Genomic DNA, 72,089 nt, shown 5'->3' with positions numbered 1-72,089 from the left:
TTACAGGAAATTAATCCAAACGCTGCGCTGTCAATGTTTTGCTGGCAAATTGGGGGCAATTTCCAAAAGGCTAGGCCCTATAGGCTCTGCCTGCATACAGTATTTGGGTATGGATGTTGGTACACAGACCCGCTAGTCACTGCAGCTCCTCATGATGAGTCCAGATTTTTTGTGGCCCTCACCCCATCAAAGTTGCCCATCCCTGCTCTATATAGACATAAGAATGGATGTTCCCTCAAACATATGCAAATCAAATCAGGTTTATAAATATAGTCTAAACATTGTAATATTTTGTTTTCCTGTTTTTCAATTATTTGTTAGTTTTTGGTCATAATGGAGTAGAATCAATATAATACACAATTCCAGCCACCTGTCAATAAAGTAACACATCAATAACCCAATTTGTTTTCTTTGCATTTATCCAATGACAAAACAAACAAAAAGTAAGCCAGAGTCTACACAGTCGGGTCGGGGAGCATGTGACCACATACTACAAGATATGAAACATGATCTAAGTTATGCACAGGACACAAACCAGCTCATTCTCATTCTAGTCCAGTAAGTTCAGGTGGTTCCTGTATCCAAACCAGTCAGTGTGTATTTTTTCTATTCTCAGGGATACTGCTTTACAGTAAATTGACTTGTGGTGACTGATGAATATTCTACTGTAGGTTTGTGTGCTGCAAGCTCTGCTACCTAAAGTGTCAACTAATCAAAAAAGTTGTTAATGCATGAATGATCGATTGATTATTTCTAACATCGGAGAGCAGCTTACCAATATACATGACATCCACCTCCAGTGGGTCAGAGACAGTGATGCCCAGAGAGTTGATGGCCACCACCGTGATGTTGTAGTTGACCCATATAGAGGTGTGGCTCTTGTTGAAGAAGCACGAAGTTGCTCCCCTGCAGTTTGGTAATCTGGACACTCGTACATTCCATCGGAGCTGCACAAAGACAAACAATACCTTTTCTGACATTCATAGGGGTGAATGCTGGTGATGTGTGCTGGTGCGGGCCTCATAATAAAGCTCGACATTACATCAATGTAGATAACTACAACACGTGAACACTCAAGGCTGTTTTGCAATGAGGGCTGGTTGACTGCTCTGGTGAAATTGATAAGTCAGAGGTAGGTAACTCAGAAACAAAGTTGTGTACTCAGTTGACTGATCTTGCACGTGTTAAGTATGGAGACTGTATGGAGACTAGTACTTTTCTACAGTCAGTGGATTTCAATGGTGTTCAGTGCTGACACAGGACAGCTTCAATACACATATCAATAGTTGAAGCTGGGTAACTAGAACTAGCACCATATAATCATAATAAGAGTGGTCTTGACTCTAGACCTACAAATCAACAGTGAACACAACCAAAATATAAATGATTAAAATGGGTGCTACGAACTCTTCTTTCTGGTAGTAGAGGTGCTGGGTTGTGGGTAGTCCTCCATCAAAACCAGGCTCCCACCGGCATGTAAAGGTCTCCTTCTCAGGGGATCGACAGTTGATGAGCACAGGTTTCCCTGGGGGAGAGATACCTGGGTGCACACACAGACCACAGCTGGACATTAGCTCATGACAATCTACCTGTAACTGCACATAACATGTTGTGGAACATCTATATTTATATGCCAGGAAAATTGCCAAAGACTCCCGAGACATGGACTGTTCGGCATGCGGTACCAGTGCATCAAGGCTCAGACCAACAGACTCCTTAACAGCTTCTATCCCCTGGCCATAAGACTGTTAAATGGCTAACAACTACTGCTAAAATGATTATTGATTAGATGTATTACTACCACTACAATGCTGTTAATTGATTATTGATTGCCATTACCATTAGTATACATCTATTTATCCTGCTAGTGGTGACTATTACTCCTGTTTACATGTAATATTGCCATTAGTATATTACCATAAGTATGTATATATTCCTGCTACCACTCACTTTTTAGCCCTGTTTACATGTACACTGAGTTTACAAAACATTAAGAACACCTGCTCTTTCCATGACATAGACTGACCAGTTGAATCCAGGTGAAAGCTATGATCTCTTATTGATGTCACTGGTTAAATCTACGTAAATCAGAGGAGGAGACAGGTTAAATAATGGTTTTTAAGCCTTGAGACAATTGAGACATGGATTGTGTATGTGTACCATTCAGAGGGTGAATGGGCAAGACAAAAGATTGAAGTGCCTTTGAACGGGATATGGTAGTAGATGCCAGGTGCACCGGTTTGTGTCAAGAACTGCAACGCTGCTGGGTTTTTTCACGCTCAACTGTTTCCCCGTGTGTATCAAGAATGGTCCACCACCCAAAGGACATCCAGACAACTTGACAATTCTGTGGGAAGCATTGAGTAAACATGGACAAGCATCCCTGTGGAATGCTTTCGACACCTTGTAGAGTCCATGCCCCGACAAATTGAGGCTGTTCTGAGGGCAAAAGGGGTGAAACTCCAAAATGGCTATTGCTGATATTCGACAGTAGCTTACTTAGATGAGGAACATGCATGGAGCCACAGTTATTCTAGGAAAAAGTAATATTTTGAAGCAGAGACCAAAAATAGGTTAATTAGAAACCTTGGAATCTGCTTTTTCTGATAGGGTATAGCAATCAAAACATCTGGCCTGCAGGGACCTCTAGGATGATATAGAAAAAGTGCTATTTGGTAAGCTCCATTCCCTTCTTTTCAATGCACGCTGCGCTGGTCATCAGTCTCTTCATTCTCTATTTGACAATTAATAATATTGTCACCCATCAGACTATTGTCAATTTAATCTTGTCTTTAGGCCACATCTATTATTATTATTATTATTATAATTATATGTGTGAAATTAGTTTCAATATAGTTTAGGTGTATATTGACGGGCTAGCTGGGCAGGCAACTGTTGTCTTACAGTCAGAAAATACTTTAGTATTTACAGTCTATGCGCTTCTGGATAAATTAATCAATTTTCTGACTGATTCCAATTTACATTTGGTGTCCTGAGGTTTCCTATGACCCATGTTAACATAATAAATGCACGATTTATTCTGGAATATTTACACAATTGAAATATCAACATCAGAATGACTGTCATGGCCATTCTAGTAGTTATGGAATTCCAGCGCTCTGAGTTCTAGTTAGCTAGCTGGCTAATTGGTTTTGTTCGAATGATACAGCGGGAAACTAAAAAAATACAGTAAATTGAAGAGTCGCCTGAAGCTTGAGAGGAATGGGAGATGCATTAGAGCAAGGAAGGGCAACTTTGATGGGGATAGGAGCCACCTGACCACATTCCTCTGATCAAGCCATGAACTGTCCCTCTCCATCTTTGTAGGATGCATGCACTCAATGTTAGGCCTACTGCTGATAGGTAGCTCTCTCTGCTCTCTCCCTCCCCCTCTGTCTGTTGATTGCAGGAGTGAAGTCTGGTGTGCGGAGTCAGGGTTCCAGCTGCAGCTCATTCACCATATCACCTCAGCCTTTAAGACCCGGTCAAACTTACCACTCATCGTCAGATCATAGTCAAGACGACCATATATTTGGAACCTGACTCCTGCCTCCGCTTCCTCCTGCCACCACCATCCTGCTCTCCATTACCGGACCTCTCTTTGGACTCACCACGGACACTAGGACATTACGGTACCACACCTGCCCTGATCTGGATCTGTTACCCTCCCTGTACCTGGACTTGCTCTTCCCATATATTTGGAAACCTGGACTTTGAACATTGTAAATAAACCTGTTAAAACTTCTCTGGCTTGGTGTACTTGTCTGCATTTGGGTTCTTATCCAGTTAAATCATAACAGTATGATCTGACCAACATGAACCCAGCAGACAGTAGCTCGGATACCACCCCAGAGTGCACTCAAATTTGGACTGCCATAGCCAATCAGGGCATTTTACTTGGCCAACATGATACCCTGTTTAAAAACGATTGCTGAGGACAGTCAGGTGCTGCTTAATCAGGTTCAATTACTCTCCAATCAAGTATCTGCCCTTACCACCCCTTCAGCCCAGATCAGAGAGCCTTTGTTCCTGCTCCAGAGCGCTATGACGGGAACATGGGAACCTGTGGCGATTTTTTTGACTCAATGCTCGTAGTGTTTGAACAACAGCCCTCACCTACGCCCAGAAAGAGCCCGTATTGCCTACCTTATCAACTCTACTAGCGGTTCCGGCCGTGCCTGGGGGATCCGCGGTCTGGGAGAGTCAGTCGGACATTTGCAACGCTTTACGTTGCCTTCACCACGGAGATGAGGAAGGTTTTTGACCACCCCGTACGAGGCAAGGAGGCTGCGAAACGGCTGTTTTCTTCGGCAGGGGCCTCGTAGTGTGGCGGAGATGGCAGTGGAGTTTCGGACTTTAGCAGCAGTGAGTGGTTGGAATGACGAGGCATTACAAGGAGTGTTCATCAATGCTTTGTCTGAGACCTTAAAAGATGAATTGGTGTCATATGATGAATCGCCTACGCTGGATAATCTTCTTTCACTCACTATCAGGTTGGATAATCGGATTCGGGAGCGCCGCCGGGAGAGGAGTGTTAGTTCCAAGCAACCTGTCTGTCATCAACAAACTCCTCCCTGCATCGTCCCCTCACGGAGAGAGCCGTGGTCTTCCCGAGTCGATACGAGGAGCACTGAACCCGAGCCATGGAGTGGGTCGTGCACGGTTGTCCTCAGAGGAGCGTGCACGTCGTATTCAGGCTCCGGGTCTGCCTGTATTGTGGAGAAGCTGGTCATTTCGTTCCTTCCTGCCCAGTTCGTCCGGGAAAAGGGCCGGCTCATCATTAATGGGAGAAGTTTTGGTGAGCCGAGCAGCGGATTCTTCCTCTTCTCCCCGCATTCTGCTCCAGGCATCCCTCCAGTGGCAGTCCCAGAATTTCTCTGTTAGTGCGCTGATGGACTCTGGTGCCGACGAAAGCTTTTTGGATAGAGAGTGGGCTCAACAAATGGATTTGGAGACTGTTCCTATGGACTGTCCGCTGCAGGCTAAGGGTCTAAATGGACAATTGTTGACCCGCATTACCCATCAGACTGTTCCTGTTTGTCTTAGAGTGTCGGGAATGTAACGATCCCGGCTGTCTGAGTCGGGTCCTGGCTGGTGACTAGTGTTCCTGTTCGTAATCTCCAGTTTCCCGAGGGTTCGGGAACGCTCCGGGGAGCGCTCTTGTTTTCCGCACCTGCATCCCATCAGCAATCTGCACACCTGGTCCTGATCATCACCCTTCTTAGGCTCTGGCCTAACATCCAGTTCCTGCCGGATCGTTAGCTATGAACAGTATGTTTGTCAGCGTATCAGCCTCTGAGCCATTAGTGTTAGTTTTGTTGTTTTGCACCTTGTGACTTGCTGTGTACTGACCTCCGTTTTTGTTCTGTCTGCAGTCTCTCACCCGAACCTTCACCCAACCTCTGCCTGATGGTCGGCTGCCGAGCCAGTACCGACCAACCACTGCACCCTCAACAACCCATCCACGCCACCCGCTCTGTTCCCTGGATTATTCAGCCTCACTCGGAATCGATTAAATAAACACTCACCTTTCTCTCAACGTACCTTGTCCTGGTCTGCTTCTGGGTTCGGGCTTAGTAAACCGTGACAGAACGATCCGCCAGTAATGAACCCAGCGGACCTGGACTCTGTTCGCCATGCCATTACCCAGCAGGAGAAGATGTTGGGCCATCATAGCACGGTACTACAGGAGATCGCGTTGTCAGTTCGAACCTTTCTACCGGTCTGACGGAGGTCCAGAACCAACGCAAGTGTCCGGTGGAGGATCCACTACCGGTTTCACCCATCTCGCCTGCCGCTTCTGAAGCTGTGTCCATCCGTGAGCCCAAGGTTCCGACGCCGGATAAATATGAGGGGGAGCTGGGAAGATGCCGTTCCTTCCTTATGCAGTGTGGATTAGTGTTCGATCTACAGCCCTACTCTTATGCCACAGACAAGGCTAGGATAGCCTTTGTGATTGAGTTGCTGCGTGGTCGAGCGCTGAGTGGGCTTCAGCCGTTTGGGAACGACAGGATCCCTGCATGGCTTCATACCAGGGGTTCACGGCCGAGATGAGGAAGCTCTTCGACCATTCCGTCCGAGGGGAGGGACGCAGCTAGGCGCCTGTTTTCGCTTCGCCAAGGAACTCGCAGCGTGGCCGACTTCGTGATCGAGTTCAAGACGTTGGCTGTGGAGAGTGGGTGGAACGAGGAGTCTCTGCAAGCGGCCTTTACCAGGGTCTGTCGGAGCAGCTCAAGGATGAGTTGATCTCCTATCCGGAGCCTAGTGACCTGGACAGCTTGGTAGCCTTGTCTATTCGGGTGGATAATCGAGTCCGAGAGCGAAGGAGGGAGAAGCAATGGGGTCCGTCCAATCGATCAGCTTCTCAGTTCCCAGTCGGGTCGGGTGGTGGACCAGAACACGCCGATCATTCTCCACCACAATGGATTAGTGGAGAGGTCCTCTCTCCCGATTCTGAACCCATGCAAGTGGGGCGGCACGGGTTAACCAAGGAGGAGCGTCAACATAGACGTAAGACCAACTGCTGCCTCTACTGTGGTAGCTCGGGACATTACATCTCCACTTGTTCCCGGCGGTCGGCAACTGCCCGGCTCAGCTAAAGTTGGGAGGACTTTTAGCGAGCCAGTTTCAACCCTCTCAGTACCTCTGTCAGACCCCCGTTTCCCGGCTACCCTTGTGAACAGGAATCAGAGCTTAGCGCTTAACGCCTTTATCGATTCAGGTGCCGATGGAAGCTTTCTTGATGCCGAGTTGGTGGAACAGCTGGGGCTTTCCAAGGAGCAATTGCCGGAAGCCATTGAAGCGACCACTCTGAACGGCAGTAGTCTGGCACGTATCACGATGAGGACGGAACCGGTTAAGATGCGGTTGTCGGGGAATCATTCTGAGATGATTTCATTCTTCATTCTGCCGTCTTCCCATGTTCCTCTGGTCCTTGGATACCCCTGGCTGAAGGAACACAATCCCACGTTCGATTGGGTGACGGGCAAGGTAACGAGTTGGAGCCTTGATTGTCATGCTAACTGTCTCAAGACTGCCTGCCCCCATTCGGTTCCCAGTCAGGTGATTGAGGCTAAACCCCCCAGATTTGTCCCTGGTTCCCGAGACATATCACGATTTGGGGAAGTTTTCAGTAAGCAGAAGGCTCTGTCACTCCCTCCCCACCGACCATATGATTGTGCCATCAACCTGGTCCCTGGAGCTGTCTACCCCAAGGGAAGGTTATACAGTATCTCCCGACCTGAACGTGAGGCGTTGGAGACCTACATCAAGGAGTCCCTAGCTGCTGGTCTCGTTCGTCCCTCGTCATCACCCCTGGGGGCAGGATTCTTCTTTGTGGGTAAGAAGGATGGCTCTCTTCGACCGTATTGATTATCGGGGGTTGAATGACATCACGGTCAAGAACAAGTATCCCCTGCCCTTGATGAGTTCTGCCTTCGACTCCTTACAGGGTGCTACGGTGTTCACCAAGCTAGACCTACGCAATGCGTATCACCTGGTCCGGATCAGAGAGGGGGACGAGTGGTTGACGGGTTTCAACACACCGATGGGTCACCGAGTATCAGGTGATGCCGTTTTGACTGACCAATGCTCCAGCGGTATTCCAGAGTATGGTGAACGACGTCCTGAGAGATATGATCGGTCTCTTTGTGTTTGTTTACCTGGATGACATTCTGATCTTCTCGAAGGAACCTTCCGACCACGTCCAGCATGTCCGGCAGGTTCTGCAGCGATTGTTGGAGAATCGCCTGTTCGTGAAGGCCGAGAAGTGCGAGTTTCACGCCCACACGACATCCTTTCTCGGGTACATCATCTCCAGGGGAGAGATTAGGATGGACCAGGAGAAGGTTAGAGCGGTTCTGGAATGGGCCCAGCCCGGTACGAGATTGCAGCTCCAGAGATTTTTGGGGTTTGCGAATTTCTACCGCAGATTCATCCGGGGATTACAGCCGTGTGGCCGCTCCGTTAACTGCCTTGACTTCCAGTATCAGGACCTTCAAGTGGAATCCGAGGCGGATCGAGCGTTTCTGGATTTGAAGAGGCGATTCACCAACGCACCGATTCTCTCTCAACCGACACGGGCGTCAGTTCGTCGTTGAAGTGGACGCGTCTGATGTGGGAGTTGGCGCCATCCTGTCGCAGCGATGCTCCACGGACAGTAAACTCCATCCCTGCGCCTACTACTCTCGTCGCCTTCGCCTGCGGAGAGGAATTACGATGTGGGTAACCGGGAGCTTCTCGCGGTGAAACTTGCCTTGGAGGAGTGGCGCCACTGGTTGGAGGGGGGCGGAGCAAACCGTTTATTGTCTGGACTGACCACAAGAATCTTGCTTACGTGCAATCGGCTAAACGCCTCAACTCCCCGTCAGGCCAGGTGGGCGTTGTTTTTCGGACGATTCAAGTTTGCCCTGACGTTCCGACCTGGATCTAAGAACGGCAAGGCGGACGCCTTGTCCCGGATGTTCTCCAAGACGGAGGAGAGTGGGTCCAAGACCGAGACAATCCTCCCCCGAACTGCGTCGTGGGAGCAGTTATGTGGAAGATTGAGGAGGAGGTGCTGGCGGCCCTTCGGACTCAGCCCGGTCCCGGTAATGGTCCACCCGGTCGGTTGTTTGTGCCTGAGTCGGTTCGGTCCTGCTGTCCTCAAATGGTCCCACGCCAGCAAGATGGCTTGTCACCCTGGCGTGGCTCGGACAATGGCGTTTCTTCGCAGACGTTTTTGGTGGCCTGCCATGGCCGAGGATACTCGGGGTTTTGTTGCTGCCTGTCCAGTGTGTGCGCAGAATAAGAGTACCAATCGGTCCAGCTCTGGACTACTTCACCCCCTTCCTATTCCCCCGCGACCATGGTCGCATCTGGCCCTGGACTTCGTCACTGGGTTGCCCGCTTCTGAGGGGAACACGGTCGTTCTGACTATCGTGGGACAGATTCAGCAAGTTCGCCCACTTTGTGCCTATTGCCAAGCTTCCCTCTGCCTCGGAGACGTCCGAGATCCTGGTTAGGGAGGTTTTCAGGGTCCACGGTTTGCCCAGTGATATCGTTTCCGACCGTGGCCCTCAGTTTACCTCTGCTGTCTGGAAGTCCTTCTGTTTGGCCATTGGAGCTACAGTCAGTCTCACATCTGGTTTTCACCCCCAATCCAATGGTCAGGCGGAGAGAGCCAACCAGAAGATGGAATCCACGCTACGCTGTCTGGTCTCTTCCAACCCCACCTCCTGGGTCTCTCAGTTGCCTTGGGTTGAGTATGCCCACAATACTCTTCCTACATCTGCCACTGGGATGTCTCCCTTCCAGTGCCTGTATGGCTACCAACCTCCCCTGTTTCCTTCTCAGGAGAAGGAGCTCTCAGTGCCTTCTGTTCAGGCCCATATTCGCGTGCCACCGGACCTGGCATCGGGCCAGAAAGGCACTCCCTTAGAGTTTCGACCGGTATCAGTTCCAGGCGAATCGTCGCCGGATCCCCGCTCCCACCTATACCATCGGAGATAGGGTTTGGTTGGCCACACGGGATCTTCCGTTACGGACTGAGTCTAGGAAGTTGTTACCGAAGTTCATTGGTCCGTTTGTGGTGGAGAAGGTGATCAATCCAGTGGCAGTTCGACTCCAAACTACCGAGGACGCTCAGAGTCCATCCCACCTTTCATGTCTCCTGCCTCAAGCCTGTCTTCCTCAGTCCTCTGTTGCCTCCTCCGCCTCCTCCTCCTCCTCCTCGGATGATCGGAGGTGGTCCTGCCTACACGGTGCGTCGCATCATGGATTCCAGACGGCGGGGCCGGGGTTTCCAGTATCTCGTGGACTGGGAGGGGTATGGCCCTGAAGAGAGGAGTTGGATTCCGCGGCGACAGGTCCTAGATGCGGACCTCATCAGTGACTTCTACCGCCTCCATCCTGGCGCTCCGGGAGTCCGCCCGGTGGCGTCTCGCCGGAGGGGGGGGTACTGTAACGATCCCGGCTGTCTGAGTCGGGTCCTGGCTGGTGACTAGTGTTCCTGTTCGTAATCTCCAGTTTCCCGAGGGTTCGGGAACGCTCCGGGAGCGCTCTTGTTTTCCGCACCTGCATCCCATCAGCAATCTGCACACCTGGTCCTGATCATCACCCTTCTTAGGCTCTGGCCTAACATCCAGTTCCTGCCGGATCGCTAGCTATGAACAGTATGTTTGTCAGCGTATCAGCCTCTGAGCCATTAGTGTTAGTTTTGTTGTTTTGCACCTTGTGACTTGCTGTGTACTGACCTCCGTTTTTGTTCTGTCTGCAGTCTCTCACCCGGAACCTTCACCCAACCTCTGCCTGATGGTCGGCGGCTGCCGAGCCAGTACCGGACCAACCACTGCACCCTCAACAACCCATCCACGCCACCCGCTCTGTTCCCTGGATTATTCAGCCTCACTCGGAATCGATTAAATAAACACTCACCTTTCTCTCAACGTACCTTGTCCTGGTCTGCTTCTGGGTTCGGGCTTAGTAAACCGTGACAGGGAAATCATCAGGAGAACATTCAATTCCATATTATCGACTGCCCACAGACTCCCCTGGTCCTTGGTATCCCCTGGCTCATAAAACACAATCCACACATTGATTGGGTGACAGGTAGCATTGTTTCATGGAGCACATTTTGTCATGTGAATTGTTTGTGTTCTGCTCAGACTCCTGCCAGTACTGTGCCTCAACCTCCACTGGAGTCCTTGGATCTTTCTGCTGTTCCTGACGTGTATCATGACCTGGCATCCGTTTTCTGCAAACACAGAGCTACTTCTCTTCCTCCTCACCGGCCCTTACGACTGCGCCATTGACCTCCAGCCAGGAGCCCCGCTCCCCAGCAGTCGCCTGTACAATCTCTCCCGGCCGGAGACGGAGGCTATGGAGAACTACATTCGGGACTCCTTGGCGGCAGGTATTATGCGTCCTTCCTCGTCACCTGTAGGAGCGGGATTCTTTTTGTTGCTAAGAAGGATAAGACCCTCAGACCCTGTATTGATTACCGTGGACTTAACAACATCACCATTAAGAACAAGTATTCTCTGCCTTTGATTAATTCTGCTTTTCCCCTCCTTCATGGTGCTACCATCTTTACGAAACTGGATCTACGAAATGCGTATCACCTGGTGCGCATTCGTAAGGGTGATGAATGGAAGACTGCCTTCAACACACCCTTGGGACATTTTGAGTATCGGGTTATGCCTTTTGGGTTGTCTAATGCCCCTGCTGTTTTTCAGGCACTAGTCAATGATGTCCTTCGGGACATGTTGAATCGGTTTGTTTTTGTCTATCTGGATGATATCTTGATTTTCTCAGAGTCCTCCCAGGAACATGAACTGCATGTGCGCCAGGTGTTGCAAAGGTTGTTGGAGAACAAACTGTTTGTGAAGATGGAGAAATGTGAATTTCATGTGTCTGAGACCTCTTTTTTGGGTTACATCATAGCTCAGGGGGAGCTGCGGATGGACCCAGCTAAGATCTCTGCTGTCACGGACTGGCCAGCTCCCTCTACCCGCAAAACAACTTCAACGATTCCTGGGGTTTGCGAACTTCTATAGGAGGTTCATCAAGGACTACAGCCGCATTGCGGCGCCACTCACCGCTCTCACCTCCATCTCACGACCGTTCGCTTGGAATGAAGGGGGCCGAATCAGCGTTCGAAGAACTGAAACATCGCTTCGCCTCGGCTCCCATTCTGATGCAGCCGACCCCGACCGCCAGTTTGTCGTGGAGGTGGATGCATCCGACACTGGGGTAGGTGCAGTGTTGTCACAACGTTCTCCTGAAGATAACAAACTGCATCCCTGTGCTTTTCTCTCAAGGAAACTTTCTCAGGCAGAGAGGAATTATGATGTTGGAAATCGTGAACTGCTCGCCGTTAAGCTGGCTCTCGAGGAGTGGCGACATTGGTTGAGGGGGCGGAACAACCCTTCATCGTTTGAACGGATCATAAGAATCTGGCTTACCTCCAGTCAGCGAAGCAGCTCAACCCCCGTCAAGCCAGGTGGGCACTATTTTTGGGAGATTCAATTTTTCTCTGTCTTACCGTCCTGGGTCACGCAACGTCAAGCCTGACGCCCTGTCTCGTGTTCATTCGGCTGTTGATACTGGTAGTAACCCTGAACCCATTTTGCCTCCTACCTGCAGTATTGCAGTCATCACATGTGACATCGAGGGGATTGTTAGACAGGCTCAACATCATCAAGCTGACCCTGGGAGGGGTCCTCCTAACCGGATGTTTGTCCCTGAGTCTGCTCGCTCCCAGGTACTTCAGTGGGCTCACTCGTCTCCCCTTATCTGTCACCCTGGAGTTTCGCGGACCCTTGACTTTGTGCGACGGAAGTTCTGGTGGGCCACGATGGAGGCGGACACTCGAGCCTTCATTGCTGCTTGTACGGTATGTGCACGAAGTAAAAACTCCACCCAGGCCAGCGCTGGTCATCTACGACCTCTACCTATACCCAGCCGGCCCTGGTCGCATATCGCTATGGATTTTGTCACTGGACTTCCCCCCTCATCTGGTAAGACTGTCATTCTTACGGTGATTGATCGTTTTTCTAAGTTCGCTCATTTTTTGGCCCTACCTAAACTGCCCACTGCCAGAGAGACGGCTGATATTTTGCGTTGAACATGTGTTCCGCTCTCATGGTCTACCCACGGATATTGTCTCTGACAGGGGTCCCCAGTTTGTCTCCCCAGGTGTGGAAAGCTTTCTGTAAAGCTTTGGGCATTACATCCAGCCTGTCCTCTGGATATCACCCCCCAGACCAACGGGCAAGCCGAGAGAGCGAACCAGGAGATGGAGACCGCACTTCGCTGTGTCACTGGGTCTAACCCTGGGTCATGGAGCTCCATGCTCCCCTGGGTGGAATATGCTCATAACACCTTGACTAACGCTTCCTCTGGTTTGTCTCCTTTTCTGTGTGCTCTGGGTTATCAACCTCCCTGTTCCCTTCCCAAGAGAGGGAACTTGCGGTACCCTCGGTGCAGTCCCACATGCGCCGCTGCTTCAAGGTCTGGAGGAAGGCCAGGGTAGCTCTGTCCCGAGCTTCGGCGTACATGCAGAGGCAAGCCAACCGTCACCGGTCCCAGGCTCCCGGTTACTCTCCTGGTCAAGAGGTATGGCTGAAGTCACGGGACCTTCCATTGAAGGTGGAGTCTAAGAAGATGGCGCCTCGTTTTATAGGACCGTTCAAGATACTGTCTATTGTTAACCCCTGCGCGGTTAAGCTACAGCTTCCTGCCTCCCTACGGGTTCATTCCACCTTTCATGTTTCCCAGATTAAGCCTGTGTCGGTTAGCCCTTTGTGCCCGCCCTCTCGTCCCCCTCCTCCGCCCAAGATCGTGGGTGGGGGTCCGGTCTACACTGTCCGGCGACTTCTGGATGTTCGCCGCCGAGGTCGTGGTTTCCAGTACCTGGTGGATTGGGAGGGTTATGGTCCCGAGGAACGTTCCCTGGGTGCCCAGGAGCTTCATTGTGGATCCTGATCTGGTCCGAGAGTTTCATAGGTTACATCCCGATAAACCCCGTCGGCCGCCAGGTGGCGTCCGTAGAGAGGGGGTACTGTTAGGCCTACTGCTGATAGGTAGCTCTCTCTGCTCTCTCCCTCCCCTCTGTCTGTCCTTGATTGCAGGAGTGAAGTCTGGTGTGCGGGAGTCAGGGTTCCAGCTGCAGCTCATTCACCATATCACCTCAGCCTTTAAGACCCGGTCAAACTTACCACTCATCGTCAGATCATAGTCAAGACGACCATATATTTGGAACCTGACTCCTGCCTCCGCTTCACTCCTGCCACCACCATCCTGCTCTCCATTACCGGACCTCTCTTTTGGACTCACCACGGACACTAGGACATTACGGTACCACACCTGCCCTGATCTGGATCTGTTACCCTCCCTGTACCTGGACTTGCTCTTCCCATATATTTGGAAACCTGGACTTTGAACATTGTAAATAAACCTGTTAAAACTTCTCTGGCTTGGTGTACTTGTCTGCATTTGGGTTCTTATCCAGTTAAATCATAACACTCAAAGACTTGGCCTCTATTGGTTGACCTAGCTAACTATAGCTAGGCTACTCATGAGGATGTATTGCTTGTTTGTTTTTTGCTTTTGAAGCGCATTGAAATGGTTATGAAAAGCTCTATAGAAATTCAATACAATTGTATTATTATATTACGAATATATGAAAACATGACGGGTTTCATCTTAATGAAAAAGGATCCAGACTGCTATCAACCAACATTAGCTCTGTGCTAAGAGTCATTCAGTGATGTGATGCTGTTAGGTCTACTGGAGCAAGCACATGTAAGGTAACCCTCATTGACTCTTATTTTATTCCACGTTCTCGCCGAGGCATAGGCCCAATGGTGCAGTTCTATGCAATCTTATATCTGTACAAATTTGGGCCAGCCCTATAGTATTTTCAAATGTGGGACTGCCCACTGAACATAGTATGCTTGTGTTGGAGACTCCGTCTGATTTGAGGTCTCGCAGCCCTGGACTGATTCATGTTAATGCCATAAGTTTGATCTTGAAAATTGATGTGGACATAATGTTTATAGATCTGATAGAGTTGGCAGAGGTTGGGGTGTCGCCATATTTACAAAGGACAATTTAAATGTTTCTGGACCTCTCACTACCTCAGTCGCTAAGCAATTTGAATGTCTAGTCCTAAATGAGGGCCTTGGTAATAATGCCCTGCCTCAACATGTGCTCTTAGCCGATTGTCTGACTTGCTATCTAACTATACTAAATCTGAAGTATTAATTTTGGGTGATCTTAATCTGGATTAGTTGATGCCAGCTTCTGATAGGCTGAAAGATATCGGCATTGAGCTAAATCTAACTTAACTGATAAGTGAACCAACCCGCCCTAACTTTAAACACCATGAAAAATCTACTCTTTTTAGATATTGTTTTGACAAAAGCCCCTCATAAGCAGTTTTTGCTAATGAGTTCAGTGGCTCTTATCCCGTTGCCTGCATAAGAGATGCAAAGCTACAGTTGAAGTCGGAAGTTTACATACACCTTAGCCAAATACATTTAAGCTCAGTTTTTCACAATTCCTGACATTTAATCCTAGTAAAAATTCCCTGTCTTTGGTCAGTTAGGATCACCACTTTTTTTAAGAATGTGAAATGTCAGAATAATAGTAGAGAGAATTATTTATTTCAGCTTTTATTTCTTTCATCACATTCCCAGTGGGTCAGAAGTTTACATACACTCAATTAGTATTTGGTAGCATTGCTTTTAAATTGTTTAACTTGGGTCAAATGTTTTGGGTAACCTTCCACAAGCTTCCCACAATAAGTTGGGTGAATTTTGGCCCATTCCTCCTGACAGAGCTGGTGTAACTGAGTCAGGTTTGTAGGCCTCCTTGCTCGCATACGCTTTTTCAGTTCTGCCCACACATTGTCTATAGGATTGTGGTCAGGGCTTTGTGATGGCCACTCCAATACCTTGACTTTGTTGTCCTTAAGCCATTTTGCCACAACTTTGGAAGTATGCTTGGGTTCATTGTCCATTTGGAAGACCGTTTGCGACCAAGCTTTAACTTCCTGACTGATGTCTTGAGATGTTGCTTCAATATATCCACATAATTTTCCTTCCTCATGATGCCATCTATTTTGTGAAGTGAAGTCCCTCCTGCAGCAAAGCACCCCCACAGCATGATGCTGCCACCCCCGTGCTTCACGGTTGGGATGGTGTTCTTCGGCTTGCAAGCCCCCCCATTTTCCTCCAAACATAACGATGGTCATTATGGGCAAACAGTTCTATTTTTGTTTCATCAGACCAGCGGACATTTCTCCAAAAAGTACGATCTTTGTCCCCATGTGCAGTTGCAAACCATAGTCTGGCTTTTTTATGGCGGTTTTGGAGCCGTGGCTTCTTCCTTGCTGAGCGCACTTTCAGATTATGTTGATATAGGACTCATTTTACTGCGGATATAGATACTTTTGTACCTGTTTCCTCCAGCATCTTCACAAGGTCCTTTGCTGTTGTTCTGGGATTGATTTGCACTTTTCGCACCAAAGTACATTCATCAGTAGGAGACAGAACGAGTCTCCTTCCTGAGCGGTATGACGGCTGCGTGGTCCCATGGTGTTTATACTTGCATACTATTGTTTGTACAGTGAACGTGGTACCTTCAGGCATTTGGAAATTGCTCCCAAGGATGAACAAGACTTGTGGAGGTCTACATTTTTTTTTCTGAGGTCTTGGTTGATTTCTTTTGATTTTCCCATGATGTCAAGCAAAGAGGCACTGAGTTTGAAGGTAGGCCTTGAAATACATCCACAGGTACACCTCCAATTGACTCAAATGATGTCAATTAGCCTATCAAAAGCTTCTAAAGCCATGACATCATTTACTGGAATTTTCCAAGCTGTTTAAAGGCACAGTCAACTTAGTGTATGTAAACATCTGACCCACTGGAATTGTGATACAGTGAATTATAAGTGAAATAATCTGTCTGTAAGCAATTGTTGGAAAAATTACTTGTGTCATGCACAAAGTAGATGTCATAACCAACTTTCCAAAACTATAGTTTGTTAAAAAGAAATTTGTGGAGTGGTTGAAAACGAGTTTTAATGACTCCAACCTAAGTGTATGTAAACTTCCGACTTCAACTGTACCTAAATCTCGTCTGACCAGTTTTACAAAGAGCCATTTTAGGAATTTTTATAAGCAACAATACTTGTCTGAACTGGGATTGTGTGAATGGAGGGTTGTGTCAGCTATCTCTGACTCCGATCAGGCCCTAAATGATTACAGATAAGCATGCACTGTTCAAGAAATGAAGGGTAAAGGATAGAGCTAAGTTCACGAAGTAACTATCAGATAAACGTCAGGGAGAGAAATTTAGCTCAGGCTAAGGTTAGGATGACTGATTCTACGTTTGACTGGCAGTCCTTCAGACTCTTGAGAAATTGATGTCTATCACTGGTTAGAAAAGCAAAATCGACATACTTCTTGAACTGTGTATGTGAGAATGGTGGGAATCCAGCTGCCTTCTGGAAGGTAGTTAAATCTCTGAAACAAAACTTCACCCCCTCAATACCCCAGCAGGTTATGACAGCCTCTGGTCCCATAACAGATAAGATGGACATTTGTGGTGCTTTTAATAACCACTTTGCCTCAGCGGGCTACCTACATGATAGAATAGCTTCTGAAAACTCTGATTCCAGTACTGGGAGTCCTTTACTCATCGCGAGACAGGGTGCAGAGAACGATACATTCCCAGATACACTTTCCTCATTTTCATTTCAACCATTTGATGTCTATGATGTACTAAGTGTCTTATTGAAGATCGATGTAAAACAATCCACTGGGGCTGACTCACTTGATCCCTTTCTGCTGCAGCGGTCTGCCCCACTTATTTAACTTGACAATTGTTACTGGGGTTATCCCTAAGATCTGGAAAACGGCACAAGTCCTCCCTCTACACAAAGGCGGAGATCCTTCTGACTTGGATAACTACTGTCCAATTTACAAGCTATCTTGCCTTGCCAAAGTCCCTAGGCAACTCTCAGCTTAGAACTGTTTTAACTTCTTATTCTATTCTTAAGGAGCACCAATCTGGTTTTAGACCTGGACATATCACAGTTTCAGCGGCTACACTTGTCTTAGATGCTGTGCTATATTGTTTAGACCATAAACATATTTTTTGACCTGTCAAAGGCGTTCGATATGGTTGACCATTTATTACTTATTCAAAGTTTGTCTGAAATAGGCCTAGATCAGGCATCTTGCAATTGATTCAAGAACTATATAATGGACAGGACACAATGTTTGCTTACTGACGGTATCAAATCTAGTTTCCTCAATATTATGAAAGGTGTGCCGCAGGGGTCGATTTTAGGCCCTGTTCTCTTCACTATTTATATAAATAATATTGGTCTATCTGTTAAAACCTGTAACATTCATCTTTACGCGGATTATACAGTTATTTACTCCTATGACCCCTCAGTACAGCAGGCCATTCATGACGGCATGGTTTTGACTCAATTCAAAAATCACTTACTGATCTTAAACTAGTGCTAAATGCTAATAAAACAAAGTTTATGTTGTTCTTTAAGTCTCGTAATATTGACCCTGAGGACCTGCGTATTTGCACATTGAAGGGAGCCCAAATCTAGCAAGTTCCCCATTATAAGTACTTGGGTATTTGAATTGAAGATAAGCTGTCTTTAAAAACACACATTGAAAAACGGACAAAAAAGCTGAGAATTAAGATTGGTTTCTTTTATAAGAAATAAATCCTGCCTCACTTTTGAAAGTAGGAGGAAGATTGTTCAAGCAACTCTTCTTGCAGTACTTCATTACGGTGATATTGTCTACAGTACATGCGCACGGCAGCCTCTGTTTAAAAACCTTTAGATTCAGTCTATCACTCAGCACTGATTTTTATCACTGCGGACAATTTTCGTACACATCACTGCATTTTGTATAGTTCTGTTGGCTGGGAGTCTCTGACTACCAGAAGGGCCCAGCATGGGCTACTTTTTGTACTTAACGCTGTTCTTCATTGACTCCCCCACTACCTCAGAGATCCAGCAATTTTCAGACCCGCTCTCTGGACTGGCTGGTTCTGGAGTTCTCGCAGGTCTCCACTGAGCTGGGGGAAAATGCTTTTAGTTTTAATGCCCCCAGCTCATGGAATAGCCTTCAGGCCACCTTGAAGTTAGACTCACTGGTCTCCATTGGATAGTTTAAGGGAGGTGATACAGTGGGGGAAAAAAGTATTTAGTCAGCCACCAATTGTGCAAGTTCTCCCACTTAAAAAGATGAGAGAGGACTGTAATTTTTCATCATAGGTACACGTCAACTATGACAGACAAATTGAGGGAAAAAAATCCAGAAAATCACATTGTAGGATTTTTTAATGAATTTATTTGCAAATTATGGTGGAAAATAAGTATTTGGTCACCTACAAACAAGCAAGATTTCTGGCTCTCACAGACCTGTAACTTCTTCTTTAAGAGGCTCCTCTGTCCTCCACTCGTTACCTGTATTAATGGCACCTGTTTGAACTTGTTATCAGTATAAAAGACATCTGTCCACTACCTCAAACAGTCACACTCTAAACTCCACTATGGCCAAGACCAAAGAGCTGTCAAAGGACACCAGAAACAAAATTGTAGACCTGCACCAGGCTGGGAAGACTGAATCGACAATAGGTAAGCAGCTTGGTTTGAAGAAATCAACTGTGGGAGCAATTATTAGGAAATGGAAGACATACAAGACCACTGATAATCTCCCTCGATCTGGGGCTCCACGCAAGATCTCACCCCGTGGGGTCAAAATGATCACAAGAACGGTGAGCAAAAATCCCAGAACCACACGGGGGGACCTAGTGAATGATCTGCAGAGAGCTGGGACCAAAGTAACAAAGCCTACCATCAGTAACACACTACGCCGCCAGGGACTCAAATCCCGCAGTGCCAGACGTGTCCCCCCTGCTTAAGCTAGTACATGTCCAGGCCCATCTGAAGTTTGCTAGAGTGCATTTGGATGATCCAGAAGAGGATTGGGAGAATGTCATATGGTCAGATGAAACCAAAATATAACTTTTTGGTAAAAACTCAACTCGTCGTGTTTGGAGGACAAAGAATGCTGAGTTGCATCCAAAGAACACCATACCTACTGTGAAGCATGGGGGTGGGAACATCATGCTTTGGGGCTGTTTTTCTGCAAAGGGACCAGGACGACTGATCCGTGTAAAGGAAAGAATGAATGGGGCCATGTATCGTGAGATTTTGAGTGAAAACCTCCTTCCATCAGCAAGGGCATTAAAGATGAAACGTGGCTGGGTCTTTCAGCATGACAATGATCCCAAACACACCGCCCGGGCAATGAAGGAGTGGCTTCGTAAGAAGCATTTCAAGGTCCTGGAGTGGCCTAGCCAGTCTCCAGATCTCAACCCCATAGAAAATCTTTGGAGGGAGTTGAAAGTCTGTGTTGCCCAGCGACAGCCCCAAAACATCACTGCTCTAGAGGAGATCTGCATGGAGGAATGGGCCAAAATACCAGCAACAGTGTGTGAAAACCTTGTGAAGACTTACAGAAAACGTTTGACCTGTGTCATTGCCAACAAAGGGTATATAACAAAGTATTGAGAAACTTTTGTTATTGACCAAATACTTATTTTCCACCATAATTTGCAAATAAATTCATTAAAAATCCTACAATGTGATTTTCTGGATTTATTTTCTCATTTGTCTGTCATAGTTGACGTGTACCTATGATGAAAATTACAGGCCTCTCTCATCTTTTTAAGTGGGAGAACTTGCACAATTGGTGGCTGACTAAATACTTTTTTCCCCCACTGTATGTGAGAGTTGTGTTTGTTTTGATTAATCTTGTTGTATTTTATTGTATTGTATTGATATTGTTATTTTACATTATGTTGTATTACATTTTATTGTATATCTTCATGTTCACAGGGCTCCCTTGTAAATGAGACCCTGGTTTCAATGGTGACCAACCCTTTATAAAAAAATATGAAAACATATAAACACCATATACACTGAGTGTATAAAACATTAGGAACAGCTGCTCTTTCCATGACATAGACTGACATTTACATTTACATTTTAGTCATTTAGCAGACGCTCTTATCCAGAGCGACTTACAGTTAGTGAGTGCATACATTGTTTTTATTTTATTTTATTTTTAACCAGGTGAATCCAGGTGAAAGCTATGATCCCTTATTGATGTCAAAAATCCACTTCAATCAGTGTTGATGAAGGGGAGGAGACAGGTTAAAGAATGGTTTTTAAGAAGAAAAAAATGGACAATTGAGACATGGACACTGGAGAATTGGAAAAACATTGCCTGGTCTGATGAATCCCGGTTTCTGCTGTTTCACTCTGATGGGAGGACTAGGGTATGGAGAAAAACACATGAGTACATGCATCCTCATGGTAGCAGTGTATCCATCTGCAATTAATCTTTGCCCCATACCACAAGGCTAGGATTGTCCAGTAATGGTTCCACAAACATGACAGTGAATTCAGTTTACTGCAGTGGCCTGCCCAGTCACCAGATCTCAATCCAATTGAGCATCTGTGGGATGAGATTAAACAAGCTATTCGGAGTAGAGATCCACTACCAGCCAACTTGACACAACTGTGGGGAAGCATTGAGTCAACATGGGCCAGCATCCCTGTGAAATGCTTTTGACACTTTGTAGAGTCCATGTCCCAACTAATTGAGGTTGGTCTGAGTTCAAAAGGGGGTGCAACTCAATAGTAGGAAGGTGTTTCTAATGTTTTGTAAACTCAGTGTACAATGCCAATTTCAATTAATACAATGTAATTTCAATTAATACAATGTAATCCCAATAAAAATTGGAATTCCCAAGACTTAAATGTTGTATGTTTGCGATACAGCAACAGTTACATCTATGCCTTTATTATAACTTACCAATGCAGTCCAAGACTTCAGAAAGCAGCAGCAACAACACCAGTGCCCCTCCAACTTCTCCCCACATCTTGCCCCTAACCTCACAGACAGTGGTGATGGGCCCTGGAAAGGGATGTGACATCCCATGGCTTAATTAAGTTAATGAAGTGCTACAAAAGTATTGTTTTTACTTGACAAAAAACATATAAAGGGTAAACAATGGCAAATGTGCATAAAGATCGCTGAATTCAGATATGGCGTCATTGTTTTAGCACTATCCACTGAGATATTAAACTACGCCGCGCGATATGGTTCAATAAATCAGCACAATCTACAATCTACTCTACTTCATATTGCTGGCATCTTGAAGCTAAAATTGGGATCATGTTTACTCTGCTAATGACCATACAAAAAACAGAGTAACGGAGAGCAATGTACAATACGGCGAACTTATCAAAACCATAAATATAAATAAATCATAAATATCTCCTTTTAAAGACGGTTGGCAGTTTAAAGCACTGTGAGAGGTAGGATCCTGTCACTAGGGCCCTTGACTAAGTGATTGTTTTCGGAAGGAAGGTAAAGGGTACTGTCGGACGCACTGCACTGACCCAGAAAGGGGTGTTGAAAATAGTATAGCTAGTATAGCTTTTTAAATCCTACACATTTATTCAGTAAACCCTCTCACGATGCATACACACATACTATGTTTCTCTGCATGAAATATTAGCAATGTACGTGAGTACAATTTGTGGTAGTATGTGAAATGATAAGTTGGAAACAAACTTTGCAACCATATTCTTCAGGGCTATATTTCCCCTTTATGTGATCTAAGGGAATGTCACTACTAGTGCAAGAGAGTGCAAAGTCAAATGAAAGTGGAGTTTAAAGGGACCACTGAGGACAATCAAGGAGGGCTAAAATGAGCATTTGTAATGAGGAGGGAGGCTATTCTTGTACAATTTGGGATCATTTGGCCTAATTTCTGAACACATTTATGACAGTTATGATTAATAACAGCTTAATTAACTTACTGAAACATATTTAGTGTTTAGTACTTGTACCCTGTGTTACCCTGTTGGTAAGTCCATCTTTCTGAGTCTCTGCCCTGATATAAACAACTGAAAGACCAAAGACTAACGACCCAAAACAGTTGATAGAAAAGAGATGTGCCTAAGAATGTTATTGCTGCACTCATGACCCGTCACCACAAACAGTGGCTATGACTCTGTGGGTCATTCAAAATACAAATAAATACAGGTAATACAGGTCAATACAGGTATGACTAACCCAGATAATTTACAAGGTTATGTGATGGTAGTTGCTCAGGGCAATGCTTAGGTGGGTTGGGGAGAGCTGGGGCGTCAGGTAGCTTAGTGGTTAAGAGCGTTGTGCCAGTAACCGAAAGGTCGCTGGTTCTAATCCCCGAGCCAACTAGGTGAAAAATCTGTCTGTGCCCTTAAGCAAGGCACTTAACCCTAATTGCTCCTGTAAGTCGCTCTGGATAAGAGCGTCTGCTAAATAACTTAAATGTAAATGTAAAAATGTAAGCTGGGGTATGGCCTCATAGAAAGTTACTGAATTTGCTTTTGGTGTTCAATAGAAAATATGGTTGTGAGAAAACATTTGATATTAATAATAACATTTACATTTAGATATTGTTTTTATTTATTTATGTAATCATAACATAAATAAAACGACAATATCCAAGTGTACATTTTTATTATTAACACCATGAATTTGGCATACTAGTTATTTATAGGGCTATTTCAGGCCAAGTTCACATTGCTATTGTTTACGAGGCCAAAGACTGTTCCTGACTATCTACTGTAGCCAACATAACCCAAATCGTCATGTCACATTACTTCCTGACTATCTACTGTAGCCAACATAACCCAAATCGTCATGTCACATTACTTTAGTCTATAAAGGTAAGTCAATAAAAATTGAATTTACATGAAGTATGTAATACACGCAATATGTTTTAACTTACATAATATTGTATTTGAGAAAAAAGGTAAAATGAGTTACAATGTAAAATGTATAGTACTCACCTAGATAAAGCACGAATCCACTGGACTCGTGGTTAAAGTGCTGACATAAGAGGTGTGTTCTTGAATTGCATGACTATTTCTTATCTCAACGAATATCACATCTTATTTTGTAGTCTACAGTTGTCGAAGCCTCTGCTGCATTGGTACAATTCACATCGCTACCTGTATAGTACGGCAGTCAGTCTAGTCAGAGAGGAAGAGGCGAAGTGAGAGGATTTGCTCCACCCAAAATCTGTCCACGAAAAAAGCCCACGAAATAAATAATTGTTGTATGGAGGTCAATTAGAGAGTGTCGAATTTGGTAAGCAATATTTTTTATTGCAAATTTGCTATATGGGGCTTATTTGATCGAATAGAAGTTTCGTAATGGTGAGATTATTATGATTGTTATGAATGCACTAATATAAGTGGAAGCACATGGCATTTCGCCAACTTTGAAAAAAGACTTTATCTAGATATCCACTTATATATTTTAGCATGGACATTGCCATTGAGGGCTTCCACCATTTTAAAGTTGTCAACTAGTTGGGGATTCCTATTAGTTGGAGCAATCAGCCAATGAAGAAGAAAAAATAAACTACTTTAAAATGGAGATAGCCTCAATGGCGCTACCCATGCTGTCACAGACGCTATAATGGCACAGATACAAAGATGAATCCTCTATCTATCTCTATGGCCCGTTGTTCACATGTGTATCTGCCCTCATTGGCTAGAATGGTCCCACCTGATCTCGCCTCCCCTCCCGCTTGCCTTCCATCTTTGAGGACATGTATTTCTGTTGTTAGAGCGGTCACTCTAATATCTTGTTAATATAATAGAGAATCTTTAATGGAGGTCAAATCAAATCACATTTTATTTGTCACATGCACTGAATAAAACAGGTGTAGACCTTACCGTGAAAATATTTAATAAATAAACTAAAGTAAAACATCATTAAAAGTATCACAATAAAAAAACAATAACAAGGCTATATACAGATGTACAGGTTAGTCGAGGTAATTTGTACATGTAAGTAGGGGTTAAAATGACTATTCATAGATAATAAACAGCGAGTAGCAGCAGTGTAAAAACAAAGGGGGGTCAATGTAAATAGTCTGGGTGGCCATTTGATTAATTGTTCAGCAGTCTTATGGCTTGGGGGTAGAAGTGTTAAGGAGTCTTTTGGACCTAGACATGGTGCTCCGGTACTGCTTGCCGTGCGGTAGCGGAGAGAACAGTCTATGACTTGGGTGAATGGAGTCTTTGACAATTTTGAGGGCCTTCCTCTGACACCGCCTGGTATAGAGGTCCTGGATGGCAGGAAGCTTGGCCCCAGTGATGTACTGGGCCATCGCACTACCCTATGTAGCGCCTTATGGTCGGATGTCGAGCAGTTGCCATACCAGGCGGTGATGCAACCAGTCAGGATGCTCTCGATGGTGCAGGTGTAGAACTTTGAGGATCTGGGGACCCATGCCAAATCTTTTCAGTCTCCTGAGGGGGAAAAAGGTGTTGTCGTGCCCTCTTTACGACTGTCTTGGTGTGTTTGGACCATGATAGTTTGTTGGTGATGTGGACACCAAGGAACTTGAAACTCTCGACCCGCCTCCACTACAGCCCTTGCCGATGTTATTCGACAATGAGCATGTCGAATTTGGTCAACAAATAATGTAATTGCTAATTTGCTACGTGAGTCTTATTTGATGGAATAGAAATGTCCTAATGGTTAGGTTTTTATGAATGCACTGATATAAGTGGACGCACGTGGCATTTCGGCAGCTTTGAAAAATATGACTATATATCAGAGTAGAGCCTGTGTGTCTGCCCTCTCATTGGCTACAATGGTCCAACCTGACCGCGCCCCCACCCTCCTGCTTTCCATCTTTGAGGACATGTATTTTCATTGTTAGAGCAGTCACTCGACTATCTTGTCAATATAATAGAACATCTTTGGTATTACTAAACATTGAAAAAAGTGAGATGATCTATGACTAGAAATAATGAAAGTTGAACCAAACAGATTAATACAAATAATGTATTTAAGATGTGGGAACTGTTTAAGCATTTTTATAAGTAATACTAATAAAATTTAAATTCGGAATTATTCAACCCAATTTGGGTTAATAATGCACCCTTCCTCTATCACTCGTCCTTTCCCTCAGCTTCCTTCTTTCCTTAAGAGAAGTTCGTGATCAAGTTCGTGATCAAGGAGGTAAGGAAGGATGCAAGTGTAGAGTATTGGGGCAAAAACGGAAGACCCATGCCTAAACCGAAAGTCCCACCCAGTGGTAGGAGTGTCTATCACTATTTGTAAACTGTTTCAGGAAGTAACATCAACTCGTCTGAAGATTTGTGTCTTTTTGGCATCTCTAGAATGATCTTCGGAAATCCCCCAAACTTCTGCCGTGACCATGCCCATGTATCTACTTCTTCTGTTTAGAAAACTGCGACATAGTTTTCATTTCACAAATGTTCCGATTTTTTGAAAGAAACTTTTTCAAATTGGCTGAATTGAACTGCAGTTATTCGTTGAGATGTCGGATTCATCTGACCGGTCTTTAAACTTACATTTTCTGAAAGAACCTGTCTTGAGGAAACTGTGTGAGGTTCTGGATAAAACCAACAGTAAAGGATGGCGTAAACTCGGGGAGATGGTCGGCAATGACCGGCGTTTTAGAGTGAGGTAAGCCTAATTAAGCAGTCGGACAGCCAGTCTGACGGTCACGCCGAGACCCCTAGAGGGCGTAGTTCTTCCTGATGCCGTATTACCTAACGACCTAAAATGAATAATAGCGCCATTTTGCAGCCGGTTGGGCTAGTCTGAATGGTTACTCTTTAAACATGTTAGTTTACTTGTTTGATTTTACAGTAGAAATATTATCCCAATCCTCAACATACTGTAGTACACCTCCCACTTTTATATTTTACAACACAATAATACATGTTATCAGTATTCCTGTGCATTTTTCATTTCCTAAGTGTGAACTAACTTGTGAGCTATGTGCCTCCTCTGCTGTTCATATTATTTTCTTATTAAATAGTCTCTTAGACAGTATGTGTATGCATTACTGTGTGGATAAATGATGCCTTTCCCTCCACTGTGCAGTCCAGATGAGATGGAGATGTGCTCTCTGAAAGTGTTGGAGTTGGAGGGCAGCCCCAGCCACATGCTGCTCAGGCTCATGGGAGACAGAGGGTGCACCCTGGGCCATCTGGTAGACTTACTACAAACCATGGGCCAGACAGAGGCCCTACAGTGTGTCAAACCACCAGGTATACAGAGCATCTTTAGAAGATGTGTTCTCTGACTATTATCTGGTTGTTACCTGAGGGGAAGGCTCATGATTATAAATGGTTTTGGTGACAGGTTAATCTCGACTCTTGATTTTCGTGCCTGTATGTAAATGTATTGATTATTTATTGTACATATATTTTAATAATTATTGAGAATGTATTGATTTATAGAGATTCTAATATTTCTTATGCAGATTGTACAGACCTAACAGTGCTGAGCTCCCTTCTTCTCATAATGGTTGTGTTTAGGTATCCAGATCCTCATTCAGCCCCAGTCTGTGGCTATAATAGTGGGACACAACCTGCGACTCAGCTGTTATGCTGTGGGAAAGGCTGGTGTTAAGTACCAGTGGTTCAAAACCAAGGAGGAGGTGGGTAGCCGACTAGGGTATGTTTTGAAGGTAGACCGTACTGTTTATGCATTGGTTATAAACATGTTATTAAACATGTTTTCAGATAATCATATTGCTGATATCTTGACCAGATGACATTGTGACAGCTGTGGCTTCATAATGATTTTTCATGTATTATGAATTGATTTGACACATCTTCTTTGTGATTTCTCTAGGTACCCAACAGTTCTTCTCCAGACCTGGTGATTAGCCCAGTGCAACTGACAGACACAGGCTTCTACATCTGCAGGGTTAATTGTGGAGACTCCTTTGAGTTCAGCCAGTGGGTTCAGGTGGATGTCCTGAATGTTGCCACATCTTATGGTGAGCCACTATCTTGTACCTCCCAATCAGTTCATGGACAACATTGTTATTGTATCTTTCTTCTGCCTGGGATATAATTTATGTAAAAAATAATATCGGTTTCCATTTTAATAAGGCTAACATTGTCGGTTCCTCCTTTCTGTGAAAGACAGACAAAACAGGGGTGAATTTGCTGAATGCTTTGTAGCAATTACATCGTCTTTTATCCCTCCAAAGCTTTTGCTAAACTCGCCCCCAGAGCAACTGCACATTGAAAATACTTGTATGTTTTGCATGCAGGGTTGGGGTCCCACTCGTTGGAGGGCAGGCTGAAGGTGGTGATCCAGCCCCAGGGCCAGAGACTGCTGGTGGGGGATGCTCTGCAGCTGGAGTGTGGGACGGTAGGGAGGCCAATCCCCCGCTACCAGTGGCACAGGAACGGGTGCCCCTTCCCTTTCCAGAGGCCTCCAAGAGGAGACTCACGGTAAGGAGGACAGAGGAGGATGCTAACATCCTTGAGCGCTTATATAGAAAGTTACACTTTTATACTGTTATAGGTACACTGTTACAGTATCTTTTGTAGCTACAGTACAGTAACTATACAATACTGTCAGATGTTGTACAAATCGGATGAAAACAGTTACAGTTAGTATAGTTTTTTTCAAATAGCTTGAGATTGTTCGTTAATTCAAACAGATTCCGTATCTGCTGCTGGAACATCAGGGAAAGTATCGCTGTGAGATTTGCATTAACAATCGAGAGGCGTGGACAAATGAAGTAGACGTTCTAGTGGGTATGTCACTGTCCTTTATTTTACAGCACTATAATGATGATATTGATCCTAAACAAAAGATCTGTTTATCAGTATACAATATGAGCAAAAACTACTCGCATTGAATTTGGTGACAGTTCTTGATGATTACTTACTCTTGTTCTTGAATGAAAGGACCAAGGATATCTGTCCCGTTTTCAGGGGCAATGGAGTGTTCTGAAGGTATAGTTAAAATGCCTGGTTTCTCTTAGTTTGGCCATCTGGGATGTACAGTATGTGCATGAATAGAACAGGGCCATGTTGCAAACAATGGGATGGCAAAATGAATCTGTTTTTATAGGAACTCGTTTTCAGAGAATGAGGGTTTGGTTCCAGGTGTTGCATGCATTTTTTTTCATCCTTTGGATTTTTGCCTGTTCTTACTATTATATTTTTGAGAGCACAACATAATCATAACAATCCCACAGAAAATATGTTATCCTCTGAAATTTGAAAAATTGTCTTTACTGATGCTCAAAATCTCTACATTTTAAATTATATAATCATTCGCATCTTTCAGTGATTCAGCTTAGATGTCCCTTATTCATTTCCAATTAATATTTATAAATGTTCAAGACAGGACATATTTTCAGTGGGTACTCATTTACTAATTGCTAACATTAGGCATGTTGATCCTTTTGGCCTCTGACTGACCCCCACCTAATCAGTGACACTTTTACTTTAATTCAGTTTAAATAAAAGCACAGGAAATATAAATTCCAGTAATTGTTCTGAAATTGTTTTCCCACAGATGATGTTTTTGCCTTTGGAGCAGGCAAGTGACACGCATTGAAAGTATATTTGAGCTGATCTATCACTGTTTATTGGACATTGTTTCCAGCAATTATAAATGTCTCTGCAAAGTACATAGAGCAGTTTATCACCTGAGAATTTGTATCAATGTGCAATATCTGTATTATATAATGATAGTATTGTGATTGTAGGTATCAGTGAACTAATCCTGAACAGCGATCAAGAACCACCTTATGGTAAGCAGAACAAAAAATGTATCCACCCAGTACCCGGTTATCTTTATTACTGCTAGAATATCAAATGCCTCTTAACATTTCTTCTGTACAATTTTCTCTCCATGTTGGTCAATGTTGATATGTTTAATTATTCCACAATTGATTTGAACTCATAGTCATTGATGGTATTTGTCTCCCATCACAGCGACAGATAAAGTGGCCCTGCTGATCGGGAACCTCTCGTACCAGAACCACCCCCAGCTCAAGGCGCCAATGGTGGATGTGTATGATCTCACCAACCTCCTGCGCCAGCTCAACTTCAAGGTAGTATCGCTGCTGGACCTCACCGAGTCAGAGATGCGCAACGCCGTGGACGAGTTTCTGCTCTTACTTCACAAGGGTGTCTATGGTACACCATTCATTATTATGGCCTATTAGAGTATGAGAGACCGACCTAGAATAATTTGATCCGTTCTTGTCAAGTTTCAGTCAAATATTAGTTTATTTGATCTGGTTTTCCAAAAATATAGTGAATCATATAATTTACACAAAAAAATAAAAAATAATAATACTAGTTTTAAAAAGTGAAGTCTATTTTCAGTCTTATTTCATTCACTGCTCTATTTACTCTCTCATTCAATTCACTACCATAACCTTCTCCTAGGTTTGCTGTACTATGCTGGACATGGTTATGAGAACTATGGCAACAGCTTCATGGTACGGTGGATGCTCCAAACCCCGATTCAGCTCAGCCAACTGCCTGTGTGTGCAGAGCATCCTCAAACTGATGCAGGAGAAGGAGACAGGCCTCAATGTGTTCCTGCTGGATATGTGCAGGAAGAGGTGGGTAAAGACTAGTATACTATGATAACCATGATGTTTGTTTTATATTAATTTGTTTTTCACTACTATTCAATGTCCCTTCCCTGTTAGTAACATGGGATATAAACCACTCACCATTTCTTGTTTGTTGTATTATTCTTTAATACTGTGACTATTAAATTGATATTTTTAGAAATATTCATGATGATACCACCCCAAACATACTATTGAGGGTCACAGCTAACATTGTCTTTGGATATGCAACGTAAGTAATCTGATGGTTACTCAAAAATGTCTAAACTTCTATTTGTAACTTTGTATGAACAAATTAAATGATATATTCCCCAATGCTGTTCCATTTTTCTCTTGTGCAGCTGCCAAGATGCAGAAGCGTTGAGCTGAGCTCTAGTGGATTCACTAACGGTGTCTTTGTCAAGTTTCTAAAGAAACGTCTTCTGGAGGATGAGAAGATCACTGTGTTGCTGGACAGAGTGGCTGAGGGTAAGGAGCAATGGACCAATTATGTATTGGTGAAATAAGAATTTTGTAAATGTCACCCCATCTACAGTATTTGTGGTCATGGAGTATAAGTCAATGTAGCATGAAATATACAGTATTGATCTAATGCAGTACCATGCAACGTAAGTAACAGGAGTACAGAAACAAATCTATCCTATCCTATCTTGTATACCTCCATGCATCGATTATCATGGCAATAATACTTTGTCTAACAAATGTATTCTACGAGAGCCTGAGGTAATGTTATTGTGGTTGTCAAAAGGCGTCAGTGTAATGCGGTAGGCGAAGTCAGGCGCAGGACACAGAGCTAATCAAAAGGCGTACTTTACTTGTAGGTAAAATAATGAACAACAACCTCCACGCAGGAGGGAACAAACCCGCACACTAACGACAACCAAAACATGAACAAACACGCATAACACACAGTGTGAGACAGAGGGTTAAATAGGGAAGACATAACTACATGATGGGAAACAGGTGTGACCAATTAAGACAAAACAAGTCGAACATAAATACATGGATTGGTAGCAGCTAGTTCTCCGGTGGCAGCGAACGCCGAAGCCTGCCCGAGCAAGGAGGAGGGGCAGCCTCGGCTGAATCCGTGACAGTGGTGTTTGTGTTATCCAGACATGGGCCAGTTCGATGCCACTAAGGGGAAGCAGGCTCTGGAGATCCGCAGCAGCCTATCAGAGAGGAGGGCTCTGACTGACCCTATTCTGCCTGGTGACAGCTCTGACATGGCCCTGGATCACAACCGTCAGTGGGCCAAGGCTCATGGTAAGGACACACCTCAGACACAATCAAACAATGAAAGTAAATACAGTACATTTAAATTTGAATTGTTTAGCTGAAGCTATCAACGTACTTAGTGTGGACGTAACGTTGTGTTTTCACTCTAGAACTGCCTGAGAGTATGTCTCTGGACTTTGACTGTGGGGCTCAGATCAAGCTGGGCTTCGCTGCAGAGTTCTCCAATGTGCTGGTCATCTACACCCACATCGTGAAGAAACCAGAGGACATGTTCTTCTGCCAGGCTCACGTCACCAACTTCTCCCCGGTGAGACGCTACAGTCTTTCGCCCTGTTCAATTATGCAAACTTGTTCCTTCCTCAAGCTCCTGTCACCAATTTCTTCCCTATCCCCTACACCTTGTGTCCACAGATCTGAAAAGACTGACAAGGTGTAACTAATCCATCCAAGTTTTTCAGATCAGTGAACACCAAAGGGATAGGAGGATAGGGAAAGGAATTTAAGCTCAATATGCCACTGATGTCATTATGGTTTTTCTCAGCTCTGTTCAATATCAATGACAGCAATAATATTGTCTTTTTGGGGTTTACTAGAGCTCCAATGGAGATGAAAGGCTCTGTCGTAGCCGGCCGCGACCTGGAGACCCATGGGGCGGCGCACAATTGGCCCAGCGTCGTCCAGGGTAGGGGAGGGAATGGCCGGCAGGAATGTAGCTCAGTTGGTAGAGCATGGCGTTTGCAACGGCAGGATTGCGGGTTAGATTCCCACGGGGGCCAGTATGAAAAATAAAAAGAATGCATGCACTCACTAACTGTAAGTCGCTCTGGATAAGAGCATCTGCTAAATGACTAAAATGTAAAATGTAAATGTAAATGTTTACTGAAACAACATTAGGAGCATAGTAAAGAGTCTGTCTTTATGCTGAAGATGCTGAAGATACACTACCTGCCTGAAAACTATGCATTTGCATGTCATCTTGTCCTATAACATTTCCTTTGTTCTGTCCAGGACCTTGACATTGACCCCAAAGAGATGAACAGGGAGACACCAGAGGAGACTGGCATCTACCTGCTCTCCAGCAGTCTTCCCCAGCACTGCCTGTACACACGCCTCAGCTCTCTACAGAAGCTCAGGGTAGGTGTACAAAAGATAATCACCACTTTCTACATTCTCACATTACTATGACTTTATTCCTGTTCATTGTGCTCTGTGTCCCCTCTGTAGGAGCAGCTGGTGTCATGTTAGGGCAGTGCTCACCTTGGACAAGACAGTTTTGATCTCCATTGGAGCTCTAGTATAAACATATTAGGTCAATAAAATGTTATTCTACTCCTTGTCTCCTCTGTAGGATCAGCTGGGGTTCACAGTTTGTCTACAGGGCTCTTTCAAGGCCGTGGATGAGCTGGTGGACTGGACCACTGACGTCAACATCGGCAAGCCCCTGATCGCCAGACTAGACCTCCACCGCACCATGAGGGAGGAACAGCTGCCTGCAGACCTGCCCAATGCCCCACAGCCCCTCACACAGCCCTTGCCATGCCCCGAGCCGAGCACCTCCACCCACACATCCACCACCCTCACCCCCAAGACCATGGCCTTCTCTCCCCACACTGCTCCAGCCCTTACCTGGATGTGTACGAGCCTCTACAGGGAGCTGTGGGAGGCTCAGGTTGTGTGAGCTCCACGCTGTATGACAACTGTAGCTTCTCTCACTATGGCTGTACTAGTAGTGACTCAGTGTTACTGAACTCCCCTGGCAGAGCCAGCATTCCCATAGAGACCACGGATGACATAAACGAGCTGCAGACAGTCTTCATTAATAGCCTGCAGTTTCACCACTAGTGATAAGGCCCTCTCTAGGGCATTGGTAGCCTGGTTCCAGATCTGTTTGTGCTGTTTTGCCTTCTCCTATTGCCATCAGATCTGGAATCAGGCTATGGTGGATTTTGGGCTATGGTGGATTTTTGTACGTCTACTCTATAAATCCTAGTGTATTCCATGGCAAACTCTTTGATACAGTTGCCTGGCTTGAGTGGAGATTACATGTATTTAGTACTTTGGACTAGATTTTTAAATTGAAATAACCGTCAGAGTTTTATAGCTGTACTTAAAAGGTTACATATCCAGCCTGCTGTGAAAAGGTAGTTTTTTGCGATTATCTTTCCGTTTGTTAGATAATGATGATATAATGTGTAATATTAAGCTTTGCTAAAACGATCTTAACCAGCCTCTTTCATATTCTATAGATGATCTATATCCGGGATCTTTAAGAGCAGTTACTAAATGTAATAAAATGTAATGACTTTATCCACAGGGAGGCATTGTCTCACTATATAAACCAGAGTTCTGGAACTTGATTGTTTTTCAAGGAGTTCTTATGAAACGTCTCTGTATTTATTACAAACAAAAATACCAAATCCAGTTGTATACACTGTTTTACAAAGGCCGAAAATTCAGAGGGAAATCTTTTTAACATGAAGCAATTCAGAGCATTTATAACCAAGATACCATTGTTTTTTCTCTTCTAAATTGTACCTTCTTGCAAAGAAGACATGAGGTTTACTGTATATAAAAAGAACAGAAAACCTTTTTAACCACAATAACGAAAATAGTCTTACTCCCTCCCATCCCTGTGATGTTTTTCCTGACCTCCTCCCCACAGCTTTCTGAGAAAGACAGATTAAGAGTAATCTCTACAACCCTCTATTGGCAGAATTAGCCAACCTAAGACTGGTTACATTTAGACTTTGTGTAGAAGGCCTACTATACGTGTGTCGGATCAGTCCAAGTCCACAGTCTAGATTAGAATACTTGAATGCTGGTATATTTCAACCTTGGAAGTCATATCCTTGGTCAAACTTGGTGCTTAGGAACTAATCTCAAATCAACTGAACCAATGTTTTCTCTCATCACATGACACAGCACTTCTCCTCTGCTTTAGATTTCATCTCAAACCATGGTTGCTGAGGCTTTCTCCTTGATCTGGTCCATGTCCATGTTCTGTAGGTTCTGTATCTGGCCCAGGATAGAGTCCTTCTCCTCCTCCTCTGTGGCATCCTCGTCCACCATCTTGAGTAGTTCTTCAGGCACGCCGATGTCATCTCCCTGCCAACTCCAACAGGTTTGCATCCTGTTCACTCTAAGCACATCAAGAAAGGCACAGGTCAGACTGATTGAGGAGGAATGTATTATGCCAATGTGCTGTATCCATATCATCATGTTTAAATTCTATTGTTTTCATCTTTAGCATACAGTAGGTACCGTTTTTACTGAGGGAATTTAGGTCCAACAGCTAACACTTCAAACAACAACTTAGTTTAGCATCACATGTGACCCTCTATGACCCTGCAAGAGAGGGACACTCCCTGCATAGCCTGTGAGACAGAGGGCATACAGACGCCGCACACACACACAAAAACACAGGGCATGTTTGGTCTGGGGCTCAAACGCAGGATATCTGTGACCAGCCACACGGACAGCTGATGAAACTGGGTTTGCACAATCAAAGAAATTCAGCACAAACTGTCAGAAACCGTCTCTAGGAAGCTCATCTGCATGCTCGGCGTCCTCACCAGGGTCTTGACCTGACTGCAGTTCCGGCGTGCGGTAACTGACTTCAGTGGGCAAATGCTTACCTTCGATGGCCATGGGCACGCTGGAGAAGTGTGCTCTTCACAGATGAATCCCGGTTTCAACTGTGCCGGGCAGATGGCAGACAGCGTGTATGGCATTGTGTGGCGAGCGGTTTGCCGATGTCAACGTTGTGAACAGAGTGCCCCATGGTGGTAGTGGGGTTATGGTATGGGTAGGCATAAACTACAGAAAACGAACACAATTGCATTTTATCGATGGCAATTTGAATGCACAGAGATACTGTGACTTAGATCCTGAGGCCCATTGACCTCATGTTTCAGCATGATAATGCATGGCCCCATGTAGCAAGGATCTGTACAAAATTCCTGGAAGCTGAAACTGTCCCAGTTCTTCCATGGCCTGCATACTCACTCAGACATGTCACCCATTGAGCATGTATGGGATGCTCTGGATCGACGTGTAACGTCAGCATGTTCCAGTTCCCGCCAATATCCAGCAACTTCGCAAAGCCATTGAAGAGGAGTGGGACAACATTCCACAGGCCACAATCAACAGCTTGATCAGCATGAGGCAAATGGTGGTCACACCAGATACTGACTGGTTTTTCTGATCCACGCCTACCTTTAAAAAAAGGTATCTGTGACCAACATATGCATATCTGTATTTCCAGTCATGTGAAATCCATAAATTAGGACCTAATGAATTTATTTAAATTGTCTGATTTCCTTATATGAACTGTAACTCAGTAAAATCTTTGAAATTGTTGCATGTTGCGTTTATATTTTTGTTCAGTATAGTTTTTTATTATTGAGGGAATTTGTATCTAAAGAATTTCTCGTCTTGTTTCATATGACATGAGAATGAGAGGAGACTGTCTTACCTTTGGTAGTCTGTATTGTCTCTTAAGCACGTTCTCAGTGTGGCCCTCTCAGCCCTTCTTTACCAAGAACTCTGAATCTCTCTCCATCCTGTTTTCAGACAAGAACAGAAACCATGTTATCAAACCTATAAAAAAACGTATAGTATATCATGTAACTCTTCCAAAATGCTAAATAGGCATTGTGTTTTCACTGTGTGATACTGGTTGTGTAAAGGTTAGCATAATATTTTCAGAGATAAAAATGTGTTTCTAGGCTTTTTTGTAATCATAATTCCTAATGGCCGTTGCAATTTTCATATCAGTCAATGTTACTGGTGTCAGTTCTAAATAAAATATGAAGACTCAGTTTCTAGGGCCGCAGAGTAATACTTTTGTTTGTGTTAATCTCCAGATTACGACAGCATTTGTCAATCCCACCAATTTTAGTAATTGGAGACAGAAAGTAATTCAGAAATAATCTGGATGTGATGTAATATAGGACTGCATGGTGGTAGTCTGCTTTCAGTTTGACTCTTGTGATATGATCCTAATATGAGGTAAAACATTCTTCACAAAGATTTTAATTGTATTGTACCTTTTATCAGTGTAATAATCTTCTAAGGTACATTTACAGGTAGTTTTCTCATTGCCATTGTATCTCCTTTCATCTGTTTGGCTTTTTTTACTTCACATATGGTCTAAAATTAAACATACGCTATATATACAAAAGTATGTGGACACCCTTCAAATTAGTGGATTCGGCTATTTCAGCCACACTACCCGTTGCTGACAGGTGTATAACATCGAGCACACAGCCATGCAATCTCCATAGACAAACATTGGCAGTAGAATGGCCTTACTGAAGAGCTCAGTGACTTTCAACGGGCACCGTCGTAGGATAACACCTTTCCAACTAGTCCGTTTCGTCAAATTTCTACCCTGCTAGAGCTGCCCTGGTCAACTGTAAGTGCTGTTATTGTGAAGTGGAAACGTCTAGGACCAACAACAGCTCAGCCATGAAGTGGTAGGCCACACAAGCTCACAGAACGGGACCGCAGAGTGCTGAAGCATGTAGCGCGTAAAAATCGTCTATCCTCTGTAGCAACACTCACTACCGAGTTACAAACTGCTTCTGGAAGCAACGTCAGCACAATAACTGTTTGTCGGGAGCTTCATGAAATGGATTTCCATGGCCGAGCAGCCGGACACAAGCCTAAGATCACCTTGCACAATGCCAAGCGCGTGGTGGTGTAAAGCTGGAGTGGTGTAAAGCTCGCCGCCATTGGACTCTGGAGCAGTGGAAACGCGTTCTCTGGAGTGATGAATCATGCTTCACCATCTGGTAGTCCGACGGACTAATCTGGGTTTGGCGGATGCCAGGAGAACGCTACCTGCCTGAATGCATAGTGCCAACTGTAAAGTTTGGTGGAGGAGGAATAATGGTCTGGGGCTGTTTTTCATGGCTCAGGCTCCTTAGTTCCAGTGAAGGGAAATCTTAACGCTACATCATACAATGACATTCTAGACGATTCTGTGCTTCCAACTTTGTGGCAACTGTTTGAGAAAGGACCTTTCCTGTTTCAGCATGACAATGCCCCTGTGCACAAAGCGAGGTCCATACAGAAATGGTTTGTCGATTGGTGTGGAAGAACTTGACTGGCCTGCACAGAGCCCTGACCTCAACCCCATCGAACACCTTTGGGATGAATTGGGCTGACTGCGAGCCAGGCCTAATCGCCCAACATCAGTGCCCGACCTCACTAATGCTTTTGTGGCTGAATGTAAGCAAGTTCCAGCAGCAATGTCCCAAAATCTAGTGGAAAGCCTTCCCAGAAGAGTGGAGGCTGTTATAGCAGCAAAGGAGGGACCAACTCCAAAATTAATGCCCATGATTTTGGAATAAGATGTTTGACGAGCAGGTGGCCACATACATTTGGTCATGCAGTGTAGCTCTAATTTTTCACAAAAGGGAAAATGTAAAACTACAGTGAGGGAAAAAAGTATTTGATCCCCTGCTGATTTTGTACGTTTGCCCACTGACAAAGACATGATCAGTCTATAATTTTAATGGTAGGTTTATTTGAACAGTGAGAGACAGAATAACAACAAAAAAAATCCAGAAAAACACATGTCAAAAATGTTATAAATTGATTTGCATTTTAATGAGGGAAATAAGTATTTGACCCTCTGCAAAAACATGACTTAGTACTTGGTGGCAAAACCCTTGTTGGCAATCACAGAGGTCAGACGCTTTCTTGTAGTTGGCCACCAAGTTTGCACACATCTCAGAAGGGATTTTGTCTCCACTCCTCTTTGCAGATCTTCTCCAAGTCATTAAGGTTTCGAGGCTGACGCTTGGGCAACTCGAACCTTCAGCTCCCTCCACAGATTTTCTATGGGATTAAGGTCTGGAGACTGGCTAGGCCACTCCAGGACCTTAATGTGCTTCTTATTGAGCTACCTTTGTTGCCTTGGCCGTGTGTTTTGGGTCATTGTCATGCTGGAATACCCATCCACAACCCATTTTCAATGCCCTGGCTGAGGGGAAGGAGGTTCTCACTCAAGATTTGACGGCACATGGCCCTGTCCACCGCCCCTTTGATGCGGTGAAGTTGTCCTATCCCCTTAGCAGAAAAACACCCCCAAAGCATAATGTTTCCACCTCCATGTTTGAGGGTGGGGATGGCGCCGTTTGGGGTCATATGCAGCATTCCTCCTCCTCCAAACACGGCTAGTTGAGTTGATGCGAAAGAGCTCGATTTTGGTCTCATCTGACCACAACACTTTCACCCAGTTCTCCTCTGAATCATTCAGATGTTCATTGGCAAACTTCAGACGGCCCTGTATATGTGCTTTCTGAGCAGGGGGACTTGGGGCGCTGCAGGATTTCAGTCCTTCACGGTGTAGTGTGTTACCACTTGTTTTCTTGGTGACTATGGTCCCAGCTGCCTTGAGATCATTGAGATCCTCCTCGTGTAGTTCTGGGCTGATTCCTCACTGTTCTCATAATCATTGAAATCCACGAGGTGAGATCGCATGGAGCCCCAGGCCGAGGGAGATTGACAGTTATTTTGTGTTTCTTCCATTTGCGTAATAATCGCACCAACTGTGTGTCACCTTCTCACCAAGCTGCTTGGCAGTGGTCTTGTAGCCCATTCCAGCCTTGTGTAGGCTCTACAAGCTTGTCCCTGAGCATCCTTGGAGAGCTCTTTGGTCTTGGCCATGGTGGAGAGTTTGGAATCTGATTGATTGATTGCTTTTGTGGATATGTTTTATACAGGTAACAAACTGAGATTAGAGCACTTCTTTAAGAGTGTGCTCCTAATCTCAGCTCGCTACCTGTATAAAAGACACCTGGGAGCCAGAAATCTTTCTGATTGAGAGGGGGTCAAATACTTATTTCCCTCATTAAAAATGCTAATCAATTTATAACATTTTTTACATGCTTTTTCTGGATTTTTGTTGTTGTTATTCTTGTCTCTCACTGTTCAAATACCCTACCATTAAAAATTATAGACTGATCATTTCTTTGTCAGTGGGCAAACGTACAAAATCAGCAGGGGAACAAATACTTTTTTCCCTCACTGTAAATGCTCTGCTTTTGCTTGCTATTGAATACAAAATGTAATTTTAATAATTCCAAGGAGGTTGGGATCAGATTCAGGAGCATTATTTATTTTCAATCTATTTTCCATTTAATTTAAATTGTATTTGGCTGTATTGAAATGGAATGGACCCCAACTCTAAAGCATTCCTTTCTAGGGTTGCAAAGCTACCGTAATTTACCAAAGTTACCAGAATCTTCAGTAATTTAGTGATTAACAGGAAATCGATGGCAACTCTGGTAGTGACTTACTTTTCCTCCACCAGCTGTTTTTGGTACTCCTCTGCCTCCTCTCTAGACATCCCCTCGGTGGCCATGGTGACAGTGTTTCTCTGGTAGTCCACTGCAGGAGAGAGCTGGACTGGACAGTGCCTCTACTACTGTAGCTCTTCACCAAATTGCTCCACTACTCACCATCAGCTTCAACTGTGTGAATATCCTACCAGGGGATTTGCAGGCAGCACTTTTGTTTTTTCTGTCCTCAAGTTTTGGTCACTGAGTCCCTGGATTCGATTGGTCTCCCAGCGGGCTAAGCCGAGAGAGGCCTCCGACTGAGGGATGGCGTTGTGAAGGGCACGACCGATCCCTGATGGGCCAGCTGACCACATAAGCCCCCAAAAATCAGAGAGTCATTTCTGCCGACGCCATGATCTGGATTAATCCTTTTGGGGACAGATTATTTAAATTGAAACATTTAATATAAGTAATAAAAGTAAAGTTCACAGGGACTGCTTTTGAGATGGGTACCATTGTGGTCTAGACTGGTACAGTGGTATATTCCACTACAGATAGGGCACTAGGCCTACTCAGAGTCATGCTGTGTATGTGAGTTTGACCTCAATCCCCTTATATCACCAACCATATCCTGAGTCCCAATAGATGTCCCAGACTGAGAGAGAGTGCAATCTGTATACTATACAACTGGAGTAAATCACTAAATCTGCACTCAATTAATGAAACTATACTGTTTTGTCCAAAGTAAACAACTTTTTAAACATATACATTTCATTAGGACATAAAAATTGTAAATACAGAAGTAAACTCAAATGTTGCCAATATTAACACAGGTGATAGCTTACGTATAAATGTGATATTGCATATATCATTTTGGGAAATAATGGACACGGTCTTTGAACAATGATCTCCAAGATAACAGGCATACCATGTGACCTACAGCTGTCCTACATCACATTTGACATGACTTGTGTATCCATTTACCTCCCCTCCCACCCCAAGTCATTTTTCAAACAAATGTTTGTACTGTAGTGTTGGTTGTCACATGATACTCACTGTATTTGTTTGCACCTTCCATTATCAGGGTTGCTGCTGCACAATGGGACAGGACTGTCCGTCTGGGTCTGTGTCTGTATGAATAATAAAGGAATACCAGTAGGCAGATGAGTGGCAGTGGGCTGATATTTTTGCTGTGTCAGCCAATGCTGAGGGGAAGAACAAGGAGGGGGAGGGGAGGGAAGGGGGACCCATAGAGAGCGAGAGAGTAGGCAGGCAGGCTGATGAGAGAGAGAGAGAGGCAGGCAGCTGATGAGAGAGAGAGTAGCAGGCAGCTGAATGAGAGAGAGAGAGGTAGCAGGCAGCTGATGAGAGAGAGAGAGAGTAGAAGGACGCTGATGAGAGAGAGTAGCAGGAAGCTGATGAGAGAGAGAGTAGCAGGAAGCTGATGAGAGAGAGAGAGAGTAGAAGGACGCGATGAGAGAGAGAGTAGCAGGAAGCTGATGAGAGAGAGAGAGTAGCAGGCAGCAGATGAGAGAGAGAGTAGCAGGCAGCTAATGAGAGAGAGTAGCAGGCAGCTGAGGAGAGAGAGAGAGAGTAGCAGGCAGCTAATGAGAGAGAGTAGCAGGCAGCTGATGAGAGAGTAGCAGGCAGCTAATGAGAGAGAGAGAGTAGCAGGAAGCTGATGAGAGAGAGAGAGTAGCAGGCAGCTGATGAGAGAGAGAGAGTAGCAGGAAGCTAATGAGAGAGAGTAGCAGGCAGCTGATGAGAGAGAGAGATAGCAGAGAAGCTAATGAGAGAGAGTAGCAGGGAAGCTAATGAGAAAGAGTAGCAGGAAGCTGATGAAAGAGAGAGTAGCAGGAAGCTAATGAGAGAGAGAGAGTAGCAGGCAGCTAATGAGAGAGACAGTAGCAAGAAGCTGATGAGAGAGAGTAGCAGGAAGCTAGTGAGAGAGAGTAGCAGGAAGCTGATGAGAGAGAGAGAGAGAGAGAGTAGCAGGAAGCTGATGAGAGAGAGAGTAGCAGGCAGCGGATGAGAGAGAGTACCAGGAAGCTGATGAGAGAGAAGCTGATGAGAGAGAGAGAGTAGCAGGAAGCTGATGAGAGAGAGAGAGTACCAGGAAGCTGATGAGAGAGAAGCTGATGAGAGAGAGAGAGAGAGAGAGAGAGAGAGAGAGAGAGAGAGAGAGAGAGAGAGAGAGAGAGAGAGAGAGAGAGAGAGAGAGAGAGAGAGATAGCAGGCAGCTGAGGAGAGAGAGAGAGAGACGAGAGAGAGAGAGAGAGAGAGAGAGAGAGAGAGAGAGAGAGAGAGAGAGAGAGAGAGTAGCAGGCAGCTGAGGAGAGAGAGAGAGAGCGAGAGAGAGAGAGAGAGAGAGAGAGAGAGAGAGAGAGAGAGAGAGAGAGAGAGAGAGAGAGAGAGAGAGGGGAGAGAGAGAGAGAGAGAGAGAGAGAGAGAGTTAGAAACAAATCCTCCATTGGTTTTGAAGGATCCAGTCACAACAGTCTTTAAGAGTGCAGTCCTGAAAGGTAACTACTAGAGAGTTGTTATTTGAGACACTAGTTTGTGTTCATAATTTGATATTGTAGTGTCACATTTTTTATTCCATTCTTCACTCAGTCATCTTGTGATACTTTAGAAAATGTTTGTATTTAATTTTGTCTGAAATTCTGGTATATGCTCATCTGAATGTTTTGTGTATAGTTTACAGATCTATTATAGCTGTATTTTAGGTTGGTTCCTTAAATTAAAGATTACAATGTCTAGCCTACTTGTGCAGCAAAACTCTCTATTTGTTTGAAATCCCACCAAAATTCTTAATAAAGGTGACAGTCTGGTTGAATAAGTTGAAATCTTGAAACCCATCGATTTAGAGCTAGCATGTACCTGGACCGGTAATCCAAACAAATTACCAAACATTACTGGCTACTGGAGAAAATATGGAAGTGAAATGGTTAACTCTCGGCTTACTATACTTTTGGAAAATGAACAATATAATCTCAAAAGAGTGTAAGTATGTATTTATTGTTCCATCAGGTTTAGAGACTGCAAACCAGAAATGTCACTCTGCCAACTTTTCATGCAAATGTATGTAAATCTACCATGGTCTATTATAACTATGTTATTCATAGAGTTTGGGAGAAATGTCCAAATTAGGCAGCTATGTATTACCGTATGCAAATATACTTTGGTAATATTTCACTACTGCAGGAGTTAAAATGATGCACTTTGCCTGTGCTATATTGTATCCCCAGAATAGTGGGTTTCCATGACTACCAGCAATCACCTGTTTGTCAGTTTGTAACCAACCCTGGCCCATTGCCAGTGGCCAGAACCCATGCTTTTCCAACATCTAATGATGTGGCTAATTGAAATTTGACAGTGAAAGTTTCTTAGACTGACAGAACGCTCTCTATTTTCGATATATTTTCCTTAGACATGTGTAAGTGAAATTAAGCTATGATTATATTAGCAATGATTATATCTTATTTTACAGGTTCAACATTAATGGAGATACCCTTGGGAATTACTCATGCGTCTTTAGTGGTGCAGACAAGGAGGCAAAATAGATTTCAATTTGGTAGGTACAGTGTGTTGTATGTCATAAGTTGTTGCATATATTCTATTTCACATTCTCTAGTCTTAATCAAAGCCATGTATTGATACATGCATGTCAAGTTAGGCTACATATTCTCTGTCATCCAGTATTGCACTTTTGTTTTCATTACATAAAACGTTCAATTGTTCATGTTACGTGCCATGATCCTTCATAACATTACAGGAATGCACAGAAATTGACTAAGATCCCATCTGTGCAAAAAGGTGCTTGCGATTTGTATTGAATAATGATGTGTGCCTATAGATAAAATGGTGAACTTGATACTGGTCCCTTTCTTTTCCTCCACCCCCAGAGATGGGCGATTAGAGGGACAAGCCTATTACTGCCTATGTGGGGGACTCTGTGGTGATGGCCTGTAAAATCAAGCTTCCCCCGAACACCTGGCTTTGGTACAAAGAAAATGGAACTGAGCAGGTGAGGAGGCCCAAATGTCATCACTGTGTAAGGGGAGATGTATTTAATAACTCTGTTAACGGTATATTGGAACCTAAGATGTTTTTATTTTGCTCAACTTATAGTTGAACATTAGTAAGTCATATCATGTTATTTCTTTTGACAGTGATTATAAAATGATCAAACCGTTTGTCTTAGAGGCTTCATCCCCTTCATTTTCAATTATTTTGTTTTCAGGAACTCATCAATGCAACTACTGACCCCCCTTCATTACAAGATCAAGGTTGATGGGAACGCAACCAAACTCACTGTGATGAACCTGACAGAGGGGCTCTGGTGTCTATGTCTGCAGTGCCGTCTATGACATCAAGGCCAGTGTGAGCCGGGTGGATGTTCGGGGTCATCACCTTCATGGAGCCTCTGAAACTGTTCATCGCCATCGTGGCTGAGGTGATCATCCTGGTCCTCCTCTATGAGTGGTGGAGCTCACGGAAAAGCAGTAACTCGCCCACAGGTAATAACATACATACTGCCATGCAGTAGTACGGTTTTTATCTTCCATGTACTGTGTTCTATATAACATGATGCTCATGTTTTGTTTGTATTCCTGGCCTTCATAAGCATAAAACTGAACCTCTTATATTTCCTTAGTCTCAGAAAATGGGATACATGCTAACCAAATGCATAAATTGAGTTTATTTTTATGATCATACCTTATACCTTTCAAGGGAATTTTATTTTTTGTCTGATTTAGCCTTACTGTGACATTTTGTGAATACTGTATATTTTCAAGACTAAGATGCTCTTTATAACTTCTGCTATTCCAGGACCCAGGAAGATAATGGAATGGATGAGAATACAACGAGACAACAGGTTTAAACAGCTACAGAAGAATACTGTATACTATAAGAAATAAGAAAAAGTGTTACATTTTTCGAGTTTGCTGGAATCAATTTCTTATTCATTAATCATAGCTAATCAACTGGTAAACATGTTAGAATAGTTGTAGTAGTTCCATAATATTACTCAAAAAAGAAACATCTTATTGCAAACTGTTGCAGCAACACCTTTTCTACAGAAACAAGAACATCCTCTCACCAAATAAGACGCATCACCAATGCCACAAAAATGAGTCACCCTTTCTGAATGTAGGAACTGAGACATCTTGTGTTTCTTTTTTAAGCAACAATTATATTCATGGAACAATAAAAAAAATCTGCATTTTGACAGAAATGATCCATATGTTTGTATTTGTCCATGTTTCGTCTTATCACATACTACCAGTACCTATGAGGTTGCGAAAATAGCACAGTAATATCTGAGCAGTGTGTTGTTTGGTTCGATTGTTGAGACAGTTTGAGGCCTTCTCTGTTGCCTAACAGGATGTGTGTGTCTGTGGTTTAACAGAAATAAACACTTCCTGTTTGACAAGACTTCTTACTCTTGCACTTTTCTAGCCTATCCATCTTCAACTGCACTTATCATTTACACAAACTCGTGTGTGCAGCTCCTTATACTTTCATAAACAGGTAAATTATCTGCTTTGCTGACAATGAATCCCTTGAAGTCCCCATATGATGCGTGGGTTGTTTATTTGACATTATCTGTAAATGTTAAAGCAGTGTGCCTATAACAATTCATTTTTAAACGCTATGTTTTTTCTAACTCAGATGTAACTTTCCTGTTGTATGTGGATGGTAAATACATATCTAATGATAGTTCAGCTTTGTCAGTGTGCCTAAAGAATGGTTGTGCCGTTTTCCCACTGACTAAGCGCCACCTAGTGGCAAACATCAGAACAATCAGTTTGAAAACATGGGGCTATGCATTCATTTAATTTCATACACACAGCTGACAAACAACCCATTGACCTGTATGCAACGGTGTCTAACATTTTTATTCCTTTCTACATGAACACATTCTGCCAGATCATACCAGCGATGTACTGTAGGCATGCATGTTCAGTTGTGTCCTTTAGTTGATATTGGCCAATGTTGAATACAGATGGAAACACTTAAACAAAAACACTTCCTTCTCCTCACAAACACCAAACTCTCCATGTCAACCAGACCTGTTCAGTAGAAACTGGACCAGGAGCTTGAGGACCCTGTTGTCCAGCCCCACCACAGCCCCATCCTTCACCTCCTCCAGACGCATACTATCTGTCCCCCCAGCACACGTTCTTCCTGTGGTTCCCAGTGTCCGTCTCCATGGACAGGCCCAGGGTGTTGAGCTGGTAACAGAAGAAGGAGAAGTACTGGCCGCCGGTGATCACAGCCTGGGATACAAAAGGCCTGGTCACGTCCTCATGGTTCCAGAAACCTGGTGATGTTTTGTTCAAGATTACAAATGTGCTTTAACAACAAATTGTGTTATTCACAACTAAAATGCATCAATTATTAAGAATACATTAATTCAAGAGCAGTCAGAGACAAAACAGCTGAATGGTAAAATGAATTTTAAAAAACGACTGATGATTCTCAGTTAATGACTACACACCTTGATACATGGCCTGTGCTCCTGTCCATGCAAATAGACTGGCAATGCCATTGGCTCTCAGGTTGACCTCGATCTGGTCAGTCTGATTCCGTTTCGCCATTTTGTCCCTGCGGTACCTGTCAGGGACCAGGTGGAACTGGGTGTGGCCGTAATAGCCTGGATCAGGAAGCTTGGCCCCTGGGAAAGTAAAGACGGGGAAAATAATGTTGTTGAAATAGACACCTACACGGAATAACTTGATACTACCACCACTAGTGGATGAAGTGTGGTTGGTTGATGCACCACATGACAATGACATAGTAAATGGCTAAAGCAGAAACAGACCGGCAACCAGGCAGGCACAAATATTTTGATCAATATTACTAGATTAACAACCAAGACCTCGTGACATTAATTTTACATCCAGAGCCTACTCCAGGGATCATCAACTAGATTCATCCGGGTGCCAATTTTTTCTTGAGTGGATGGTCAGGGGCCAGAACATATTTAAAAATAAATTTGTAGACTGCAAATTGAATGCAAGAAGCCCAAACAGATATAATATTGGACTAAAACAATTTCTAACCTAGCTTACATTTCTATATGATCACATATCTATCCATTATGCATGGGAATACTTTGGAATAGATTTCCAAAATTAAAATCACTTGAGTTGATTTGCTGGTGTTTTTGCAATCTTTATGTCCAACAATAAAAAAGTTTAAAAAGCACTCAAATTTGCTACAAAACGTTGGTGGGCCAAATAAAATCACTTGCGGCCCAAATTCGGTCCCCAGGCCGCCAGTTGGGGAACCCTGGCCTACTCCATTATTACCTGTGAAGATTTTGTTCTCATACTGTCTCCTGAACATGGGAAGCAGGTCTGGGGCAAACTTTATCTCTGGGACTTCTGCAGAGATCACCGCCTCAAGGGGGACAAACTGGAAGAGAGGGTCAGTGGAGATTAAATTTGGAAACTACTTGCACTCAAATGTAGAGTCTAAAAAAACTGTTTGGCCAAATCCCAGCTTCACAATTTCATGTCAATGTTTGAGGTATGATAATAGCCAGATGATCACTGAGTTTTGGATCAGTGTTGCTGTGTGTGTAGCTAGCAGATTGTAAAGGGCTAATGCGATGCTCCATTAGCTGTTACAGGATAGGTACTGTTTGGTGTAACACAGAATTTTCCACCAACCTTAACTTGCAGATACTACCTTAGTTCGAGTCGGCCAAACATGTATCTTCTAAAATGTCCATGTCCAGTTGCAGGTGGTTCATTTAAACGAACCACCTGCAACTGGACACATTAGCCCTTTACAATCTGCTAGTGACTGCGTATGTAGTACCTGTGGAAGTTGTTGAGGTATCCTTATCTGACTGTGTGGCTTATCATCAATCTGGAATCTGATTGGCTCAACGCAGCCACCCCGATGTCCCCTTGAACGGTCCTCTGTCCCCTCATCCAGTAGAAGTTTACCTGAGGGTCAAGATCTAAACAACAGAAAGTGATAAGAGGAGACAGCCAGTCTTTTTGCATAGCAGACACTGACAGAATCACAACTTCCCCATACATATAATTGAGTTAGTGCCACTGATGACTTTTTTAATGCTTACACATCATGTCTTGGACTGAGGGTGGCATCAGCGGTGATTATTAATAAATTAAAGAATGAATGGTTTACCTAAACTTGACAGCTGGAGTACAGAGTTGTGTTTGGCCATAGTGTGTGTGAGTCCAGATACCAGGTTTCTCAGAAAAGGTGCAACATAATGTTCTTGTTCCCTTTGCAAGAACGGTTGACGTTTCTTCATGTACCAGTTCTCTTGTAAAATTGAATGGCAGACATGGGAACGGATGTCAGCAAATGCATTTTCGTCAATGGTGGATGATGCATTCGGAGTGGCAGGTGCCGATTCCTCCTTGGTCTCTTTAACGATGAACTTCTCAGGTAAACCAGGTAGATATGCCGTCTTTGTGAAGTGCTGATACCATTTATCAGCATTAAGAGCAAACGTTTGCGGACACAACACATATTTCTTTCGCTGAACTCGTGTGAGGAATGTCAGTTTTTCCTGCACATCGGCGGCACGTACTTTGTCAAGATGTTCTGTAATCTGACGTCCTTTTGCAGACTTACTTTTAGCTGTCAGCGAAGGTACAATGGGAGGGTATACAGGCTCCTGAATCGCTGTCTTTGTATGAACGATCCGGTCGCTTCTAAACACATGTCCATTTTTATGAATTAATGACTGCAAGGGCAACCGAGTGCGCGCCGCCATGTTTGTCACTGATGATGACAGCGAGTTCTTCTCCCTTTGCGTCTCGTGCAAACTGTTTAAATGCGGAATATCGCCACCACGTGGAGGGTAAAAATAAAGACTACTTTACAGAAAAATATTTCTGGGCCACTTGTATTCGGAATGTGTATGCTATAAATGGGATGGTTATTCTAATCGAAAATATTATGTTTACAGCATCTTACACCAATCATGGAGGCAAGCTTTTGAAAATTGAATCGTTTTGAAACATCAGAGAACGTTTCGATTCAGAATACAAGTTTGTCCTCGGGGGAATGGTTCCCACTAGATAACACAGCCATAAAGTCAAAATGGGTTATATCGTAAAAATTCATGAAACAAAAATGTGCTTATTAATTTAAGGTTAAGGTTAGGCATACGGTTAGCAGTGGGTTAATGTTAAGGTTAGGCTCAGGTTTAACATCAGATTTTAAGAAGATAAATTGTAGAAATAGGCGAGGTTTATGACTTTGTGGATGTTTTAACTAGTGACGACCGGGGCAGCGCCGACATCATATCCGGGAAGATTGCAACTCTCCAAACGGAATTTGCACGGTGCACGCATAGTTATGAATTTTCGCCAACTTTTGCCAACACAATGCTTCAGGACAAGTGTTTACCGTTTACGCATTTTGCGCCCTGCATGCCGAGCAGAGGTAGCTATTCCGAGAATAAACCTAATTGTTTTAATCTTAGTAGTTAACACTTTCATGTTGTTGACTGTCGGAGAGCGTAATGGTCATGGGCAAGTGTGTCCTCCAGCTGGTACGGTAGCAGTACCCACTCACGAAGAGGTTGGGGCTGCCAGAATGGTTCATGGAGGTTTTGCAATTGACGGTGCCGCAGTATCTGCAGTGCAGTGTTTGCAATAGCATGCCTTCTTCTAAGGATCAATACAGAAGCTAATGTAACATTTTTGCAAGCTGCTAATTTGTCAACCTCTGTATTCTTGTTTGTCATGTCACAGAGACACTTCTGCACATCAAACACAAAGAATGATGAGGTGCGTCTGGCAGAAGAAGCAAGCAAGAAATATGGATCTCCAGCTCCAACTATCTTTTCCAAAGTGATTGACAAAAGTATTCCTGCAGATATCATTTATGAAGATGATAAGGTATACACCACACACAGACATGTATTCACATACGTATGTTTATTTTACTGTACTCCACGTAGACAATATATGATCAATATTCAGCCACAGGGTATAAGGGCATTATATTGATGTTCAATATTTCGGAATGTTATCATGCTTTTGTTGTTTTCCTTTTCTTCAGTGTTTAGCCTTCAGAGATATCAGTGCACAAGCTCCTGTGCATTTCCTGGTTATTCCCAGGGTCCCTATCCCAAAAATCAGTGAGGCCAAAGATGATGATGCTGAGGTAGCCTACTGATTTGTCTCTACTTTCTCTATATGTCCTTTTCTGATTTTGATCACAAGAAAGAGTCCTATTATGTTGAATTGTTGAACTCTTTGCTATTTTGTGTAGCTGTTAGGTCATCTCCTAGTGGTTGCAAAAAAACGTGGCGAAGAAAGAGGCATTGCAGAAGGTTACAGAGTGGGTAAGTATTAAGATGACCATAATTATTAGGCTTGGTGGGGACTCCAGGTGCAGAGACGGACACACGGACAGCAGAGGGTGAATTAGGATGTTGTTTATTCAGCGTGAATTGGCAGAGAGAAACAGTTCAGGGTGGAATAGCTTCAGACCGGGGTAGGAGCTGAGTGGGGGGAGAGCCAGTAGTCCGGAGAGCTGGATGACGAGGATATCAGACAACAGATGAGCAGGTTGCGCGTGGGAATGGCAGGTAGGCAGGCAGCAGGAACAGACGGGATCACAGGTAGTGTAGGAAACGAACTGGCGCTGGAGAGGTGTCCAGCCCGGGTAGATAACTGCTGGTTGATTGATGACAATGAGCCGCAGCTGGAAGTAACGGAGCATGAGAGAGAATGGCCACGCCCCGACCTAGATCCTCTGACTGGGCTGCACAGCAGGGGGAGACAGACACAAGACAACACACACACACAGGGGAAAAAGGAAAAGGGAAACAAGCGGGAACCGGACCAACAGTGCCAAACCGTAACAGTACCCCCCTCAACGGGCGCCACCCGGCGACCCACCCGGCTTGTCAGGGTGGTCCCTATGGAAGTCAGCCACCAGCTGCGGATCCAGTATAAATCGTCGGGGGAATCCAGGACCTCTCCTCGGGACCGTATCCTCCCAGTCCACCAGGTACTGAAGCCCTCTACCACGCCTCCGGACGTCCAGCAGTCTCCGCACTGTAGGCTGGATGGTCGTCAATACACGCGGTGGCGGAGGGGATCTACAGGCGGACACAAAGGGCTGGAGGAGACCAGCTTCAGCTGGGACACGTGAAATGTAGGATGGACTCTCATGGCCTGGGGAAGCTTCAACCGAACAGCCGAAGGGTTGATGATGGAGTCGATCTCGAAAGGACCAAATACCGGGGCGACAGCTTCACGGGAGTCAGTGCGCAGGGGATGTTGCTGGAGGAGAGCCAGACTCGCTGACCAGGCTGGAACTGGGGAGCGACTACCCTGTGCCTGTCCGCCACCCTCTTGTTACGCTCTGCTGTCCGTAGAAGGGCCTCACGGGTGTCCACCCACACCTTGCGGCAGCGACGAAGGTTATCCTGAACTGACGGGACGGCTAACTCCTTTTCTTGAGACGGGAACAATGGCGGTTGGTACCCCAAAGCCGCCTCAAAAGGTGAGAGGCCGGTGGCAGATGAGGTGAGGGAATTGTGGGCATATTCGACCCACGGGAGATGTTTGGCCCAGGTGGACGGGGTTCTGGGATGTCACACAGCGTAGAGCAGCCTCCAGGTCCTGATTGGTCCTCTCAGTCTGGCCATTGGACTGGGGATGGAAACCTGATGAGAGACTGACAGAGGCACCCAGAGCCGAACAAAACTCCTTCCATACCCGAGAAATGAACTGTGGACCTCTATCGACACTATGTCCACAGGTATTCCATGGGGACGGAATACATGTAGGACAAAGAGGTCGGCTGTCTCACTGGCAGACGGTAATTTTGGTAATGCAACAAAATGGGCAGATTTAGAGAATCTGTCCACGATGGTGAGTATGGTGTCATTACCCTCAGACATAGGAAGTCCAGTGACGAAGTCCAAGGCCACGTGAGACCAAGGACTCACCGGGACTGGGAGAGGCCGCAGCAGGCCCGAAGGAGCCCTGTGGGAAGCCTTATTTTGGGCACAGATGGAACAGGCCGCCACGTACTCCCGGACGTCAGCCTCGGCGGATGGCCACCAAAAGTGCCTCTTAAGTAGCGTACAGTGTACGGTTCATACCAGGGGTGGCAGGAGAATCGTGAGGTGTGGATCCAGTTGAGCACTTGCGGCGCGCACGGCTGCGGGAACATAGAGAAGGTCGGGGGGCCATCGGCCGTCCCAGGTTCCAACTCTTGTGCCGATCGGACGAGGACTCGATTTCCCAGTGAACAGCCGCCACCAAACAGGAAGCGGGCAGAACAGGTTCAGGATTGCTGAAGTCTTCATTGTCTGTAAACTGGCGAGAGAGAGCATCAGGCTTGACATTACGTGTGCCAGGACGATATGTTAAAATAAACTTGAACCTGCTGAAGAACAGAGCCCATCTGGCCTGACGGGAGTTCAGCCTCTTGGATGACTGGATGTAAGCCAGGTTCTTGTGGTCTGTCCAGACTATGAAGGGTTGCTCTGCTCCGTCTAGCCAGTGCCTCCACTCCTCCAACGCCAACTTGACAGCAAGCAACTCCCGGTTACCCACGTCGTAGTTCTTCTCAGCAGGGGTCAATCTCCTGGAGAAAAGGCCACAGGATGGAGCTTCTGGTCCGTGGGGGGAACGTTGTGACAGGACTGCCCCCACCCCGAATCAGAGGCGTCCACTTCCACAATAAACTGCAAACTAGTGTCTGGATGAATAAGAACAGGTGAGGTGGTGAACAGTTCCTTCAATGTACTCACAGCTGACTCGGCCTCAGGCGTCCACAGAATGGCACCTTAGGGGGAGGTGAGCTTGGTCAGGGGGCAACCACTCGGCTGAAACCCCTGATGAAGCGGGGTAGAAGTTGGCGAAGCCCAGGAAGCGTTGTAGCTGCTTCCGAGACGTGGGTGTGGGCCACTCCACAACCGCTCTGATCTTGTCAGGGTCTGGGTGACACTTGTCCCCGCTCGATAATAAAGCCCAAAAAGGGGACGGACTGCCGGTGGAACTCACATTTTTCTGCTTTCACATACAGTTTATTTTCCATGAGGCGTTGGAGAACCAGACGGACGTGGGAGACGTGTTCATCCTGTGACTTAGAGAATATTAGAATGTCATCCAAATAGACAAACACAAAACGGTGTAGAAAATCCCTCAACACATCGTTCAACCATGGCCTGAAACACTGCTGGGGCGTTAGTGAGACCGAATGGCATGACTAGGTATTCAAAGTGTCCGAGAGGGGTATTGAACCCAGTCTTCCATTCGTCTCCGGCCTGATCCTAACGAGGGTGGTAAGCGTTACGTAGGTCGAGTTTGGTAAACACGGTGCACCATGAAGGGGTTCAAATGCTGAGTTGATGAGAGGCAGGGGTCGTATTTCTGACTGTGATGTTATTAAGTCCTCTGTAGTCAATGCAGGGGCGTAATGTTTTGTCCTTCTTCTCTACAAAAAGAACCCAGCACCAACAGCGGAAGATGAGGGACGAATGATGCCAGAGGCTAGGGAGTCGCCTATGTAGGTTTCATTAGCTTCTCTCTCAGGACGGGACAGATTGAAAAGCCTGACTGGACGGCAAAGGGGCTCCAGGCAGTAACTCAATAGCGCAATCGTATGGCCTATGAGGTGGTAATGAAAGTGCCTTGGACTTACTGAATACCTCGGCCAGGTCCAGGTACTCCTCAGGGACTGAAGAGAGGTCTGGGGTTTTGACAGGGGAAGCAGGGGAACCTACCGAGGGCGGAATAGCCGACCCAAGGCAAACAGAATGGCAGTGAGTGCTCCAACTGTGTATTTTGTGGTTTTGCCAGTCAATATGGGGGTTGTGAATGCTAAGCCAAGGGAAACCGAGGATAAGGGGGGAGGCCGAGAGGAGACTACTTTAAACTGGATGGTTTCTTTGTGATTGCCGGACAGCATGAGAGAAACGGGGACAGTTTGATGGGTGATGTTGGCAAACTGATGGCCGTCAATAGCGGTTACTGTTATAGGCTTAGGCAGGGGCTTAACAGGGATCTCAGCCTGAGTGACCAGGTTAACGTCAAGGAAACTATCCTCAGCACCAGAGTCGATGAGAGCAGCTAGTGGGAGAGATAGATTCCTGAACTGGACTGTAGCTGGGATAACTAGACGGGGTGCTGTGGGCATTGAGTCAGGTGTAGCACTCGCAAGTATGCCCACTTTTACCTGCGAGCTTGGTCTTTTGGGCGAACCGGACAGTTAACCAGGAAATGAGTGCGGTCCCCACAGTACATGCACTCACCAGCCCGCATGCGCCCGTTCCTTTTCGGCAGGGGACAGACGAGCACGGCCCAGCTGCATGGGCTCGTCTAGTTCCGTGGAGGGATCCGCTGCGGTGTGTGGGCGGTGTCCGAGTGGTGGTGTAGCTCGGGCTGCAGAAAGCGAGGGGGCCCCGCCTGCGGTGTGGACCCCGACCGCCCCTCTCCTGTCTCCTCTCCCGTAGCCTGTTGTCTATTCGTGTAGCAAGGGAAACGAGAACATGAAGGTTAGCAGGCTCATCACCGAACAGCTAGTTCATTCTTAATCGTGTCACTTAGACCGTTAACAAACGCTCCCTGAAGAGCTTCGTCATTCCACTTGGAATCGGCTGCCAAGGTCCAAAAATCAATGGCGTATTCAGCCACGCTACCCGTGCCCTGTCGTAGCTTCAATAGTCTCTTTGTGGCGGTCCCGCATGGTCCGGTGATCAAACACAACTTTCAATTGAGAGGAAAAATCGTCAAACGACAGGCTGGCAATCTGCTGAGTAGAACAAGCCGCTTCTGCCCAAATCAAAGCTTTGCCCCCTCATTAACCCCAGTGCGTAATGTACCTTTGAGGATTCAGTGGAGAAAGACAGGGGCTTCTGTTGGAACACCAAGCGGCACTGAAGCAGGAAACCACGGCATTTGTTCAGGTCCCCGGTGAAAGGTTCGGGTGAGGTTGTAGGGGGGTTCCCGAAGGGCAGGAGCGGAAGCCGAGCCTGGAGCCACTGTAGGAGGAACAGGCGGAGGAGAAGCAGAGGGAGGAAGGGTAGTGAGTGTTACCAGGTTAGCTACCTGAGAGGTGAGATGAGATACTTGATCCAACAACTGCTGGTTGTTATCCACAAGAGTCCGGATGAGTTGGTCGTGTTGTCCCAATAACATTCCCTGTGAATGGAGGCGCGTTGTACGCCATCACCCGTTGTTTCATGTGGCATCTCTGCTGAGTCCATGTTTGGCCAGTTCGTTCTATTAGGCTTGGTGGGGGACTCAGGTGCAGAGACGGACACACGGACAACAGAGGGTGAATTAGGATGTTGTTTATTCAGCGTGAATTGGCAGAGAGAAACAGTTCAGGGTGGAATAGCTTCAGACCGGGGTAGGAGCTGAGTGGGGGGAGAGCCAGTAGTCCGGAGAGCTGGATGACGAGGATATCAGACAACAGATGAGCAGGTTGCGGCGTGGGAATGGCAGGTAGGCAGGCAGCAGGAACAGACGGGATCACAGGTAGTGTAGGAACAAACTGGCGCTGGAGAGGTGTCCAGCCCGGGTAGATAACTGCTGGTTGATTGATGACAATGAGCCGCAGCTGGAAGTAACGGAGCATGAGAGAGAATGGCCACGCCCCCTGACCTAGATCCTCTGACTGGGCTGCACAGCAGGGGGAGACAGACACAGACAACACACACACACAGGGGAAAAAGGAAAAGGGAAACAAGCGGGAACCGGACCAACAGTGCCGAACCGTAACAATAATATGTAGTATCAATCTACATATGAGCGTCACACATTTCACAGATACATATTTAGTTGTTATAAACATATAACTGCATTTCTATCTTCCACAGTGATCAACGATGGGAAGCATGGTGCCCAGTCTGTATACCACCTCCACATCCACGTCCTGGGAGGCAGACAGCTGAACTGGCCGCCAGGCTAACAGATGGACTTCCTGTCTTAGCGGGGTTAGTTTCATGTTAACCTTAAAGAGCAACTGTCCCAAAAAAACAACTTCTCATTTAGAAAACAGCCTATGTGGCATCGATATGAGTCGAAACATTTATTCTACTATCAAAATTGACTACAATGTGTAAATAAGATAATTTTGGTCATAAAGTCAGTCTCGTCCAAAAATAGTTTTGTGAGACTTGTGGTCGGGACTGCATCACAACGTATATTAAGGTTGGGTTTGTTTCAGTCCAGCCCAAATTCCCACATCTGGCAGCACCCATTAAGTAATCATCAATTTGGAACTTAATGCCCATGGTCAATTTGGGTTTACTTTGGATATCCCTATGGGGCTAGTTACGGACCATTGGTAAATTACACATTGTACATGGGACAATATGTTAAATTCCGATAGCTCCAAATGTCAATGACTTCACCTCAAACCAACTATAAATTGTAGAAATTCATATACAAATATTGAAAGCATTTAATTAGAAAACTAAAAGGTGTGCAACATGAAAATATTGTCATTTACATTGTGTAATTTATTGACAGTTCCTAACTTGCCCCGGAGGTAGGCTATCCAAAGTCGAGCAAACATTGCCATAGTCGCACACCAGCTGGCTTAAACTAATTGGCTAACTCTTAAAAAAACCAAAACATTTTTAGTCATTTTAGCAGACGCTCTTATCCAGAGCGACTTACAGTTAGTGAATACATATTTTTTTAAATACTGGCCCCCCGTGGGAATCGAACCCACAACCCTGGCGTTGCAAACGCCATGCTCTATCAACTGAGCTACATCCCTGCCGGCCATTCCCTCCCTACCCTGGACGACGCTGGGCCAATTTGCCGCCCATGAGTCTCCCGGTCGCGGCCGGCTGCGACAGAGCCTGGATTCGAACCAGGATCTCTAGTGGCACAGTTAGCACTGCGATGCAGTGCCTTAGACCACTGCGCCACTCTTCCCACCTGCGAACACACACGAGACACCCACATAAAACCACACCCGAAATCAACTCATGTTTGAATTCAGTCATGGTCGCTAGCATTTCTTAATGAACCAAATTTAAAATGAGGCCAGATCAGGAAGTGCAGTCGCCCTTTAACCTCAGTCACATACAAATATAATGAAGCTCTTGGGTCTGACTATTTCAATTTGTCCAAAGTTAAATATTTTCATCCTATTGAACTATTATGTAATTTAACTATTGTGTAATGTGATATGTTGATTGATGTAATTGTACAGTTTGCCTGTATGTAAAAATATGGAATAAAACAAAGTTCTGTGAATGATTTCAACAATATTTCTACATTTGTCAAAATTAATGCAACTGTTTTGGAGATGTCACAAGCTGGCCCAATTCCATAGGAAATGTCACATATGTTAGATGTTGTTGTTACTATGTGCTATTTTGATATTGTAGCTCCCTTAATATTTCTGGCAGATCTCCAGAAACTTGTTGCGGCAATATAACTGGGCAGGTGTGGTGTGACTGTTGGTATGACCTTGGTGCCCAGGATATACTGTAGGTTACTCTGTATCATCTGGAGTGCATGGTTGAACTTTCACCTGCATTTACTAAAACACCATGTCCAGGTTCAGACTATTGCAGTTCTCAAATCGTACAAACACCCCTCAATACACATGAAATAAGAATGATACTTTGACCTAAGATACAGAATTTAACCCCCAGAGATATGTGTAATAACAGGTCAATAGCAATATCTATTAATCTTAGAAAACAACTTAGTTCACATTGATTTGTTAAAAATAATTCAATGCAGAGGTGTTTCACATCACAAAAAGGTATTGTTGCACAATGTTTGTTCTACAGATGAAAGATCTGTGTATTGTGTGGTCAAAGTATACTCTTTCCTCATAAACTTTCAGAAGTTATCTTGCTTTATCAGCTCATGTTATATCCCGATGATATAAATCCGATAAGGGCTGCTTTGGTCCAGTCTAAATGACCAGTGTCTTAACCGAAAGTGGTGGTTTTACTTCATATTCTTAGAATATACTTTTAATCAGAAATATTTGTCCTCTACGCACAACAAAGATCATGAAATTAGTCTTAAAACTGTTTTACATTTACTTAAACAGGCACAGCAATGTCAACACTGGCTTAACTCAGATCCTTAGGCTATAATGTAGTCTGCTACCCCCACACAGCCTCCTTGTCAGTTTCCAGCACATATGGCTGCGGAAGGGAACCTTATTTCAAATCTATTGGTGGATTGTTAACTAGCCATTTGACCCTTAGTAGGTGTTGGGGAAATTACGTAACAGTGCGGACGGACCTGAGTGGGACGGTACTGTCCCCCGAACAAGACCTCCACAAGCTTATCAGCTGCTGTCCTGGGTCCCATGTTGTGCACATCACATCGAGGCCCATCCAAGTTTGCCCTGCACTCTCTCCTGCCAAGTTGATATCGTATAGCACCTGCCTCTGTCTGTCCCTGTCTGAACAAGGTCTCTGAACAAGGTAGGATATCTTCTCTGTCTTTATTCAATAGAATGGTATTATAATATTCTGCTGAATATTACTACTCTTTTTGAATGTGTCCTTGGACTCTTTCACAATATGCTTATTTTTTTATGTGTTAGAGCACCACCTCAATCTACAACTCACAGACAGCTCTTGCAACATGTTCCTACAGTCCTTCCTCACATGTCAGAGTGGTGAACAGGGGTCATTTGTCTGTCTGTCTTGGTTTGTGAAATCAATTTGAAACAGTTGGACAGTTCTTGCATTATAAACCTCTGTGAATATTTAGTATTAAGACAAATGTGGTAGTCAGCGTCTACAGCAAAGCATTGACTGATGCTGGGATGTATTTGTCTAACCATTAAAACCAAGAGTAACTGTGATTTTGACCTTTAGATTGCCCTCTGGTAATGATACAGTAGCCTTCACCATATATAATGTTTGAATCTCAGTGGCGAAGGCATGTTCAGAGTGAAAAAATTTGACCAGTAGCCTATAATAGCTGCAAGCGTTGGTTGCCTAAGATATACAGTATATAGAAAGAAACAAACATGACCTAGCCTACATCTCAGGACATTAATGTAAAACCATGTTAGAACTAAACTGAACCAAGCAGGTTCCTCGTGTTTTATTGTTTGGCCAACAGGCTCAGGCTTCTTCTTTATTGTCTCCTGCTACAAGGTCTCTCTAGTGCTAGCCTGGGTCCCTCTGAGGCTGTTGCTGCTGGTGAGATACACACAGACTGTGAGCATCTATGAAAATATTTCTAAAATATATTTCAATATTTTAAATGGACATGTAGGAGCATAGCTACAGGTGTATATTTTTGTGTCAAGTTGCTACCTGTAATAGATCATCTGTTAAGAGGTAAGCATAGAGATTCTATCCAATTTATGTATTACAGTTAATTGTTTTTTGGCAGAAATGTCAGTGAGCAGTAATGTTTGCATAATTCTGTGCAAAAGTTTATTGGCTACTATATTGCCACATAGCATAGGGAATCATTTTGCAATTATGATGAACTTTGCCCTAGAGAAATCTTGGCCATAGTTATCTGATCTATCTGGTCAGATCTTCTGTCCTTTTCTATTTTAAGTGGTGATAGTGATAGAGCAATGTCCTCATGAACCAGATTCAAATTTCATATCGCTGTTATAAGCTCTATGTCTCAACATTTTAATTGCTTGTTTGAATTTTAACCGCATCTTTCTCTCCATACATGTTTAAAAATGTATTGGCAATATTGTATACCCAAGGTATGTTATCATTATGATCTGAATGTCATAGCTAAACTATAGCTGCTCCGCTTGAAAATTGTCTTCACAATTTCAAGATAAAACCACTAGATGGCATAATTTCACTGAAATTGTCCATCATAGCCTGATTGACTTCATGTCAGAGATAATGATGAAGGATCATGGTCAAGTAACCCAACATTACAAGTAACCCAGCATGTTACTTTATATACACTTCAATACAAGCTTTGGGCCAATGTTGTATTTGAACACATGTAATAACCAACACATTTATTATGTGTGTGTATGAAGATAACTACTGAACAGAATCTTGACTGAGATCTATCTGCCTTTGAAGATAAGACAAAAAGTGTTTCTCAGCATAAATGCATGCTCACCCCTTAGCTGTCTCAGACCCTTTTTTCAATGTCACTTTCTTGGTCAACTGTCTTGGTGTAACCTACTGTATTTAAGTTAAAGGTTGGAAAAAGCTCTGCAAATTGTTACATGTTTTTGGCACAAACCCCTTAATTTCGCCATTCTTTATCAATCTAACCAAGCAGCCATTGGCACACTGCCTCTGACAATGTCATGTTGCAATACCCACTCATATAAGGATCCAGGAGGGAACACTTATTTTCTTGAAATTAGTAGAATATCAGGAGCCTTTGCACAACCTAGTTAGATATTTTATTAATTTGATGATCTAGCGGTTTTTGCACGTCTAATATAGATATTTGACCTCTTTTATTTAAGCAATTACAAGATGTCTGACCAACAGGATTCCGTTGTCACCAATGGGGTTCCTGTCGTAGAAAAGAGTTCTGAGAGGTATGTGGACCTATCGTAACCTTCTATGCTGGAGACTAATTCTGTCAGGACTGTTGAAATACCAGTTTATTATTACTTAATATTTACCAAATAATGGTACAGTATTTAATTACTGAGTGTTTATTCATTTAAAGTATATTTTATTTTCATGTTTTTGATTCTAGTTGTGTGAGTGACATTCCTCTTGGAGAAACCAAACAGTTAGCACAAGTTGCGAAACTCCAACAGAAGGATATCTACTCCAGTCCCCTCGTCAACGGAGGAGTAGTAGAACATACACAACCAAACTCTGAGTCAGAGTCTGATGGAGAAGACAAAGACAGCCAGGAGACAGCTGCTGTAGAACCTGCAGTGATAACCCCATCAAGCATACCTGAAGCAACAGCCAAACCACCCAGATCACCTGGACTAGAGGGACCTCAAGGGATCCTCTCTCAGGGTAATAGCAGCTTATGGTGGTAGGGATACATTTTTTAAAAAATAGGATATTGACTCAACCTAACTGAAGCAGAACATATGTTTTATCACCTGTAAGAGGCACATGATATATGTTTTGTAATTCATAATATAGCAGCTATAAAGACATTTGTGAAACAGGTTGACAGAACTGTGCCTGAAAGCATAATCATTTAAGGGTTGCAGACACTCATGAACAGTCAATTATTATTTGATCTATGACTATGAGAAATCTTTTCTTTTGCCTGTAATTCTTTTTTTGTTTTCGATCAATCAACTTTAACCTTTTCTATTTAATCAGAGCAATGTTCAACACTAAAACCTGATTGGTGGGTAGGCAGGGACATTCTCTGAAGTAATCTGATACAGGCAGCCCAAATATTTATGCTTCACACTGGCTGCGAAGGAGGAAGGAGTAAAGCTGTACCTACCTGCATTCCACTGCATTCTTGTGGGAACAGGGAAGGGGAATACTAGTCTCTAAGATTACTCCATAAACGACCACTGATGACAGGCAACTGCTACCCCTGCTGTCCCCTTACTACAGGTGCCTCGGTGCCCCCTGAAGCTGTCGGATGTGTCCCTGGCCCCAGCAGAGCAGCTCTGGTGCACCTCCAGGGACCAGGCAGTCAAGCTGAGGATGGCTGAGACGGGGCCGGATCCGAGGCCCCATGACCGTCCACCAGATGTTCTTGAAGACGGTGAAGATCTATGGAGACCTGCCCGCGGTGGCGTCCAAGAAAGAGGGGCAGTGGGTCACCCTGAACTGGAGGGAGTACTACCAGCAGTGCACGAGCGGCGCCAAGAGCTTCCTCAAGGTCTGTATATTGATGTAGTTGTGTGAGTGTCTGTGCTCTTTAGTTGCTCTATGGTCTATGCTTGCGTGAGATTTAATAGAAAAGGTTTTCTATGCTCTATGTTATGATGTACTTGTACCTGGATGTGCTCTGTATTTTTCAATGGCTCGAGGCCTAGGAGTATTTTTGAACTGCGCCAGTGAATTCTAATAGAATATTAAATATAATGCAGATCTGTTAACATCACTGAATCTTCAAATAGGCTATGGACTATTTAGAATTTGACCTCCAGAGAGAGGGGATTATGAATGTTTGCACAGCAGAAAGAATGTTCTCCCATTGTCATTTCTGTCTCCTTGTAAGAATGGTGCTGGTGAAAACCAACACTTGGGTGTGTTAGATTCAAAGCTAAAGTTACTTGTCACGGAGAGGCGATAAAGTGGAGTAGTTTACAAAGCATCATATAGGTCAACAGTAAATGAGGCAGTGTGCCACATTCTCATTGATTATACATTTTTATTTCGGTCTCTTCCCCCCTCTACTGTAGTTGGGGCTGGAGCGTTACCATGGCGTCGGTATTCTGGGCTTTAACTCTCCCGAGTGGTTCATCTCAGACATCGGCTGTATCCTGGCTGGGTAATAATAACAATAATTTTCCATATAGCATGCACTGTCTTACCATGCACTACCCTGCACTATTGTTCATACTGCATTCTGTGAGACTTAGACAACCAGCTGCTTACTCATAGAAGGCTAATTCATCCCACACACTCCAAGGACAGCAATCACAGTCTAAACTACCTCAATAAGAAAGTTGTCTGACCTGATGTGTGTGGTCTGCCAGGGTTTTGCTGCAGGCATATACACCACCAACTCCCCGAGGCGTGTCAGTATGTGGCAGACAACTGTGAGGCTAACGTCCTGGTGGTGGAGAACCACAAACAGCTCCTCAAAATCCTCCAGGTGAGACCCCATAACACGAAGATTTTAAAATTACAATAATCCAATACTGCGCTCTAAATTGTATTTGTAAGTAGATCGAGTGAACATAGTCTCTTTATACATGTATTGATTTTGTGCCAAAATGATTAATTATACAGTGGGGAAATGAATACTGTGAAGCATGGGGGTGGAAACATCATGCTTTGGGGCTGTTTTTCTGCAAAGGGACCAGGACGACTGATCTGTGTAAAGGAAAGAATGAATGGGGCCATGTATCGTGAGATTTTGAGTGAAAACCTCCTTCCATCAGCAAGGGCATTGAAGATGAAACGTGGCTGGGTCTTTCAGCATGACAATGATCCCAAACACACCGCCCGGGCAACGAAGGAGATACTTCGTAAGAAGCATTTCAAGGTCCTGGAGTGGCTTAGCCAGTCTCCAGATCTCAACCCCATAGAAAATCTTTGGAGGGAGTTGAAAGTCCGTGTTGCCCAGCGACAGCCCCAAAACATCACTGCTCTAGAGGAGATCTGCATGGAGGAATGGGCCAAAATACCAGCAACAGTGTGTGAAAACCTTGTGAAGACTTACAGAAAACGTTTGACCTGTGTCATTGCCAACAAAGGGTATATAACAAAGTATTGAGAAACTTTTGTTTTTGACCAAATACTTATTTTCCACCATAATTTGCAAATAAATTCATTAAAAATCCTACAATGTGATTTTCTGGAATTTTTTTTCTCATTTTGTCTGTCATAGTTGACGTGTACCTATGATGGAAATTACAGGCCTCTCTCATCTTTTTAAGTGGGAGAACTTGCACAATTGGTGGCTGACTAAATACTTTTTTTCCCCACTGTAAATTCCCTACTTTGTCCATACCTTTCAGATTAAGGACCAGCTTCCACACTTGAAAGCTATTGTTCAGTACAAGGATGAACTGCAACAGAAGCTGCCAAACCTGTACACTGTAAGTTTGTATTGAAATGAAGAAGATCTATAAGCAGCATCATGTTTAGCCGCCCGGGAAAAAAACATTCCTGATTTGCATAACGGATATAGCAATGTTAGTAGCACACAGTATTTCCTTGAATATTGTAGTACACAATATTTCCTGTCACACACTGTAACTGTTACTGTGAGACTCTTAATCCCTTCACATTACTGAGCAAACTGAGCCAAGTCAAGCTGTACTGGGCTGGCTTGATTACGCATCCACCATAGTTGATGGAACCCTTCTGAAAAGGACAATGTGAAAATAAAATATCCAAGCCAGTACGGTTGAGATTGGCCCTATATTGTGAATCAGGTGTTATTGACTCAACCTCTGTCCTCCTACAGTGGGCTGAGTTTATGAAGCTGGGCGAGGAGGTGTCTGATGAACTGCTGGATGCCGTGGTGGACAGTCAGAGGGCTAACCAGTGTTGTACGCTCATCTACACCTCTGGAACCACGGGCAACCCCAAAGGGGTCATGCTAAGCCATGACAATGTGAGTATTGACAATGACATGATCAGTACGCGATTTCAATCTTGGTGGGGCAAAAAATAAAATAATGTGGGATGCATGCCAGCAAAGCCACTACACTACACTACACAACACAACACTAAACAATACATTCATTGCACTATAACGGTGACAAATGGTGCCCACAAACTGTTAGGGCCTACATAAAGCTGTCCCAACAGCAGAGTCCCAACAGCAGTCCCAACACCTTACCACTGCTACACCTGGCTATCAGCAGAGCCTTGTCTGGCAGCGAAAACAGTTCATTCAGACTCATTTACTGCCTTTAAAAAAACATAGCTGATATGGCTGACTTGCTTAAACAAATGTGGTTTCTACTGACAATTGAGATGTACAAACAATGGCATAAGGGGACGACAAGCAGATAAGAGGCAATCCGTAATTTCGATTAAGACATTAATGAGCGAGCTAGGACGGACGTAGTCAATATAACTATTTGTTCAGCACTTTTGAAATGTACAGCGACAGAATTCAGAACATGGGCCGTTCTTACAGTGTTCTCCCTGTACACCAAGTCAGAACCGTAGGATAAATAAAGGGGGCATATAAGCAGACAATGAAAGCTCTTACAATATTAGATGATTACATTTCTCAAAAACAGGTTATAGGCTACATGTGCACCACCAAGTCAGAACAGTAGGCGAAATTAAGAGGTGAAAATCGACCAAATTATTAGGTGAGGCACATGGGCTACTAACAGCTTACTACACAACATACACTTAGTATTACTTTCTTAGCTACAGCATACATATCTCCCTGGCATATTACATTATTTATGCAGCAGCATACAATACCTTTTTAGACTCACCTTGTTGTGCTGTGCTCACTTGAACAGGAAGGTGGCGCAGCGGTCCTTCGTGGGCAATTTTTGTCATCAAACTTTGTCATCAAAGTCTGGCATTCTCTGGATTTATGGTGCTTTCAAGACAACTGGGAAAAGGTTGAATCATGATGACGTCAGTGATCTTTAGGTCATAGCTCTAGAAAGAGGCCCGAGTTCCGGATTTACAATTCCGAGTTGGATGAAAGTTCAAAACTAAGTTCAAAACTTATTTTCCCAGTCGTAGCTCGTTTTTCCCGAGTTCCCAGTTGTCTTGAACTCACTGAAGTCAGATTTTGCAGTTCCGAGTTAACAGTTGTTTTGAGCGCGACACAAATCATGCTTCATTGACAGCATGGCCAATGTTGAATGTTTATCATTTAAACCATGAAAAGAGACCTTTAATCTTAGACTTGGGACCACACAGCCACTCCACTGAATAGCAGGCTAATGATTGCTTTGCAATGCTTGCAGTTAGCCACTGATTCGTTCCAACCCACTCATTGTTGAATTTGCAACTTGTTGTGTAATGTTTATGTCCAATGGCTGATGAGCACCGATACATTTTATCTATAATTTCTCTTCATTATTTATCTTCATATGACAAGGATTAAAAAGGATTTGCCAGTAGATTGTCGACTTGATTAATGATGATGACTGCTAGTTAAGATTTTGAAAGTATGATGTTAACATGATCAGTCCAATCAAAGCTACTGTAGATGTAACGTGATTTTACGTCATTTTATCTGTGGCCAATGACCTTGAGCCTTCTTGGATGGGCACTTCTAATGTAACTCTATGGCAGCACGCAAGGGGCTTGAATTATCTAGCTCTACCCTTAGACTTGGCGGTGACGTAGTGTCCCCATGAGTGACATAACACTGAGCCAATCACGGCGCAACGCTCCGTATTTTCTAGCTGTGCTCAGACATGACTAACTGACAGAACACTTGAGAGGATCTGCAAAGAAGAATGGGAGAAACTCCCCAAATACAGGTGTGCCAAGCTTGTAGCGTCATACCCAAGAAGACTTGAGGCTGTAATCGCTGCCAAAGGTGCTTCAACAAAGTACTGAGTAAAGGGTCTGAATACTTATGTAAAAGTGTTATTTCAGTTTTTTATTTGTAATACATTTGCAAAAATGTCTAAAGACCTGTGTTTGCTTTGTCATTATGGGTATTGTGTGTAGATTGATGATCGAAAAAAACAATTTAATCAATTTTAGAATAAGGCTTTAACGTAACAAAATCTGAAAAAAGTTAAGGGATCTGAATACTTTCCTGAATGCACTAAAAATAGACTAGTCAGGAAAAAGGTCTATATTTACATGTACATTTACTGTACCGCACTATCCAGGTGGTTCCTCCTTCATCCTCACAGAATGTGGTGACGCCCTCAGACACATTATATGTACTATATAGTGGAGATAGCTCTTGGGCCACTGGGCACTGGATTCAGTATGTGAAAGTGTCACGGTTTTATCCATGTATTGTTCACATCAAGTAAAGGACAAACAAAACATCTTATAGTTTCCTCTGTGGTAAAGGAGGTTGTAATAACATTGGTTGAAAGCCTCATCTGACTCTCTCCTCAGATTACCTGGACTTCAAATGCGGCGGGCGCCATGACAGGTCTGCAACATGGTGTGGAGTGCGTGGTGAGCTACCTGCCCCTGAGCCATGTAGCTGCCCAGGTCAACGACATGTGGATCGCTATGAGATTTGCAGGGGCAACATATTTCGCAGACCCAGACGCCCTGAAGGTCAGAATCCCTAACTGTTATATTACAGATAATGATGCTGTGCATTGCTTTCCTTTCAAAATGCTGTTTACTAAGGCAATAATTGATTGAGGTGTGGTGGTTTGGTTTTGACTGGGTTGGGAAGGGTGGGACTGGGGTAACTTTATATGACTTGATAACTGGTAACTTTCTGATTTCATAGGGCTCTTTGGGGACTACTCTGAAAGAGGTGCGCCCCACCAGTTTCCTGGGAGTTCCCCGTGTGTGGGAGAAGATGCAGGAGAAGATGAAAGCCATCGGTGCCAAGTCCTCTGGTATGAAGAAAAGAGTGGCTGACTGGGCTAAATCCATCGGATTGCAAGTCAGCTACAGTGCCATGAATGGGTAAGGATTTATGTCAGGTTGTTGTTGTTCATTAAACCCACACTTCAGAAAGAAGGCATATTTTCAGTGCACCAAATTATTTTTGATTTGTTTCACCCATAGATATGATCTTATCAATAACATTAGAAAAAACATGCATCTTCACTCACGCCCAAATAGCATTTTTTACATCCTAAACTAGATTAAATTCCACCCCTAATATTTTCCACAATGTGTGGTATTCCTCCTTGTTTGTTGTGGATTACAGTGAGAACCTGGTGCCCTGGGGCTTCATGCTGGCAAACAACCTGGTGTTTAAGAAGGTTCGCTGGGCCATGGGCCTGGACCGCTGCAAGAACTGCTTAACGGGGGCCGCACCCATCACTAAGGAGACTCTGGAGTACTTCATGAGCCTTAGCCTCCCCCTGTATGAGCTGTATGGGATGAGTGAAAGCACCGGCCCTCACACCATCTCCTGGGAGAATAACTTCAAGATCATGAGGTCAGCAACTGGAAAACTAGGATGTGAACTGACATTTTTAATGACAGTTACATTAATTAATTTGTAGTTGACAAAGCTATCATTGCATAATAGCAAAGAATTAATTGATACTGATAAGCCATCAGATATGAAGTGACATCTAATAAACATTCTTGCTTTTCGGTCTCACCGTGATGTTATCCTCAGCTGTGGAAAGGTAGTGGTTGGCTGCCAGACCAAGTTGGATAAGCCAGACGAGGATGGGAATGGTGAGATCTGTTTCTGGGGGGCGTCATGTGTTCATGGGCTACCTGAACGAGCCAGAGAAGACTGAGAAGGCCCTGGACCAGGAGGGCTGGCTGCACTCTGGAGATCTGGGCAAGCACGACAAAGGACAACTTCCTATTCATCACAGGGAGGATAAAGGGTATAGTACTTACTTATAGTTTATTTTATAGATGTATATACAGTAGCCATTATACAACATGGCTGCCAGTGCTGGGTGTCAATGGGAATAGGATGCAGTTGCTCCTAGACACTGATCTACGTTAAATTTTATGTACCTTCTCCTGATCCTAAGTCTGTGCCTAAGGGTAACTTCCTCATATGAAAAAATACTATAGTATACTATGCTCTAAATACTGTAGTATTGCTATATTTATATACTATAGTATTGACTTTAGTGTTTTTGCTGAAGTATACTATAGTATTCACTGTAGTGTTGTTGCGGACATGACTGTAGTATACTATAGTATTCACTGAAGTGTTTTTGCGGCCATAACTGTAGTATACTATAGTATTCACTGAAGTGTTTTTGTGGACATGACCATAGAATACTATAGTATTCACTGTACTGTTTTTGTGGACATGACTGTAGTATACTCTAGTAAAATAGTATAAATACTGTAGTAAGAACTATTGTATATACTATAGCAATTACTGTAGTGTTTTTGCAGATATTACTGTAGTATTTAGTGTTTTTTGTTTCATTATCTTTGACATAGAAGTGGGCCTTTTTCCTTGAGCAAATTTTCCATAACCTGTAGGTAGGTAGGAATGGAGTCTGATCGGATATTTCAGAGCCTCTGCACTTCTCTATAACCTGTAGGGAATATACTTCGCATGTAGGTGTCTCACTCATGGGTGGTACAAATAGGGATATAGGGGATGGGAATGGGTGGAGTATATGCAAATGAAATACTGTTGTACTACTATAGTTTTAAAATCTTACTGTAGTATTTAATACAGTGTTTTTTTACGGATAATACCGTAGTATTTCAAATACACTGAGTGTACAAAACATTAGGAACACCTTCCTAATATTGAGTTGCACCCTCTTTTGCCCTCAAAACAGCCTGAATATGTCGGGGCATGGACTCTACAAGGTGTTGTTCTATAGGGAGGCTGGCCCATGTTGACTCCAATGCTTCTCACGGTTGTGCCAAGTTGGCTGGATGTCCTTTGGGTGGTGGACCATTCTTGATAGTAGAACACTGTGTAGACAGTCTCCCGAGTGGCGCAGTGGTCTAAGGCACTGCATCGCAGTGCTAGCTGTGCCACTAGAGATCCTGGTTCAATTCAGGCTCCGTCGTAGCCGGCCGCGACCGGGAGACCCATGGGGCGGCGTGCAATTGGCCCAGCGTCGTCCAGGGTAGGGGAGGGAATGGCCGGCAGGGATGTAGCTCAGTTGATAGAGCATGGCGTTTGCAACGCCAGGGTTGTGGGTTCGATTCCCACAGGGGGTATGAATTTTTTAAAATGTATGCACTAACTGTAAGTCGCTCTGGATAAGAGCGTCTGCTAAATGACTAAAATGTAAATGTAAAATGTAGACCTATGATCTAAATATCCTAAGAATGAAATCTCTTGTCCTGCAGAGCTTATCATAACAGCAGGAGGAGAGAACATCCCACCTGTACCAATTGAGGATGCAGTGAAAGCAGAGATCGCCATCATCAGCAACGCCATGTTGCTCGGAGACAAGTTGAAATTCCTCTCCATGATGCTCACGCTCAAAGTAAGGCCTCAAATGTTAGATGTGTCCTGTATTGCCAACTCCTATGGTCATTGGCATGCTTTAGAATTCTTGCTTTAGAATTATTAAGCAATTAGAATATAGTTATACAGCACGAACAGATCTGGAACCAGGCTATTTGATGTTTGCTCTGTTCAGCAAATACTACAACTCCTGGATCACTCCTAACCTTTGACCCCACTCTCCCTCCGTAGTGTGTAGTCGACGACAATGGTGAGCCGACGGATGAGCTGACCCCAGAGTCTGTGGCGTTCTGCCAGCAGCATGGCGTCACGGCAACCAAGGCCTCTGAGATCATAGCCAGTAAGGAACCAGCTATTTACAAGGCCATCCAGGAGGGCATAGAGCGCGTGAATGCTAAGGCCACCTCCAACGCCCAGAGAGTCCAGAAGTGGGTCATTTTGGACAGAGATTTCTCCATATCCGGGGGGGAACTGGGTGAGTCAGTCAGTGTGAGAAATCAGTGGCTGGTTTTTATTGGTTGGTTCTGTCTGTTTGAGCATGTGACAGAAGAGAGCAGTAAATAGTCTTGGATCGCATTTTCTTCCTCATCTTAGTGAGTTGATTTTGTGTGCTTCTTTGTTCATTGTGGGATTAAAATAAATATATATTAAACTAAAGCTAGATAACTAAACTAAAGCTAGTCTTGTGAGGTTGTAGGTCATTTTCAATAGATCATTTGCTTTTTCATAATTTGACACACTTTTACAAAGAACTCAGAGAGAAGTAAGTAAGTGTTTTGACAGTAATGTTTATCATGGACAGTATCTGATGCGGCAGTCTTGTGACTGTTTTATACCAAACAACATTCCTGTGGATACCATTGCATATTTGCATAATCTTTCTACCAAGCTGTTGAGGAAGTCAAATGTTGTGATTGAAGAAGCACAGGAAAGCGAGGACACCCATTTTGAGAGCACAGTAAGTCCATTATTTCTTCTATCTTCTCTCCAGGACCTACCATGAAGCTAAAGAGGGGGGTTGTTGTCAAAATGTTCCAGGAGAAAATCAACGAGATTTATGGAATGGCACAAGAATAACAGAGGAACTCAACAAGGACTAGAGAAAATTGGAAGACTGTAGTTATTGGACTATTAAATGCATATGTAGACATTTGAATGTGTCTCGTTCTCCAGTAACTAGAGAATTATCCCATTGGTATCTGCTCCATATCAATATTTATGCTGTTTTAATGTACATAAGATTTCACAGCAATGATATTTGCACTTTTTTTGTAAATAAACCGTATAATCATCATCGCCAAATCTAGTGTCCACAACAGTGAAAGCAGTTTGTGCTTCTTGTAAGCTACTCTGCAAAAATTAACTGTTATTGCAACCATGGCAATAGTTTCAAAGTCATATCACTATCATAGGCTTTTTAGTTTATTATTTGTTAAATATATGAACATGTTTGCAAAAACCACTTGTTATGTTATCTCAAGATGTGCCAGGAGAATCTAAGGAGATACCAAGGAGAATGTAAATGTAGCAATGCTATACTGTACACACTTCAAGTAAATGAGAATGCTATCAAAACAAAATCATTGTATCATTAATGTAATGTTTGTCAAGTGATTCCATCGTTATTTGGATGAGATACTGTAATATTAATTTTGTATTAGATTTTAGCCAATTCTTTTCCATGTACATTATAATAAATATTAAAATGTTTATTTTTATGTGTTAAATGAACATGATCAATAAAAGCAAAACGCAAACAAACTGTTCTGGACCCCCCAAAAAAACCATAACGTTGGTAGTATCTCACATGAACCTTACTTCCTGTCCAAGGTAGTGTCTTTGTTGTTTCACTTGAACAGCAATTATGAATTTCCTCATCAGAGGACAGTGCCTGTGATGTGACAGCTACTGTATGACTTCATAGAAACCATTTGACAAGAGGCTTTATACGCCGGAGGTTCTGCTGAGATAGCTCATGCTGAACTAGCTACGTACTGTTTGTTCTTATAGTTTTCCTACGAATGTCTGCTACTTGTCTTTTACAGGTGACCCCTTAATTATTGAAACCTCCATCCTGTGTAAATTAGGCAAGAGCCTATTGGGCTGATGGGGAACTCCCTGGACCGTGGTCTTATAATGGTATGTATTACAAACTGGGATACATACCCCACCATGAGAGGTGTTGTAGCAGTGTGGAAAAGTAATGTATTACAGTGACACTAAGCACCAGGTACAGTGGTGTTGGTCCTTCTCAAGTACTGTATCTAAACCTACTGATGTCACCAAACTACAGGAACCCACGGTAAAGTTTGTAATTATGGGAACTGAAGCCGTAAGCGTGGAGGTTCAACACAAATAGGTCTCCTTTAAATTCTTATAATACTAGAATTACCATTGAATTATCCCTAGTTTAGCTACCATGCTGTGTTATCATGTTTTGCTGCCATGCTGTGTTGTTGTCTTAGGTCTCTCTTTATGTAGTGTTGTGGTGTCTCTCTTGTCGTGATGTGTGTTTTGTCCAACATTACTTTTTTCTCTCCGCAGGAGGCCTTTTGCCTTTTGGTATGCCGTCATTGTAAATAAGAATTTGTTCTTACCTGACTTGCCTAGCTAAATAAAGGTTAAATAAAATAAAAATAAATGTAAACTGACCTCATGCCCCTTTTTAATTTCCCCTAAAAGATTGAACAGGATTGGCTAGGTAAGTACTATAGGTACAGTAATAGCTCCATCTGGTTTCTGGCATACTGTTTACATATATCCTTTCAGATCCTCACATCAGTGTCAAGAAAAGCCTATGGGGTAAGGACTGGCAGTAGTGTGGGTGACAGACAGTAGGGGTCAGTTGTGATTGGGAAGGATGTCATCTCAAAGCCTTCCAGGCCATTAACCT

The 72,089-nt window shown here is 44.1% G+C and overlaps 2 protein-coding genes, 1 long non-coding RNA gene and 4 pseudogenes across 3 annotated transcripts; 5 read left to right on the top strand and 2 right to left on the bottom strand.

Annotated features, from left to right (window-relative positions):
* The first annotated feature begins 25,715 nt into the window (after nt 1–25,715).
* Nucleotides 25,716–32,969, top strand: LOC123492704 (annotated as a pseudogene).
* Nucleotides 32,970–34,000: 1,031 nt separating this feature from the next.
* On the bottom strand, nt 34,001–39,649 carry LOC123492703 (annotated as a pseudogene).
* Nucleotides 39,650–40,469: 820 nt separating this feature from the next.
* LOC121584310 lies at nt 40,470–44,499 on the top strand (annotated as a pseudogene).
* Nucleotides 44,500–45,451: 952 nt separating this feature from the next.
* Nucleotides 45,452–48,358, bottom strand: LOC123492753 (annotated as a pseudogene).
* Nucleotides 48,359–48,848: 490 nt separating this feature from the next.
* LOC123492721 (uncharacterized HIT-like protein Synpcc7942_1390) lies at nt 48,849–56,238 on the top strand. Its single transcript, XM_045225648.1, has 5 exons — nt 48,849–49,007; nt 49,319–49,465; nt 49,629–49,733; nt 49,842–49,914; nt 55,414–56,238. Exons 1-5 carry the CDS (start codon nt 48,921–48,923, stop codon nt 55,503–55,505), a joined length of 504 nt encoding a protein of 167 aa, XP_045081583.1. The 5' UTR covers nt 48,849–48,920; the 3' UTR covers nt 55,506–56,238.
* A 1,535-nt stretch (nt 56,239–57,773) lies between these two features.
* Nucleotides 57,774–60,491, top strand: LOC123492722. Its single transcript, XR_006661846.1, has 4 exons — nt 57,774–58,002; nt 58,687–58,749; nt 59,997–60,071; nt 60,236–60,491. It is a non-coding gene; the product is annotated as an uncharacterized LOC123492722 (long non-coding RNA).
* Nucleotides 60,492–61,152: 661 nt separating this feature from the next.
* On the top strand, nt 61,153–70,906 carry LOC121584659 (long-chain-fatty-acid--CoA ligase ACSBG2). Its single transcript, XM_045225649.1, is given in 16 exon segments — nt 61,153–61,181; nt 61,183–61,345; nt 61,872–61,960; nt 62,168–62,196; nt 62,199–62,287; nt 63,156–63,236; nt 63,608–63,757; nt 66,208–66,375; nt 66,557–66,738; nt 66,986–67,219; nt 67,406–67,484; nt 67,486–67,587; nt 67,589–67,625; nt 69,076–69,215; nt 69,428–69,671; nt 70,188–70,906. Coding segments are annotated over 16 exon segments (1,887 nt in total). The 5' UTR covers nt 61,153–61,167; the 3' UTR covers nt 70,274–70,906.
* The last annotated feature ends 1,183 nt before the right edge of the window (nt 70,907–72,089 follow it).

The sequence above is a fragment of the Coregonus clupeaformis genome, chromosome 16, assembly GCF_020615455.1.
Source record: "Coregonus clupeaformis isolate EN_2021a chromosome 16, ASM2061545v1, whole genome shotgun sequence".
Taxonomy (NCBI): Eukaryota; Metazoa; Chordata; class Actinopteri; order Salmoniformes; family Salmonidae; genus Coregonus; species Coregonus clupeaformis.
This window is presented reverse-complemented; position numbering and strand designations above follow the sequence as displayed.

Excerpts from the sequence above, each read along its gene's own strand:
- LOC123492721 (XM_045225648.1), top strand. The coding sequence starts at position 48,921 with ATGAATTTTCGCCAACTTTTGCCAACACAATGCTTCAGGACAAGTGTT. Across the intron at positions 49,734-49,841 it reads CCAAAGATGATGATGCTGAG|CTGTTAGGTCATCTCCTAGT; the intron begins GTAGCCTACTGA and ends TATTTTGTGTAG. Across the intron at positions 49,915-55,413 it reads TGCAGAAGGTTACAGAGTGG|TGATCAACGATGGGAAGCAT; the intron begins GTAAGTATTAAG and ends TATCTTCCACAG.